At 38.8% G+C, this 72,089-nt stretch overlaps 1 protein-coding gene and 1 long non-coding RNA gene across 2 annotated transcripts in view; both read left to right on the top strand.

Annotated features, from left to right (window-relative positions):
* The first annotated feature begins 1,621 nt into the window (after positions 1–1,621).
* CCDC15 (coiled-coil domain containing 15) lies at positions 1,622–31,934 on the top strand. The gene is made up of 15 exons (XM_032426244.1): positions 1,622–1,696; positions 2,188–2,376; positions 6,918–7,067; positions 7,604–7,795; positions 14,028–14,141; positions 16,398–16,466; positions 18,158–18,280; positions 18,763–19,395; positions 19,962–20,084; positions 20,332–20,454; positions 22,092–22,166; positions 22,696–22,818; positions 23,286–23,408; positions 29,565–29,657; positions 31,239–31,934. Exons 2-15 carry the CDS (start codon positions 2,197–2,199, stop codon positions 31,344–31,346), a joined length of 2,229 nt encoding a protein of 742 aa, XP_032282135.1. The 5' UTR covers positions 1,622–1,696; positions 2,188–2,196; the 3' UTR covers positions 31,347–31,934.
* A 23,368-nt stretch (positions 31,935–55,302) lies between these two features.
* Positions 55,303–72,089, top strand: part of LOC116645822 — a 22,353-nt gene continuing 5,566 nt past the window's right edge. Inside the window, exon 1 of the long non-coding RNA XR_004302030.1 lies at positions 55,303–55,337. This is a non-coding gene — a long non-coding RNA (uncharacterized LOC116645822). The remainder of the gene's footprint in view (positions 55,338–72,089) is intronic.

The raw sequence follows: 72,089 nt of genomic DNA on the forward strand, positions 1-72,089 counted from the left end.
CCCCATCTTAGTAAATGGTAATGGCAACTCCATCCTCTTAATTGCTCAGGACAAAATCACTAGAATTTTTCTTGACTCCTCTCTCTCTCCACACACATACACACACACACACACTCTATATCCCACTTTCAACAGGTCCCAAAAGTCCTGCCTCCCAAATATATCCAGAATCCCAACTACTTCTCACCATCTTTACCACTACTTCTCTGATCTAAGACATTGTCATCTCCTATTCAGATTATTGGAATAGCCTCTTAATTGGCCTACTACTTATACTCCTGGCTCATTCAGTCTATTCTCAATATAGCATCTACAGTGATTTTTTTAAGAATTTAAGTCACATTATGGCCTTCCTTTGCTCAAAACATGGGTGATTCCCCATCTCAATGCCTTTCCATGGCTTACAATGCTTTATATGACTGCCTACCCCCTAACTTTTGACTCCTACCCCAACACTCTCCCCCTCTCACTCTGTACCAGTCACACCAGCCTCCTTGCTGTTTCTCAGCTACTTTGGAGTGATTGTACTTGTTGTCCCCTCTACCTGAACACTTAACTCTCCTTTGAAGATTATGGTAGCTAGTTCCATTAGATTGCGGGAGTTTGCATTGGAGCCTTTGCTCAAAAGTACCTCAGTGGGGGCGCCTGGGTGGCTCTGTTGGTTAAGTGTCTGACTTCAGCTCAGGTCATGATCTCAGGGTCCTGGGATGGCGCCCTCTTCGCCTCCCCTCTGTCTGTGTTCTTTCTCTCAAATAAATAAATATTTTAAAAAAGCACTTCAGTGAAGCCTTCTCTAGTCATCCTATCTAAAAATTCATTTCCTCTCCCTGCAACACTCTTTATCGTTTCTGCTTATGCTACAATATTCATGAGCATCAGACACTTACTCACTCCTGTGTTTGGTTACTTATTACAAATTCCATGAACAAGGGGTATTTGTTTTGTTCACTGCTATATATTTCCAGTGCCCAGAACAGTAAGGGTGCATAAAAAGCTCTCAATTATATGTTAAATGAATGAACGAATGGGTATTTCACAGGGATAATGGAAGTGTCCCAGAATTATAGTAGAGCTTGGAGCAGTGAGGGTGACCGCTCGCGTGGCTGTTCAAATATAGGAATATGTATTAAATAGCCTTATAAATGTAACGAGGTGTACACAGGATCCTTAGTTAGCTTAGATTAGTTAGCTTAGTTTGTTCCTAGAGGAAGCCCTGCTAGGCCCACCTTTTTCCATCCTTTTCTCCTACTTCCCTCTGTTGGGACCCCTGTCCCTCCCAGTCACCGTTCTTCAGCTCAATGTAATCCCTTCCTGAAACACTTGAGGTGGTCCCCGTGCCAGGGCTTCAATGGCAGCAGCAGCCGGCCACACGTCAGCCGGCGCGTTACCCAGCAGCCGCGCGAACCCACTCGTCCCGCCCAGTTTCTCGGGCCTTCACAAGTCCCGCCCCCTCAGCTAGAACGAAGCGGAAGTGACGTTTTTGCGGAGCCCGAAGTCCCGCCCCTCACGCTTGCCCAGCCCCGGGGAGGGGACGCAAGACCGGAAGGGGTGGCTACAAGGCCCCCGAAGGGCGGGGCGGGGCGGGGCGGGGCGGGGCGGGGTCGGGCGGCCCTCCCCAAAGTGGCGGTTTACTGGAAGCGGTTCCCTTAGTATCCGGAATAGTTTGAGTCTGTGGCGAGCCGCTCACCGGTACTGGGTCGGTGCTATCTTAGCAGGAGTGGGACCCCTGAGGCCTCAGAAACAGGCTTTTGTCTGGCCCGGGACTCCTCGGCGTTCAGTGCTTTCCCCCATAACCGGATACCGGTTATTTGGACTCTGCCTCTGGCTCGGGTTCCCACCCCACCCTACCAGGCCCCTTTCCTTCTGGCTGCTGCGGTCGTTCCTTTCCTCGCGGTGCCACCGGTGGGCACCGTCTTCGTTCTCTCAGTAGATCCCTTTTTCTCCCCCTCTCATCCCCATTCTTTCCAGAAGGCAGTCTTTATACTTTTCCTTTTTATTTCTTCCCATTTCTCTCCCCTTCTTTCCTCTCTCCTTCCTCCTCCAGCATTCTCGTTCTTCGACTGCCTGTCAGGCTACTGCCTCCTGCAAGGCTTCTCTCCCTTTCTGGAGCCTGTGCTCATGGCTTAGGAGGTTGAGCTTTTAGCGCAGTCGTTTGAAGATGTTAAGCTTCTCTTTTCTCCTGCCCAGGAGTCACAGATGCCAGGAAGTATGGCCCCCCTCAAGAAGCCTCGAAATACCACAAGGGTGCCTCTGGCTTTAAACCCCCTGAAGAGCAAGGACGTGTTGGCAGTGCTGGCTGAGAGGAACCAGGCTATAATGCCAGTTGGGGCATGGGTGGAACCTGCCTCGCCAGATAGTTCGGAAGTCCCAGCATATGTGAGTGTCAGTTTGATGCAAATGTAGTGGGGTTCCTCCCCCATTTTTCTTTTTTCTTTCTTTCTCTCCCCCTCCCCCCATATTAGCCTTCTGTAATCCCTGGTGCTTAGATAAAGATGAACAGTCCTTTCTGGGGATGTCCTTTCTTTTCTGTTATAAATAGGTACGTTCTTGAATTAGGGTTGTAGAACAAACACCTATTTGCCAAAACTGTTTATTTCACAAACTCTTGATCGCTTGCTATGCACAAGACATACGCACTGTCTATATCTTGCAGACACCCTACAACATAGTAGGGGTGACAGTTGCTACACTTAATGAAGCATTAATTGATTGCTTGAAGTTAATAAGAGTGTAGTAGAGACTCAGTAAGATTCAGACACAGAATAAGGAAAGAACAGATTAATTCTGACTGGGATTCTGAGAAAGTTTAACTATAAATTTCATGAGGACAGGGAACTTTATTTTTTGTTCATTCCTGTCCTGTCATATAGTAAGTCTTAAGGAAATACTCAAAGAATGGATGTGGAAATGTAGTCTGTTCGTCCTTAAAAAATGGAAATGTTGTAAGTACAGATCGTAGGGAACAGCATTTCAGATGAAGGGAAACTTTTGCAAAGTTTACATGTGTGCCTGTTTACCTAATAACTCATGTGCTAATTGACACAGGAGGACAGTTTTGTAAGAATATTTTTGATAGTCTTTCACTAAACTGTGCCTCTTAGCTATTTGTTGGAATTTTATTGTGGCATTTACCACATTATATTTGTAGTAAGTTGTTTACATATCTACTTTTCCTGATGGAGTGTGAACTTCCAGAGCACAGGAAAAAAATCGTATTTATTATCATGCCCCCGACTTTATCTTAGTGCCTAATAAATGGAATGCACAAATTGTGGGAAGGTTCTTCTGAATGTATCGACAAAATGCTGAACATAAGATGAAAAATATGAGTGGTCCTTGATCTCAGAGAAGAAATGAGACATGTTTAAAGTAAATCTTAAATAGCGAAGCAATATCATATATTCATTAATTTTATTTTTTGTATGTGAATATGTATGTATATACATATTCATTTATTCCTCTTCTGCCTATTTCCAGAAAGGATTTTAAGTATCTGAGTAGTATATGATTAAGTGCTATGACTATGACACTTAAAGAAGAAAGATAGGACTTTAGGTTGATGTGATACAGGCAAGTTTAATGAAGAATTTAGATAGAGAAGGAGGATGATTCTCTCAAGAAGAATGGGGAGAGTGGGAAGTGAGCGAGGTGTATCAGGATTCTAAGGGTAGATTAGACTGATTGGAGTGGGAAGCTTAGTAGGGGGATGGTGGCTGATAGAACTGTGGAAAATAGGAGCTGTAGGGAACCACAGGAAATGGATAAGGGATTGACTTCATTCATTGTTTAATATTTACAGATGAATTTCATAATAAAACAGTGTTCTGATTAGGTTAATTGCTTCAAAATTTTTTTGAAGTGAGGGATAGATTGGCTCCTGGGGGACAAATTAGGATGTAATCGTAACAATTTAGCCATGAAGCATAGCATCAAGACTTGTTTAATGGTAAGGAATAAAGAGGGAAAGCCTTGAGAAAGGGTGGTTGAAGTAGGAATGAAGAGGGATAAATGTCTTATATTTATCTCAGAAGAATCAGTAAGATTTGGTACAAAGGTATTTTGGTATTTAAGTTAGTGACTCCTCTTTTTCATTGCTCAAATAATGACATCTTTGTAATGTAGCATCAAAATGCCTAAAAACCACCAAATTTTTCTTTTTCTATGTGAAAGAGAATTGAATCTCATGTTCCCAAACACTAAATGAAAATACTAGTCTTGGAAAAAATATAAACATGTCTCCTTTCCCTCATTTAAAAAATTTTGATCAGTACCAGTCAAAGTCAATCTGATCAAGCATCTCATAGAACTCTTTACCGATTTAGCATATATTGACTGGGGAATCCACCCTTAACAGATGCAGCTCTTGTCAGCTCAGAATAAATGCTGAATAGTTACTTCTAAAGCATGGTAGACCTAATATCATGCCTATCCTAAAGGGAAACTCCTAATCATTTTTGTCCCCAAAGTTTCAAGGAGCTGTCAAGATTCCTAAAAATACCGTAACTTCAGACCTTCCTCCCCTTCCATTAATTAAATTAGCACCGAAAGACACTGCTGTTCTATCAGCATTCATGGCTATTGCATTATTTTATAATTTATCTGGTTATCTATTGTTGTGTAACAAACCTGGATCTTAGTGGCATAAAGCAAAAGATACTGTGTGTCAGGATTTCAAGCAGGGCACAATGGGGATAGCTTGTCTGCAACATGGTGTCTGAAGCTTCAGTTGGGACAGCTAAAATGGCTGGAGATGTCTGGGACAAGTTTACTGGGTTCTGGCTGTTGGTTGGATTTCTTGGTTCTTCATCTGGCATCTGCTGGGCTGTAAAGTCCAAGATGGCTTTCCCACTCACATATCTGGCACTTGGGCTAGGATGACTAGAATGGCTAGGAGCTTGCTGGAAGATTTCTCTTTCCACACGGCCTCTCTACTTGGCTAGCTTGGGCTTCCTTTCAGCATGGTAGTCTTAGGGTAGAATTCTTACATGGTGGCTGGTTTCCCTAGGGTGAGCATTCCAAGAGCTATAGGTGGAAGTTGCTTTAGGACCTTGCTGGAGAAGTCATGGAGCCAATGCTTCTTCCTCTTTTTGGATATACAGAGCCAGACTACATTCAGTATGGGAAATGACTACACAAGGGCATAAATACTGGGAGACTTGATTCATTGTGGGGAGAAGGGGAGATCATCTTTGGAGACTACTGTGTAATCTAAATATCAGTCCCATCATATGTGAATTATCCAAAAATGTTCTTTGGTTGTTGTGAGAAACACTTCATCCTATCTTGCCCACTTGGATAGTCCTTAAGGTTCAAAAAGTCTACGAGGAGTTAGTTGTACAATTGAAACAGTATTTATTTTTGCTTAAGCCAGTATTTCTCAAATTTATTTGACTCTGAGAATCTCCTAACATTCCAGAACATGGGACAATGTTCTTGGGTTTTGGTGGCCTTACACAATGGTGTTTGCTAAGAAAAATATGTTTCTAAAATATGGCACATTCTTATGTTTGGCTTACAGTTGAGATTCACAATTTGGAATCAGTCATATACTTCAATAAGATGTTTGATAATCTCAGCATGGGGGTAAAGAGGGGGCAGACAGATAGTGGAAGTAAAAGAGGAAGGATGGCTTTAATCTTCTGGGAGTTGAGTTAATTTCGGTCAGTTGTTCAGGCTTTACTATCTATATCTCTCCTTTGGAATTATTTTACCTAATTGTTCTTTGATATTTGTTTTGTACACTCTACTCCTATGGTATATACTCGTATAGAATATGGGATAGATTTCTTGGAAAATTTAATTTTAATTGGAATTTAAGTTCATTTGATTTTGAGAGTTAATGACCTCCTATGAAATATTTGGGCACCTTCTGAACTAGAATTTGGAATCACTGTGTTAGAAGAAGGGCTCAATAGGAGTATGATTTTATTTAATTTGAAGATTCCTTTTGAAAGAGAAACACAGTCGAGAGAAAAACAGTACAGTATAGGGCATACATATTGGAGTCAGAGAAACTTCAGCTCTGCCTCTTGCCAGCCATAGACTCTTTGGCTACTACTAAAGATTAATCTTTCTGAGCCCCAGTTTCTTCATCTTTAATATAAGAGATAAGAATACCTTCTGTTGGAGGTAGTGTTGGGGATTCAGGGATAAAATGTAGTTAAAGTGCTTGTCTTGTAGCAGATCTTTAATAATGGTAACTGCTTTTAATTATGATGACTATGGTTGTTATTCAGAGCACTCAGAAGAAGTGAATACTGATCAGGGACTCAAATGGGATAAAATATTCTAGATTGTTTAGAATATGTTTTGGATTTGGACCTAATGGGGGATTTGAGAAGTGTTGCTCTCAATTAATGTTAATAAGAATGAGAGGTACTATAGCATAGGAGAGCTCAGAAGAAGAAGGGATTGTGGAAGGTCCTAGGTGGTGGGTATTAGATGGTCTTAAAGAATGAGTAAGCCTTTACCTTACTAGATAGAGAGGACAGGAAGAGCATGCTATGTTAAAAATGGAGCATAAATCTGAGTGTGAAGGCATTTTATAATAGGACATATTTAGTGAGTGGTGAGCAATTTTAGAAAATGTGTGACATAAGATAGGTTTGAATTGGTTCATTAAGAATTAATGAAGACAACTTTAGTTATCAGTTCAATGAAAAATTAAGATTTTATTTGAGTGCTCACAAATTCCAATTTTTAGTTTGTGATTTGGTTTGAGTTCTTGGTACTCACCAGCTATGTCTAGATTATCAGCTCTGAACTCCTGTGATTTCCTTACTCTACTGGGAATTCTGGATTATAGAACTGAATTATTTTGTCAGGATTTTATCTTGACTGATTTGTGCTTACAGCAGAGCCCTAGTGGGCAAAAACTGCTGACATTTAAGTTTATTTTCTGTCTTTCATCTTTCAAGACTTCAGCATATATGATTGAAGAAGAACTAAAGGAACAGCTAAGAAAAAAACAAGAAGCTCTGAAGCATTTTCAGAGACAAGTCAAACACCGAGTAAATCAGCAAATCAGGCTGAGAAAAAAGCAACAGTTTCAGAGATCTTATGAAGCAGTAAGTTCAAAAGTGAACCTGAGTAGATTGAATGTGAAGTGTGTGTTATGAGATAAGCTATTAGACAGTTACAGAATCACTTTCTTTGGATTTCATGCTTTGTATAATTGCTAGGGAGGGCGGTAGATTTGTATGTTTTATTCTTGTGTTGTTCTGACTCACAAGAATTTTTTTTTGCTCTCACCAATAGTATAAAACAATGTCAGAATTTTGGCTTTGGGTTTGAATTTTGGCTTTGCTGCTTGCTAGCTATGTGACCTTGGGTTTATTACCTACCCTCTGTGGACTGTAGTTTCTTGATCTATAAAATGGGGCTATGATACTTGTCTCACAATGTTGTTATGAGAATTAGATAAGTAAATTATTAGCACATAGTAGGTGCCTGGTAAATGTTAGTTTCTTTGCCTGTTAAAACTTTCCCCTTTCTACCCCTGATCCTGATTTAAAATCTTTGGGGCTGCTTGTAGACATTATTTGATTATAATGGCTTGGAGTAGAACCTCACTAGAAGAATCTCACTTTCTTCCTTTGTGTAGGCAGAAAAAGAAGGCTCTATAGCCATGCAGTCTTCAGATCCAGCACATTTAACTCCTAAAAGAACAAGTGTTTTTCCAAGCAACTTGAATGCTGCTATTGGAAGTGCTAGGTTACCTCCTTCCCAGATGCTTGGGGATGGAATGGATGACAGAGAGAATCAGAACGAATTATTCCAACAACAAGCCCAGGCTGTAAGTACATATTCATTTTATGTCTATGATTTTTTTTTTTTTTTAGATATAGGACATATCTAGGATATGAAGTAGAGATTAGGAGGTATCACATTCAACTTCACTTTTACTTTTTTTACCTTTGTAAGTGGTGAATAGTGAAATGATGTTTATTTTTTATACATATTTTAAATTTATTTATTTTTGGTAAGACAGTTTAGAATCATCTAAAGGAAGGTGCCAAAGTGTAAGAGTCAAACCTTATGAGAAAGAGCTTTAGGTCAAAGAGCAGAGATTTTTTTTTCCCCCCAATTATACTGGAATTGTGTTATGGGTAAATTATTCTGTTTGTAGCATATGGACAGAACTGATTCCTAACCTCTGTTGCAAATAGGTACAGTACATGTATGGGGCATTTCATTCATTATTTTTGTCTCTTTTTCCTCTTTTCTGTCCTTTAATCTGATTATCGTAATAAATAGATCTATAGGTCAAGTAATAATATAGTAAACTCTCAACATAATCAGAATTTTAAAATGTAGCATATCTAGTAATTGATTTTACATATCTGTTATTTATTTATTAAAGATTTATTTATTTATTTTAGAGAGAGAGAGCATAGGGGGAGGGCAGAGGGGGAGAGAGAGAGGATCTCAACCAGACTCTGTGCCGAGCACGGAGCCTGATGTGGAGCTCGATCTCCCGTGACCTGAGCCGAAACCAAGAGTCAGACACTTAACTGACTGAGTCACCCAGGCGCCCCTTGCGTATCTGTTATTTAAAAATTAACTACCATCGTTAGGTTCATACACTCAAATCACTTGTCACCATGCACTCAACTCTCCTTAGTGTACATGAGCTTTTTGTCCAGTCAATATCATATTCTTCAACTCTGCTATGGGAATTATACTTCATCTTATTTAAAATGTATTTCTAGGGAGAGTGAGAGGAGAGCAAAAATGTAGATGATGATTGTCTGGGGGTGCCTGGGTGGCTCAGTTGGTTGAGTGCCCGTCTGTTGGTTTCGGCTAAGGTCATGATCTCACTGGTTGTGGGATCAAGCTCCGTGTGGGGCTCTGGGCTCAGGCGGGAGTCTCCTTGAAAATTCTCTCCCTCTTCTCCTTCCCCCACTCAGGCTCACTCTCTCTCTTGCTCTTTAAAATAAATAAATAAATCTTCAAAGAAAAAAGAAAATGATGATAATGTGAAAATAAAAGTTTTGTAACTGCTTATGTGCTCGGTCATAAGCATGGAACAAATCCGACGGGGTTGTTAGTATCAAGAGGGAAAAGCTTTATAAGCACATGTTATACTGAAATACTTAAAATCATTTTTTTCTCTTTGTCCCAAACTATGACTTTTTCTTGCCATTGCTTGATTTGTAGTAATCATTTTATAAATCATTTTTGTTTTCCTTTTGAAGATTATGAACAGTTTGTTGAGCAAATATTTATTGAGCCAGGCATTGCGTAAAGTATAAGGGATGGAGCACTGAGGAAGACATGGTTGTTGCTTTCGTGGTGTTGTAGCTATCGCCTCACTCTGTGAGGATTTTACTTCGTCTGTGTAATACACAAGTAGAACACATCAGGTCAGATACTTGAATATGCTGTGTTTGTTAAACACTGTAGAGATACCAGTGAAATGTGAAATAGGACCCTTCATGGGTTTATATTTCCAAATAGAGATATAAAGCTAACAGACCCCAATCTATTAGATAATAATATAGAGACATTTGCTGTATCTAATGAAGAGTTGTGCTATGGGATGTCAAAAATTTTTAAATCCAAGGAAATATTTGTGGGAGAATTCCTGGAAGAGGTGGACTTGAGCTGTATATTTTGAATTGATAAAGTGAATTGAATTGGTAAATTCAAGAGAATTTTGAGATAGGAGGAACAGTGAAAAGTCTTGAATATGTAATGAGCTTGGTATATTTGGGAATAAGTGATGGAACCATTCTAATTGATAGTTTACAGAGGAGAATAACAGAAAATGAGGTTAGATAGGTAGGAGGAAATCAGGTTATGAAAAGCCTGAAATGTTACAAAATTTCAAAAAGTTTTTATACCCTGTTTTTTTTTTCCTTAGAAGATGAACTACTGAAGAATGTTCAGTGATCTAAACTACTTTAAGCCTATGAACTTTTGCCCCTACACCACCATGGCAATAAATGCTTTTCAATTTTACTGTTTCTGTTGCAGTTTTTATCCACTAGGTGTCACTAAGAACTAGACAGTGAGACGTTGTTCAAGCACTAACTCCCTTGGTTTATCTAGAAGTGGCTGAGTAAATCGTGAATGCAGTTCACTTTCGGAGTGTTAGTGGACTTTTCAATTTTCTTGTCTTGGAGTGATAGAAACATAGAATCCTGGAGTTGGAGGGTTTTACATATTCATGTCACATATTGAAATACTTAAGGATGAAATGACTTGACATCTGAGGTATACTTCAAAATAATGTAAGGGTGAGGTGAAGTAGGGCATTATATATTAAACAAGATTGGCCAGGAATTGATAATGTTAAAACTGGTTGATGTGTATGTGGTTGTATTGTAGCTTCTGTCTACTTCTCTGTATGTTTGAAGTTTCCGATGTCTTTGAATTTATTTACATTTTTAATTAAATGTTGGAAAAGAAAAGACATTATCTAGTCTAACCTTTCTTTCTCTAAGGAATTCTTTTTATAATGTCTCATATATAAATGGCCATCTAGTTTCTGCTAGAACACTGCCACTGCTGAGCAACTGACTACTTTTTAGACTATTTCATTTTTAGAAGTTTTGAAATTATAAGTATTTTTTCAATATATTGAGTCAAATTCTTCTCCCTATAATTTTTACCCTTTGGGCCTAGTTTTGCACTCTTAAGCCATAGAAAATAAAAAACCATGGTCATCTCTAAGACACTTCAAGTATTTGATTATAACTATCATTTTTCTCTTTTGATTCTTAAATTCCTAATGCTTTCTGTCATTATAATCTTGGTTGATTTCTTCTGAATGTTATTTAGTTTTTCAGTGCTCTTTTCAAATATGACCCTCAAAACTGAACACAGAACTATACCCCAAATGTGATTTTGCTAGGACCTCTCTTATTCTGTACCCCCACCCCATCCTCCACTTTTATAATACTCGGTATTACCTACTTGTTCTAAGGTAGATTAAGATTGGGTACCTAAAGTTAGGAAGTATAATCATAAAACCGGAAGAAATTTCAAGTGTCCCCATAAAATAGAATTAGCCTATCCCTGAGCTTTTTGTTAAGACTGATACTTATCTCTAAGGATTGAGTTTCTGTTGTGTTCCTTGATAGCTTCATTTTGGTGGGGAATTGAAGAACAACTGATCATTGTTTCTCACCATGTAATAACTTTTTATTTATACACTATTAAGCTCACTACTATTTTTTAGCGTGGTATACCTCAGCTTTTTATTTGTTTCTCACTGAATCTTTTATTATCTTGTTTTCTTTACTTTTATTCTCTCTTTATATTGCAGGTTTTCCAGCTTTTTCAACCCTGGAAATAACAATTCACTTTTGTAATTAAGAAAGGTTTAAACAATATGAAATAACCTGTTAAGTTTTCTGTAATCTATCATTGAAAAACTAGTGTTTGAGTTAGGCTTTTTGGCTGCAAGAATTCATTTTATTTTAAGAATATGCACGGGATAATAAAGACAGAATCAGAAACTCACACAAATCTAAACTCCCTTAAGGAGTGTGTGGCCGGACAATTTTTTTAGGTCTGAGTTAGCTCCATTGATCACACAGCATAGGATCTTTGATCTTCCCACTAATATTTAATCACTAACTTGATTGATTCGGTGGTCCTTGTAGGGTGACCCACCTTTCCCCATTGCCTGAGGACATGAGACCTTCAGTGCTAAACCTGGACAGTTCCAGGCAAAGTGGGAGAGTTGGTTGCCCTGTCTCTACACATATGCTTCTCCCTTATTTGCTTAATTTTCTACTACCTCATATTCTCATCATCACAGCTCTGAAACTTTGGCATATGTAGGCTCCTTTAGCCTCTTTTCTCCAGCTTTGGACCTTTTCAGTTCAGTTTCTGTCTCTGACTTTTCATACTTCCTAGTTCATTATGTAAAATAAAGAATCTTCATTGGCCCAGGCTGCCTTTTTGAGGAAGATCTAGGTTACTGGCAAGCCTATAGCTTGGGATGCCCACTTAATAATAATTTGATTTGTAACATCTCCCTATTTTCTTTATTTTTGTTTAATACATATTAACATTCACTTTGGCCCTTGTGTTAGTTTCCTTTGGCTGCTGTAACCGATCACCTCAAATTTAGTGGCTTGAAAGGACAAATTTCTTCTCTCGAAGTTCTGGAGGCTGGAAGTCCAAAATCAGTTTCACTGAGCCAAAATCAAGGTGTCAGCAGGGCCCCTTCCACAGATTCTAGGAGAAAATTTGTTCCTCGCCTCTATCAATTTTTGGTGTCTGCTGGCATTCCTTTGCTTGTGGCTACATTGTACCAATCCCTGCTTCCGTCTTTACATCGCCTTCTCTTCTGTAAGCCAAATCTTCTTCTACCTCTCTCTCATAAGGACCGGGGATGGCATTTAGGGCCCATGTGGATAGTCCAAGATTATCTCCTCATCTCAAGATCCCTAACTTAATAATATCTGCAAAGGCCCTTTTTCCTTATAGAGTAACATTTACAGGTTTCAGGGATTAGGACCTGGTGTCTTTGGGTGTCCATTATTCAGCCTGTTACAGTCCTCATAGTTGGTCCTTGAAAGGGCCTTCAGGTTGAGGTTTGATGAAGGGTTATGGTAATAACAGAGAAATGGAAAGACTATAATGTATATTCCAGCTGCTGGACCAGTTGAAATACCCTGCTTAAGGGACTAAAATCAATCTGTGACTCTAATAGAGGTTTGGAGTTGATGGGAGATGAACATTATGTATCCTTATTTCATATCTGTTACGACGAGTATTTTGAATCCTTGGTCACATTTTGCAGGGCAATAACATTTACCATACTTGGTAATGAGCAAAAGCAGGCATATGTGTGGCTCTTGTATTTTTCATAACCTCAACTGCACATGTATCTCTTTTTGCAATATGATTATCTCTATCTTGACCCCTTTAGCCACTCTGCTAACCAAATTTAGAGGTCCTCATTTTAGCAGAATAAAGAGTAATGCTTCAAGCTGATTTCTGTGGCTGGAGGTGTAGACCTTTAAAAGCAAGGACAAAACAGAGGTGATATACTGTAAGGAAACTGTGCTGGCAGTGAGAGTGCTTTTATCCCTAGCTCACTATTAGTAAAAATCAAGGTGTTTGTTATTTATATCTGTAAATCGTGGTCATGATTTGCCTTCAAGGGAGAATTGATATCATTAAACTTTTGCTGGATGGGTTAGAACTGGTCTTGGTTTTGCCATAATTTTACTGAGTATCATAGGGATATATTTTTCTTCCACATGATATAGGGCTTAGCCTAAAAAATGGTATTTTGTTAATTTCTGTATTTTCTTTAAGGGAACATTCTGTGCAGATTTGTGAAAAATAAAATATTCTATGCTTCTCTGAAAAAGAAATCAAAATAGGTGCTTAATGAAATTAGTAGGTAGATATAAGGAATGAACACAAAGCCAGTGTATTTAATATTAATACTTATTATCAGCTGTTAGAGTACTTGAAACAAATGGGTTGAGATGTTTGAGTTTGTGTTCTGACTTAACTTAGAAAGGCTTCCTGAAAGAAGGGAGATTTGAGAAAAAACAATAGCTACAGTCTTCAAATGTTAGGGGTGAAGAAGGGATTACTGTAAATAGGAAAAAAGAATTTTAGAGGGACTAGGAATAGAGTCTTCTAGCAAGGAGTGTAACAGTGATTAGGCATGCAAGGACTAGTTGAAGAAATAACTCCTTATTGAGAAGATGAATGGAAGGTAAGCAATGTATCTGCTCAATCATTTCTAAGTTTATTAATTCAAACTTTCAGGTTCTGATATTTTTGTGTACATTCTTAATACAAAGCATATGTTGTTAAAAAAATTTGAATAACAGCACTTAAATCAAGTTATGAAATATAATATCTTAGAATAATGAAAATCATATAAAAATACTATCAGCAGACCAAAGTGTCCTTTGCAGGTAATCCTCTTGTCTTAGGTCTGGCATTTTTTAATAATAGGGGCCTGTTTTCCTGTTGGAACACTTAGTGAATTGGGTATTAAAACTTTAGCCTGTTTTTGTTTGCTCTTTTTTCCCTTTTCCTGGCAGCTTAGTCAAACCATGAAACAGGCCCGTCACCGGCTGGCATCCTTTAAGACTGTGAATAAAAAAAATGCGTCAGTGTTTCCAGATGGTAGAAGGAAAACCTTTCCCCCTCAAGAGGTAAATTTATTTCTAATAAATTGTTTTAAAAAGTACAGATAAAGATTTATTTACATCTCAACATTATTTAGAACTGTAAAAATAATTGGAAATAACCTGAAATATCCAATAGTAAAGAATGGTTAAAAAATTATGGTGTATCCACATATAGCTATTCTAAAAATTATCATGCTTTCAGAGAATATATGAAGACAAGGGAAAGTGTGATGCAAAGTTAAGTGAAAAAAGTAGGATACAAGATTATATACAATATATTCTCAATTAAAAAAACTTTATTCAGCCAACATTTATGGAATGTTTATAGTTGCCAGGCATTATTCTAGAAGCAGGACTTAAGAGTAGAGAAAATATAGACAAAGATCCCTCAAGGAGCTTCTGTGCTAGTAGGGAAGCAAATAATAAACAAGCAAATAAATGTAGAATATAATTTCAAACAATAAGTGGTATAAAAAAAATAAAGCAAAATAAAGAGATTGGGAGGGAATGCTGTGTGCAGAGACAAAAGCCTGGAAAGAAATGGACCAAGAGGTTAATACTGATTATTTCTGGTTAGCGTTATTACAGGTGATTTTTATTTTTTTCTCTCGGTTTTCTCTATTTAAAAAATTTTCCATAATGCACATATTTTACTTTCTAATCAGGAAAAAAACCGATACTGTTAAAAGAAAGAAATTCTTTTAATTCAAAATACAAGGTTAGAGTGAATAATTGGAACCTAAATGTGACTTAAAAGGATATTTAAGGCGATACTTGTAAAATGACATTGTTCTGTGCCTACTTATTTCAGTGTTCACAAATTTGGATGTTAAAAACAAACTCATGTATTTTCCTGTGTTTACTCATTTTGGCATTAATTTCAAGTTTTGATAGGCAGCATCTAGTAAAATGGACCGTTTCATCTTTTTTGCTTTTTTTTTTTGGCCATCATCCACCTCTGTCCCTTACTTAGTTCTTTCCTAGTTTTGCTTCCTAGATTATATATATATTTTTTGTATTTTTTTCCTTAAGTATCTCAACACAACCATCAAAAACATTTGTCTCTTATATGTTTACAGTTTGTAGAATGCTAACCTATAATGTCTCTCTCTTCAGTGGTAATTAAGACATTCATAGTTAAATATAAGAAACAAGCGGGCATGGGTGTGTGTGTCACATACGGCATTTCGTCCCAGATGCATTCAGTATGGTTACCTTTTTCTAGCATTGTCTTGTTATGACTCTCAAGGTAGAGTTTCTTTTGTACCTAAATTCTTCTCAGTGGCTTGTTTTTTTAGACAATTTTCATACCTAACGGATTTGGCAACTCCAGTTTGTGACATTAGACTGACTCCAGAGTACTGTCAGAAGGAAGTGGTTGGACACATTCTAGTAAACCAGAAAAAAAAAAAGAGTCATCAGATCCTAGAGACTCATATTTTATATTGTGTGAAACATGTTCAAACCTTTCAGTTGATGTTTTTCCAGAAAAAGTACTTGTTTACAGGTCTGACTGAAATCATCATTCAGTAGAAGGGAGAAGAATTAAGTCTGAGATAACATCCTGTATAAACCAGTTTTATATGTCAGAGATGCCATTTAAATGTAATTCATTATGATGATGATGATGATGATGATGATGAATTCAGACTGACTGCTACTTCCAAAGAATGCATGTGTATTTTTCAGCTAAAACATTGGAAACATCTATTCCATAGAAATGAGATTGATAAAAGAAATTAGTGTAATTTTTTATATTTCTTATATCAAGTATGTGGTCTTTCCCTCAATTCTGAACAGTTTTCTACCCCCTCAGTTGTATGAAGTGGAAATCTGCCAGTCAGAAAGGACACAATCTATAACCCAGTTGAACTCTGGTTTCATTTCCTTGTTAGACTTTTTACTGACCTTAGAATCTGTCTGGTTCTTATTGTTATTCCAGATATAGAGATACAAATAGAAGATATACTTGCTTGCACATTGTCAGGTCACCAAGATAAAATCATAAGCCTCCTAAAACTGATCCTGGCTGGGATAGGGACAAATTGTCATTTATAAAGTTAATATATTCTCCTAGCAGCCTATTTCACTCCATGTTTGATGTGTGAGTGATTTGTTTGTAAATCTGAAGTAGAACTCACCACTTGTTTTTCTTTATTTATATTAAACCACCCTCATCTGTTAAAATCATTCCAGATCTTTCACAAAAACTCAACTTAGTATCATGAGCATATTGCTTTCTCTAGACCATCTATATTTGTATTAATTTTTTTTTTTCAGAAAGCACTTTATAGGAAGTCATCATCCCTCAAGATAAATACAGGAACAAGAGGACAGTTGACCTTTAAGGTCTGTCAAGGTCTTTGGTCTTTTAACTACTTCGCATTACCAGAAATTTATAGAAAATCAGGGAGGGAAATGTAAAGAATAAAGGGAAAAAATAATGGCTTATTAGAGCCGTCCACAGCTAATTATGTTTGGGTTTGAGGGTTAAGATTCTAATGTCCAGTATTGTTTTGTTCCTAACAGTTCTATTGAGATATAATTTATATACCACACAGTTTACCCATTTAAAGTATACATTTCAGTGGTTTTTAGTATATTCACAGGTTTGTACAACTGTCAATGTAATCTAATTTAGAACACTTTCTTCACCCCTAAAAGAAACCCTATTCCCATTAGCTGTCATTTCCCATTCACTCCTTTCCCTACCCCCAGTCCTAAGCAACCACTAAACTACTTGCTGTCTCTATAGATTTGCTTATTCTGGACATTTCATCTAAATAGAATCATATAATATGTGGTCTTTGTGACTGGCTTCTTTCACTTTGCATATTTTCATTATGTTGCAGAATGTATCAGTACTTCCTTTTTTATTGCTGAATAATATTCCTTTTATGGCTTTATCACATTTGGTATATCCATTCATTAGTTGATGGACTTCGTGGCTTTTGTGAATAACTGCTACAAACACTTATGTACATGTTGTTTTGTGGACATTCATTTCTTTAGTAATGGAATTTTGGGGTCATAGGCTAACTCTGTATTTAATAGTTTGAGGAGCTGCCAAGCTGTTTTCCATCAGCAATATATGTAGGTTCCAATTTCCCCACATCCTCACCAATACTTATTATTGTCCATCTTTTTGATTATAACCATCCTACTGATGTGAAATGATATCTCACTATACTTTTGATTTGTGTTTTCCTGATGACTTATGATCTTGAGTATCTTTTCACATGCCTATTGCCCATTTATATGTCTCTTATGGAGAAAATGTCTATTCAAATGTGGTGTCCATTTTTTAATTGGGGTATTTGGTTTTTTTATTATTGAGTTATAAGTGTTCTTTATATATTCTGGATACATGTCCCTTATCAGATACATGATTTGCAGATATTTTTCCCATTCTGTAGGTTGTCATTACACTTTCTTAATGCTATCATTTGTACAAAATTTTTAATTTTGGTGTAGTTTATCTCTTTTTTCTTGTGTTGCTTGTGCTTTTGATGTAGTATCTAATAAACCATTGCTTAATCTAAAGTCATCAATATTTTCTGCTATGTGTCCTAAAATTTTATAATTTTAGTTCTTACATTTAGGTCTATAATCTATTTTGAGTGAATTTTTATATGTGGTGAGGAAGTGTTTTAACTTAGTTCTTTTGCATGTGGATATCCACTTCTCCCAGTACCATTTGTTGAAAAACTATCCTTTTTCCATTGAATTTTCTTGGCACTCTTGTTGAAAACCAGTTGACTGAGGGTTTATCAATGTCTTAATACTATCTTCTGAGATCTGTGAACATGGGATCTCTTTCCATTTATTTAGATCTTTTTAAATTTCTTTCAACAGTGTTTTATAATTTTCATTATATAGTCTTATGCTTCTTTTGTAATGTCCTGTTTTTATAATATTTGATTATATTGACCTACCAAATTATATTAATAGTGTGCTGAATCCCAGGATTTTATTGTAATCACATTGTTTATACCTGTAATCGATACTTTTTTTTCATTGTTGATTGTGTTGTTTTGTAGGAACCTGACTCTGAGGAATCTTCATCTATTATGATAGATAAGAAAGGGACAGAAAATTCGTTTTGGGGAGACCAGCAGGATCTCCTTTCTGAAGACAGGGACAAACCTTTCAGCAGAGTTCAGGTAAAGCAGAGTGAAAGGAGATAGTATAATAAAAATTAAACTAAGTGTGATTTGGACTAGCGATACCATATTGTTGTACTAGTTTGGGATTATAGATTTAGGTTCTGTTAAGTCGAGCAAAGATTATAATTTCCTATTTTATTCTGGTAATTTGTTTGACTACCATATTTTTTATTTTTTTTTAAGATTTTATTTATTTGAAAGAGAGCGAGAGAGAGTGTGTGAGTGAGCACAAGCAGGGGGAGCGGCAGGCAGAGGGAGAGGGAGACATAAGCTCACCACTTAGCAGGGAGCCTGACACAGGGCTTGATCCCAGGACCCTGGGATCATGACCTGAGCTGAAGGCAGACGCTTAACCCACTGAGCCACCCAGGCGCCCCTGACTACCATATCTTTTTGAAATTATTTTAGGAGTCTCGTGGAAAATCTAGAGTGTTGCTACTACCTGGCATTCTATATTTGATGTTTATGTTCACTTTTAGAAAGTACAGTTCAAAAATCCACTATTTGCTGTGATGAAAGAGGAAGAGCAAAAGCAATTAGATCTTCAAGGCCTTCAGAATATTTTTCCAGAAGCCCAGGATTATCTTCCAGAAGCCCAATGTGATCTGCTGGAAACCCAGGGTGATTTGACAGGAGTCCAGAGTGTTGAGCTAGAAGCTGAGTGTATTGAGCCAGAAGCCAAGAGTGTTGAGCCAAGACTCAATACTCTGGCTATTGAGCTGGAAAGCCAAGCTGTTGAGCCCGAAGCCCAGGCCATTGAGCCTAAAGCCCAGGCTGTTAAGATAAAAACTCAGGGTATTATGCCAGAAGCCCAGAATATTGAACTAGATGATGGGAGTATTGTGTCTAAAGTCCAGGATTTGCTGCCCAAAGAACAGTGTGTTCTTCCCAAAGACCAGAATATTCTACCCAGATGTCAGGACCAGGACTTTCTACTTAAAGACCAGGATTTTCTACCCAGAGACCAGGATATTCTACCCGAATGTCAGGACCAGCATTTTCCACCCAGAGACCAGCATGTTCTCCCTGAAGACCAGAATATTCAATCCAAATTTCAGGACCAGGATTTTCTACCCAAAGACCAGCATCAGCATTTTCTACCCAGAGATCAGGTAAATAGAGTGGAAAGGAGATATAACAAGAAGAAATAGCTACTTAAATTTTGGAGTGGGATTTGCAAGGACTAAATTGCAGCTGATTTGGAGAGTCATAGTTGGAAAAAATAGTTTCCTCATTAATTCCTCAAAAGTCTGGGGTTCTCATTAAATATTAAAGTATTAGCAGCACATTACCCCTTACTGGACAATTTACTTTTTTTTTTTAATCTTTATTAGGAAAAATATTTCTGGCAGCCATTATCTGCTTTGACAGCTGAAAGATGGAACAAGGAGTGGCCCACAAGTGTGCAACAGTATCTTTTACTACTCAGGTTCCAAGGCCAGCCCTCCACCAGAGATCAGTTAGGCCAAAAATAAGAAGAAAGGGATCAACAGGAAGTAAATTACATAGGGTTGTAAGTGGGCTTATGTGGAATAGAATATAGTGTTTTCTTCTATTTCATATGTTCAGTTATACTCTGACCTCAGTTAATGCCAGAATTCTCACCACAGCCTAAAGTATTGGTTAACTGATCTTTCTTAACTGAACAATTGGTATTTTGTGTTTGTTCTTTCTTTAGGAAGCAAATTTGAAGCAGCCAGCATCAATTTTGATAGGCCCAAGAGGGAGAGAGGCGTTTCCTCTGGATGTCCATCAGGATATTCTACCCAGGCATCAAGATCAGACCTCCACCAGGGACAAGGTAGAACAGAAAAAGGGGAGAGTCCAGCAGGAACTGAATCGTTAAGGGTTTAGTTTGGAACTTGCAAAGGTTGTCCTCAGCTAGACTTCGGAAATGACAGAAAGTATGGCTTTCTGTTTTATTCCATATTTCACATTATCTCGAGTTAAAAAAATTACTGTAAGGCTCTCAATAAAGCCTATAGTATTATTACTATCATATTACTCCTACTGGACAATTTATAATTAGTGTTTTTGTTTTCTTTTAGAAAGTACGCTTCAAGGAGTCATATTCTGATATGTCAAGTGAGAAAGGGAGAGAAGACTATTCTCTGGCAGGTTATCAGTATCTGCCTCCTAAACTCCAGGACCAGACCTTCATCAGAGATCAGGTAGACCAAAATAAAAAGGAGATAAACAGAAGATAAAGTAACTGGATTTTATATATTCTCAATAATCGGTAACATGAAGTATAGAAACAGGTGCAAAAGACCCTGGTCTGATGAACTATATCAGCCAAATCAATTCTGTCATTTAGAAGGTTGATAGATCACATTCATATTCTTATTGTAGAATCAAACTATTTTAGTTTACTAAGATTATGCTACAACTTGTGCTGAAGCCCCCAGTATTACCACCAACACACTGTCCCTACATGAACAGTGTGGGAAGTTGTGGCAGATCCTAAATTACTTAACATACGGGGAGTTTGTCAGACTACTCTGTACATGGTTTAGGATTAAAAATTCAGGTTTACAGAGTTGAGCTAAAAGTGTTACATCCTTAAAAAATAAATAGCATAAAATAAAAGTATTATATCCTTGTTCAAGTTAAAATGTATCAGAATATCCTCACCTGGTACCATTTCCCTGGAGTTCTCACTGAAACCTACAATATTATGATTAGCATGTTGCCCTGGTCAGACAGTTTGCTTTTTATTTTTATTCCTCTAGAACATGTTTCTCAAGCAACTGCCATCTTTTATGAGAGCAGAGAGAATGAGCAATGAATTGCCTCTGGAGTATAATCAGTATGTTGAACCTAAAACCCAGGACCGAGCTTCCCCTAGAGAACAGGTAGAGCAGAATACAGGGGGAAGACTCTCCTTCCTAAAAGAGTAACAGATGAAATTACTTAAGATTTGGGTTGGAGCTTATCAAGTTAGTTCACATGTAGGCTACATAGAATTAAAGCTTCTAGAGTGAGGCTAAGAGCATAACATTTTCAGCTATTTCAAAATGTGCCAGACCTAAAGTCTGTCCAGGTGAGAAAGCATATCTGTCATTTGGGTTGACCAAGAGACAGGTTTCATATAATATTGATTGATTAACAGTAGACATTTGCATAAGCTCACATCCTGGAGTATATTTGACTTCCTGCATTTAGTTTTATAAATACCGAAGGGCTTCTCCTCTTGGCCAACTGAGTACACCAAAACCAGACATTCTGCTCTACCAGTTTGCAAACCAGTTATGAGGAAGGATAAAACAAGCTGTTTGCCACCTCAGAACTACCTGAACTTTTTACCACTGCTAGTTTTTGTGTATGGAGTTACTGGGGACATCTAGTAGGAGTGCTTGTGGAAATGACACAAGCTTGTTTCCTAGCTGTACCTTGGGAAAATGCTAGCAACATTGTAAAAATATTACTTTGTTGCCTTACTTCTTCCAAACATATTATTGAATAAAGAGTTACCCCATGCAAAAAAAAAAAAGAAAAAAAAGTACCAGAATAATCTGGGATTTGCTTTAAAATAGTCCAGGAAAAAAGTGGGAAAAGAGACAGATGGAAAAAAAATGTTACTAATTATTGAAGTTGGGGGTTGGGTATCTTGGGATTCATTATACTATTTTCCTTCCTACTTTGATTTATATATGGGAGTTTTGTATTAACACATGCAGGCACACATGCACACCAACTCTGGTATGTTATCCTCCCCTAGTATCATTATTTTGGAGTTGTCACTGATGTCATTAGTTGTCACTAATCATTTCTGCTTAAATAGTTTTGTATTTTGTTGTTCCTTTAGAGCAAGTATATCAAGCAACCCTCATCTTGTGAGAAATGGGAGATTGAAAGAAGAATTGCTTCTGGAGTGCCATCGGTATGTTTCACCCAGTAAGATCTCGCCTTTCAGGGTGCCTGGGTGGCTCAGTTCTTAAGCGTCTGCCTTCGGCTCAGGTCATGATCCCAGGGTCCTGAGATTGAGCCCCTCATCAGGCTCTCTGCTCCGCGGGGAGCCTGCTTCTCCCTCTCCCACTCCCCCTGCTTGTGTTCCTGCTCTCGCTGTGTCTCTCTCTGTCAAATAAATAAATAAAATCTAAAAAAAAAAAAAAAAGATCCCGCTCTCTGGGAAATAAGTAGAGCAGAGCATAGTGAGGAATAAGTAGCAGAGAATAAATTGCTTAGATTTTGGCGCAAGTTTAACAGGGAAATATAGTAACTACTTGGGGATTTAGTGTTAAGGTCAGTAAATAGTGGGCAAAGCTATCCTGTCCTCTAGTTCTGTGATGTATCATACCATTCTGACCTGTTGAAACTACTTCAGGCCTCTTCACTGAGGCTTTTACCATTGCCCTGGCATGATGCTTCTGCTTCGACAATTGATGTTCAATGTTTACGTTGTCTTTTAGCACAGGAACTATGGGCAGGCCTTACGTAATATGACAGATGAAAGATGGAGAAAGGAGTTATTTCCAGAGCACCACAAATATGATTTACATGATATCCAGGATCCAGGTTCAGCCGGAGAGCAGGTAGAGCAGAGTGCAGTCAAAAGTAAACAGAAAGTAAATCGGTTAGAGTTTGATCTGGGCTTGCCAGAGCTATGCTTCTAACAACAGTGCTTCTGTTGCTTCTGGTAGTGTTCTCTCTTATTAATACTATTAATAATATGAGTAACAGCTTACATTTGTTAAGCACTTTCCATAACCAAAATAGTTCTAGAATTTTGTATCCATTGTGTCATTTCTCATTCTCACAATAATCTGGGGAGATAGATACTGTGATTATCCTTGTTTTATAGATGAAGAAACTTAGGACTGCTTTGTGGATATAGTTAAGATCCATAATAGTGGCAAGGAGTGTAATGTCTACTTTTATGCCATAATGTATGTGACTAATCTAACAGACCTGTATAGAGTATGTCAGGGCTATCCCTGCAGCATTACTAGCATTATGTCACTGCTCACATATTTTGGTGACTGCTTTTGTATTCTTTTAGAGCTTATACTTCAGGCAGCAGCCGTCTGTTGGGACAGCTGAAAGATGGCAAGAGGATTTGCTTCTGGACGACCAGCAGCATCTGCCAGCCAAGCACCAGACAGAGGCTTCCAGCAGAAGACAGGTAGAGTATGAGTAATGGAATTTAGGTAGGATTGCAGGCACCTACAGAGCTGGGAGTGGTAAGGCTGAGCAACAAACAGATTCTTGTTTTAGTTAATAGTGTGTAAAATTTATCCTGACCTAAGATTACTTTAGTGCTCTCCCGAAACCTAGGGTATTGGAAAAACTGTATTTTATATGTGTGTTCTTTATAAGAGGTGTATTTCTAATGGCCATTGTCTTTTATGGCATGAGAGGGGAAGAAATGAGTGGTTTCTGAGGGAGAGGGGTCAGGAGGATCTTCCACCCAATGGCCAGGCCTAGATCTCCATCGATAGGCTAGTAGAGCATAAGACAGGATCACCAAGAAATAAGCTGTTCAGGGTGTAGGCTGGAGCTTATTAGGGTTATATTGCCTAAGCTTCGATGTACTGAGTTAAGATCTATAGTTTTTCAAGAAAACATTACAATAATCTGGCCTCCTAAGATTCCTCCATGGCTTAACTGAAGTCTAGTTTATTCCCACTAGAATTGATCACTGTCTAGATAATTTCTATCATGTGATTTTTATGTTATTTTAACGACAGAGCCTTCAGGCAACCAGTGTTGTTAGGATATATAAAAGAGATAAAGAGACATTTCCTCTTGGCCCTTTTAAGAGAGCAGCAGGAGAAAAGGAGCATAAAGACAGAAAGTAGGATTTGGGCTGAGGTTTTCAGGACTACACTGTAGCTCTTTTATAATTTTTAGTTTGTCTCTATGAGGTTGGCCTAAAGGTACACTGTCGTGTTTTATTCTACATTGTTACTTATATATCCCGAAGTATGCCAGGCTCTTTCCTACCTCAGGTCCGTTGCATATGTTTTTTCCTTTGCCTGGCTATCCTTCTCTTTTTTCTTCACAAAGCTGGTCCCTTCTCGTCCTTCAGGTTTCAGCTTCAATGTTCTCTCCTTGGAAAAGACTGTCCTGACCACCTTATTAAAAATAGGTCTCCTCGCTTCTGTTTTTCTCTATCCTTGCGTTCTCTTTCCTTCTCACTACACAAAACAATTTGTAATAATTTATTGATTTAGCATGTTTTCCACTGGTCTGTAAGCTTTATGAGGAGAGGTATCACACCTGATGTGTTTACCAGTGTATGGACAGCCTTCATAGTACAGTGCCTGGTACTGGATAGTCTCTTGCTAAATATGTTTTGAATTAATCAATTAAACATTTATTGAACACCTTGTTAGGTGTTAGCCATTGTTTAGATGCTAAATATCAAAGATACAATTGTGAATCAGACACAGAACTCAAATTTCAGACAATCTAAAGAAGAGAGACTGACACATAAGCAGATATTTATGAAGCAACATAATTAATGGTGGAGGGTGCATAGGGCATTAACTGAGCACGGAAGAGGCATACCTAACTCTGTTTGCTTGAGGGTGCTGCCTTGGTGGTCAGAAGCTCTTCTTCTTGTCCTTCTGCCATACAAGCCTCGATCTCCTGGATCAGTCCTTTCTCCTTTTAGGCTCCTGAAATAATCCCGCCTTATTGGAAAAAACACTTTAACAGTGTAGATTTAGATTACAGTCATACTTTGGGCTTATGGTCACAGCTGCTGTGTCCCCCATGCTGCTTAGCATTTTTCTTGCTTGCCCTTTGTCAGCTCCCTCTCCTATGGCCCACACTAATAATAGTAAATCTTAAATACTTTGTAAAGCTCTTGCTACATCCCCATACTCTCAGACTTTGATGAAGAAAATAGAAGCCATCATGCACTACCTCCCTCAGCCATTTGTTTTTTTTGGCATTCTTACCTGTTCCTACTATGTCAGAAGAAGAGTTATCTGTCTTTGGCCATATTCTGGATTCTCTTGCCATCCTTTCTTCTGGGTCCAATTTTGAATATTATATTGTGAGACTCTGGCTTCTGTTGAAATCCTCTGAAGAATGTTGCATCTTTTGTTTATTTGTTCTAGCAGGCAATCAACCTGGTTACGTTTATATTATAAGTTCTTTCTCACCTTCTGTGAAGAGTGGCTCCAACGTTAGTTCAATTTTCAAAGCCTTCATTATACTCCTTTAGGTCCATCCCATGCGTGCATAACTCAGGGGCGATTTGGGGATATACACCAATTCGTACACAGATTTGAGGAATCTACTTTGCTAGCTCATTCCTCCTCAGGATACCCAATCCCTACACTCTCCAGATACCACAGGCCACATTTCCTGGAATCTTTAGTTAGAATCAGTGAGACAGACAGGTCCATAGTGAGCTTACCCCTTGCCCAGTGCTGAAAACCTGGTTTTTCTTTTTTGAAAGCAGAAAATGTTTCGTTTTTATTGTAGCAAAAGTAAACACAAACAAAAAGAATAAATAACCCAAAATTCCAGAAATAACTACCATCAGTCTCTGCTATGTATCATTTTCGGATTTTATCTATAACAAATGAATAATTTTAAAAATAATGAGGTATACAGTCAATTCTTGTTATTCACGGTAGTTATATAAAGTTGCCACAAACATTGAATTGGTGAATACTAAACCACTGTTCCTAGGGGAGATACAGAGTTAGTTTTTTGTGAGCCTCTGATCACAATGTTTTGGTCACTCATCAATACCTAACTTTATTTTATGTGAATTTCTGTTTAACGATACCTTATTTAATATATAATGTCGATTTATTAACATGGACTCAGAGCCAGTAACACTATAGCTTATTCCTGAATGAGCTTATCTCATACATGTATTTTCTCCATAAGGCACATCACAGCCTTCTTTTTTTTTGTTAAAGATTTTATTTATTTATTTGACAGAGAGAGAGACAGCGAGAGAGGGGACACAAGCAGGGGGAGTGGGAGAGGGAGAAGCCGGCTTCCTGCTGAGCAAGGAGCCAGATGTGGGACTTGATCCCAGGACCCCGGGATCATGACCTGAGCCGAAGGCAGACGCTTAACCATCTGAGCCACCCAGGCGCCCCTCATCATAGCCTTCTTATGCTCAGGAATACTAGATAGTACTTCAACACTGTGCTTGGGAGCCATTTTATTTTATTTTATTTTATTCTGTTGTTTATTTTTATCTCTTTAAAAAAATTATGTATTTTAGAGAGAGAGAGCAAGAGAGTGAACCAGGAGAAGGGCAGAGAGAGAGGGAGAGAAATCCTCAAGCAGACTCCCCACTGAGCTCAGAGCCTGACACGATCTGGGGCTCGATCCCAGGACCCTGAGATCATGACGTGGGCTGAAATCAAGAGTTAGACACTCAACTGACTGAGCCACCCAGGTGCTCCGGGAGCCATTTTAAATAGTGAAATCACCAAGAAAAAGCACAAAAATACAAAAACCTTGGCACTAAATAGACCTTGAAAAGAATACTTGTTTACAGTTTGAAGGCTGAAACAAAAAGAGCAGAGCATCACCTTGTTCAACCTTAGCTGGCAACATGCATATCTGGTGACTCAAATTTGTCACATGTCTGCAAATGACCATAAAAGCATCACAAGTGTTAATTTTGGGATTACAAATAAATTTTAGTGAATAGGCAAATTCCCAAATAAGGAGTATGGAATATTGAGGATTGACTGTAATTTATATACCATATAATTAACCTATTCAAAGTGTACAGTGCAGTGTTTTTAGTATATTCAAAGGGTTGTGTAAAGTTTGCCACAATGAATTTTAGAACATTTCATCATACCCCAAAAGTCCTTACCCATTAGCAGCCAATTCCTTTTTCTTCCACCCCCCAACCCTAGGCAACCATTAACCAGTTTCTCTGTCTATAGATTTGCCTATTCTGGACATTTCATATAAATTGGATCATGGAACATATGGCCTTTTGTGACTGGTTTTTTCCATTTAGCATAATGTTTTCAAAGTTCATTGACCTTGTAGCATATAGCAGTACTTTATTCCTCTCATTAGATAACATTCCATTTTATGCATATAGCACATTTTATTTATTCATTCATCAATTGATGGACATTTGGATTGTTTCTACTTTTTGGCTATTATGAATAATGTTGCTATGAGTATTTGTGGATATGTGTTTTCATTTCTCTTGAGTATACCAAGGAGTGGAATTGCTGGGAATATGGGGACTCTATGCTTAACCTTTTGAAGAACTGCCAAACTGTTTTCCAAAGCGGCTGCACTGTTTTTCATTCCTTCCAACAGTGTATGAGGGTCCTAATTTCTTCACATCCTCACCAGCACTTAATGTCTTTTTAATTATAGCTATATTAATGGGTGTGAAGTGGTATCTCATCATGGTTTTGATTTATATTTTCCTGATGGTTAATAGTGAGCATCTTTTTTTTTTTTTTAAGATTTTATTTATTTATTTATTTGACAGAGAGCTAGAGGGAGAGCACAAGTAGGCAGAGCAGCAGGCAGAGGGAGAGGGAGAAGCAGGCTCTCTGCTGAGCGGGGAGCCTGACGCGTGGCCCAATCCCAGGATCCTGGGATCATGACCTGAGCTGACGACGGACACTTAACTGACTGAGCCACCCAGGTGCCCCATTAGTGAGCATCTTTTCATGTCTCATTGGCTACTTGTATTCTTTGGAAAACTGCTTATTAGATTATCTGCCCAATTTGTAATTGAGTTATTTGTCTTTTGATTATTGAGTTTGTGAATTCTTAATATATTCTCCATACAAGTCCCTTATTAGTTACATGATTTACAAATGTTTTCTCCCATTTTGTAGGCTCTCCTTTTCTTTTCTTGATGGTATCCTTTGTAGCACAAAAGTTTTTAGTTTTGAAGAAGTCTGAGTTACTTTTTCTTTTCTGGATTGTGCTTTTGATGTCATATCTAAGAAACCACCTAATGCCGGATCATGAAGATTTACTCTTATGTGTTCCTCGAAGAATTTTATATCTCTTGCATTTAGGTCTGTGATCCATTTTGAATTAATTTTCATATGTGGTATAAGGTGGGAATTGAACTTCATTCTTTTGCATGTGGATAGCCAGTTGTCCCAACATCATTTGTTGAAATGCTTACCCATTGAACACTCTTGCCAAAAATCAGTTGATTGTAAATATAATGGTTTATTTCTGAACTGTCAGTTCTGTTCCATTGATCTATAAATCTATTCTTTCTTTTTTTTTTTTTTTTTAAGTCTGTTCTTATGCCAGTACCACACTATCTTGATTCCTGTAGCTTTGTAGTAAGTACTGGAATTGGGAAGAGTGATTCCTCCAACTATGTTCTTCTGTTTCAAAACCATCTTAGCTATTCTGGGTCCCTTGTATTTGAATTTAAGGATCACCCTGTCAACTTCTACAAGAAGTCATCTGAAATTTTGATGGAGATTGCATTAAATCTGTTGATCATTTTGGGGAGTACTGCCATCTTATCTGTCCTTTCATGCCTTTTCATTCATTTAGACCTTCTTTAATTTCTTCCAACAATGTTTTGTAGGTTTTAGAGTACAAAATTTACACCAACTTTGTTAATTTTATTTTAAGTAATTTTTTGATGGTATTTTTAATGGATTTTTCCATTAATTTCATTTTCAGATTGTTCATTACAAGTATAAAGAAATACAATTGATTTTTGTATACTGATCTTATATCCTGCAACTTTGCTAAAAGATACATAACTTTTAAGCTAAAAAAAGTAATACTAAGCTTTCATTCTAAAAGTTAGAGATCATAATTTGACCCATAACAAAGTAGGTATACCAAGTTATGTCATAAGGCTTTTCTAGTAATATGGGGGAAAATTAGCTCCAGTTTCCTCCCTTCCATGTCAGTTGATGTTATAATATTTTCAGGTTCTTATTTGGGCTCACACCCACCTAAAGGGTTGTGTACATTGAAAATGATTACAGATTTGAGATAATAAGGGATCTGGCTTTATATCCTGGATTCCGTCCTAAGCAAACTCAGAGTGATTTCAAGTGACCACTTTAGAAGAACTTTCATTCTGAACATTTTGATTTGTTATTAATGCACCCATGTTTTTGACCTGAGTCATTTCCTTTGGTTTATTTCTTCTGAATCTGCTTCTTTTGTTCTTTTTTAATTTATTTTATTTTATTGATTTTTTAATTGTTTGTTTTTATCCAGTTGAGGTTAAGTTTGCAGGAGAAAAGAAACAATAGATGAAAATATCAAAAGCACATACAGGGCTAGCTTTTGGCAATTTTGTCACTTTGTGTGACTGGACTTCTAACAGGTTTATGATGACTATCAATCAAAATTGAACACTGAATTCCAAATTCCACTGACACTCCAATCTGGAGTAGATCATGAAGAAGACAAGAAAGAGGTACGTGATGATAATTGCTTTTGGACACCAGTATTTCTACTATAATAGTATATGTGAAATTGGGAATGATTTACTGTGTTCTTACACATTAAGAGCCTGTACTACAAATTCCATGGATAAAGGCAAAGAAGTTACTTGAGTCATTATAATGTGTTGAACTTTTCTTCCAAGCTTCTAGGATTTAGGATTCCTTGATGTGAAATCAGAGATCTGATCCTAGTGAATTCTTCCCATTAGTGTGTATTTGTCACAATAACTTAACGGAAGGGTTTTCACTTGTGACTTCCTTTTTTTTTTTTTTTTTTCCTTCTTAATCTAAAGTTGGTTTAAACCAACAGTTTTTAACACTGCCCATGTGCCAGAATCAGATGTGGAGCTTTTTTCAAAATACAAATGCCTGAACCCAAACAGATATACTGATCAGTATATGAAAAGGTAGGTTTGGGCATCTGTGTTTTTAAAAAAATACCACTGATGCTTGTGATGGCCTCAGCGTTAAGAACCAGCTATTAGACTTTTAATAATTTTTACCAAAAGGACATAAGCTACTCAAAGGGCAAAAACATGTCTATGTGTACACCAGTGCCCTTTAAGTAGCTTGTGTCCTTAAAAGAGAATATATAAACCCAGAGAATATATAAACCCACAGGGCAATAGCACTTGCTTTTATTATACTTGCTCCCCTTTTTCCGGGGCGGGGGGCAGAGGGAGAGGGAGAGAGAGAATCCCAAGCAGGCTCATGCCCAGCACAAGCCTGATGTGGGCCTTGATCTTACGACCCTGAGATCATGACTTGAGCTGAAATCAAGAGTCGGACGCTTAACCGCCTAAGCCACTCCGGCGCCCCTATACTTGTTCCCTTTGAAAGTATGGTGTTCAGATATTCCTCAGTCCTTCTTCCCTCTTTATTACCATATGAGGCTAGGCTTAGAGTATACTTTTGTGATGTGGTTTTAATTTTGAAAATTTAAAGTGACTGTTGTTCTTTTATAAAATACCTCTCACATTCTTTCTTTGGCCCTGCTTCTATAGTACTTATTATTTGGAAATACGGAGTAAATATAGTAATATATCTTATCATATCAAATACAGTCATTTCCTCAAGTGCTGTTGACAAAGGACTATACTAAGGGCAAACTAAATTAGTACTTCTTTCTCTGATTTGTCTGTAATATCTAATAGCTATGTGCTTGAGAATATAAAGCTCTTGCTGTATGTGATATTATCCTAGGTCACCATAAAATAGAAGGAAATTAAGGACTTAATTCGATGTGACTTTTGTATCATCTAGCATATCTATGGCACAAGGATATTCTCCTTCCTTGGAAAGTCCTCTGAGAGCAGAATCTTAACAGTTTTTTTTTTTTATTATGTTGTGTTAGTCACCATACGGTACATCATTAGTTTTTGATGTAGTGTTCCATGATTCGTTGTTTGCGTATAACACCCAGTGCTCCATGCAGTACATGCCCTCCTTAATACCCATCACCAGACTAGCCCATCTCCCCCCCGCCCCCCGAAACCCTCAGTTTGTTTCCCGGAGTCCATAGTCTCTCAACAATTTTAACTTCTTTCCTTTAGCGTCAAAAGCAATACCTGAGATATAGACGACTTTTCATGGATATTGAGAGAGAACAAGTAAAAGAACAACAAAGACAAAAAGAACATCAGAGGAAAGTTGAAAAGTAAGTTCTTTGATCCTTACTATGAGCCTTAAATTACCAGTTAAGATGATTTTGAAAGCTAAGTTTTAGAAATAATCAGACAGTGGTTTTGCCTTCTGATCCATAGTGGAAACAATGGTTTTTTATCTGGATAGACATATGAAAGGTAGTTAAGAGCTATGTTTTTTTAATAGACTTTTTTTTTTGAACAGTTGTAAGATTACAGCAAAATTAAGCAGAAAGTACAGAGAGTTTTATTTACCCCCTTGTGGTGTACGTGGACTGCCTCCTCCACTGTAAGCATCCTGCATCACAGTGGTACAGTTGTTACAACTGGTAAACTTCCAGTAACACATTGTAATCCATGTTTTACTTTGGGATGGACTCTTGGTGTTATACATTCTTCTAGATTTTGACAAATGGATAATGACTTGTATCCACATGATATAATATACAGAATAGTTTGCCCTAAAAATGCTTCATGCTCTACCTATTCATCTTTCTCTCCTCCCAGCCCATGGCAACTACTGATCTTTTTATTGCCTCCATTGTTTTGCCATTTCCAGAACGTCATATAGTTGGCATACAATATGTAGCCTTCTCAAATTGTCTATCTTCCACTTAGTAATATGCATTTAAGTTTCCTCTAATAACTTTTCATGGTTTGACAGCTCATTTCTTTTTAGTGCTGAGTAATATTCTGCTGTCTGGTTGTACCACAGTTTTGTTTATCCATTCACATTCTGAAGGAATCTTGGTTTCTTCAAAGATATGGCAGTTATGAATAAAGCTGCTTTAAATATCCATGTGCAAGATTCATGTGAGTGTATGTTTTCACCTCATTTGGGTAAATACCAAGTAGTATGTTTGCTAGATAATATGGTAAGAGTATGTTTACTTTTGAAAGAAACTGCCAAACTTTATTCCAAAGTGGCTGGGCCATTTTGCATTTCTGTCAGCAATGAACAAAAGTTCCTGTTGCTCCAGATCTTCTCCATCATTTGGTGTTGTCAGTGTTTTGGATTTTGGCCATTCTAACAGTTGTGTAATAGTATCTCATTGTTGTTTTAATGTGCAGTTCCCTAATGACCTATGATGTGGAGTATCTTTTCATATGCTTATTAGCCATCTGTACATTTTCTTTGGTGAGGTGTCTCTTTAGGTCTTTGGCTCATTTTTTAATTGGGTTATTTGTTTTCTTATTCTTCAATTTTAAGAGTTCTTGGTAGTTTTGGATAATAATCCTTTATCACATATTTTTTACAAATATTTTCCCTCATCTGTGGCTTTAATTCTCATTCTTTTGACACTGTCTTTTAGAGAGCAGAAAATTTTAATTTTAATGAAGTCCAGCTTGCAATTACTTTTTTTATGTTTCATGCCTTAGGTATTGTATCTAAAAAATTATTGCCATACTCAGAGTCACCTAGATTTTCTTTCTTTTTTTTTTTTAAGATTTTATTTATTTATTTGAGAGAGAGCGTGAGATAGCATGAGTGGGCTTTGGGGGAGGGTGGAGGGGCAGAGGGAGAGGACAAGCAGGTTCCCCACTGAGCAGGGAGCCCGGAGCCAACCCTGGGATCATGACCTGAGATGAAGGCAGGCACTTAACCGACTGAGCCACCCAGGCGCCCCTCACCTAGATTTTCTTTTGTGTTATCTTCTAAGAGTTTTATCATTTTGTGTTTTACATTTAGCTCGATGATCCATTTTGAGTTAATTTTTATAAGGGGTGTAAGGTCTGTGTCTGGATTCATTTTTCTGCACAGTTGTTCCTACCCCATTTGTTGAAAAGACTGTCTCTGCTCCATTGTATTGCTTTTGCTCCTTTGTCAAAGATCAGTTAACTATATTTATGCAGGTCTATTTCTGGGCTCTCTGTTCTGTTCCACTGACCTATTTGTCAATTCTTTTGCTAATACCACACTCACACTAACACCAGACTCACTTTTGCTTTAAGGATGCATATAGGCTGAAAGTGAAGGGATAGAAAAAGATACTCCATGCAAATGAGCACCAAAATAGCGTGGGGGTGTCTATCCTTATATCAGACAAAATAGATTTTAAGTTGAAAGGGTCACAATAGACAAGGATGGTCATTATATAGTGATAAAGGGGTAAATTCATCAAGATGATGTAACAATTATAAATATTTATGCACCCAGCACCAGAGTATCTAAACACAGTGCTTGCTTTGGCAATACATGTACAGAGTACCTAAACATGAAGCAAATACTAACAGAACTGAAAGGAGAAATAAACAGCAGTACAATAATAGTAGGAGACTTTAGTATCCTCCTTTAAACAATGGATAGATCATCCAGACAGAAAATTAATAAGGAAACATTGGTTTTGAACAACCCTAAAGACCAAATGGACCAAACAGACATATACAGAACAAGCTATCTAATGGTAGCAGAACACACATTCTTCTCAAGAACACATGGGACATTCTTCAAGATAGATCATATGCCACATAGGCCACAACACAAGTCTTAACAAATTCAAGAAGATTGAAATCATATCTGGTATCTCTTCCAAACACATTGGTATGAAAGTAGAAATCAGTAATGAAGGAAATTGGAAAATTCACAAATACGTGAAAATCACGTAGCACACTTGTGAACAACCAATGGATCAAAGAAGAAATCAAAGGAGAAATAAAATGTTTAGACAACAAAAATGGAAACAACATACTGAAACGTATGGTATGCAGCAAAATCAGCTCTAAGAGGAAAGTTTATAGGTACAAGATGCCTTCAGAGAAAAAAGATCTCAGATAAGCAACCTAATCTTACAACTCAAGGAACTAGAAAAAGATGAGCAAACTAAGCCCAAAGTTAGCCAGAAGGAAGGAAATAATAAAGATTAGAACAGAAATAAATAGAGAATAGGAAAAAAATTGAAAAGATCAATGACACTAAGAGTTGGTTATTTGAAAAGATAAACAGAACTGAAATGCTTAGCTAGATTAACCAAGAGAAAAAAAAAAGAACTCAAATAAATAAAATTATAAACAAAAAAGGAGACATTACAGCTGATATCACAGAAACACAAAGGACCATGAGACTACTGTGAACAATTATATGCCAACAAATTGGGCAACCTAGAAGAAAAATGGATAAATTTCTAGAAACATGCAATCTATCCAGACTGAAATGTGAAGAAATAGAAAATCTAAACAGACCAATTGCAAGTAAGGAGATTGAATCGGTAATCAAAAACTTCCCAAGAAACAGAAGTCCTGGACCTGGCTTCACTGGTGAATCCTACTAAACATTTAAAGAAGAATTAACATCAGTCCTTCTCAAATTCTTCCAAAAAACTGAATAGGAGGGAACACTTTCCAACTCATTACAAGGTCTACCCTGATACCAAAACCAGACCAGGTCACTACAGGAAAAGAAAATTACAGGCCAGTATCCCTGATGAACATTGATGTAAAAAGTCTCAACAAAATATTAACAAACTGAATTCAACAGTACATTAAAAGAATCCTATACCAGGATCAGGTGGGATTTATTCCAAGGATGCAAGGAAGGTTCAACCACCACAGATCAATCAGTATGATACACTGCATTAACAAAATGAAAGATAAAAATCATGTGATCATCTTAATAGATGCAGAAAAAGCATTTGACAAAATTCAGTATCCATTTGTGATAAAAACTCTGAACAAACTGATATAGAGGGAATGTACCTCAACATAATAAATCCCTACATGACAAGCCTACAGCTATCATACTCCACAGTGAAAAGCTGAAATCATGGGTTGCCTGGGTGGCTCAGTCGGTTAAACGTCCGATTCCTGGTTTCATCTCAGTTCATGATCTTATGGCTCCTGAGATCAAGCCCCTGTAGGGCCCCGTGCTCAGTGGGGAGTCTGCTTGAAGATTCTCTCCCTCTGCCCCTCCCCCCACTCACAAGTGCGCTCTCACTCTCAAATAAATAAGTAAATATTAAAAAAAAAAAAAAAAAAGGAAAGCTGAGATCTTTTCCTTTAAGATCAGGAACAAGACAAGGATGCCCACTCTCCCCACTTACATTCAACTTATTACTAGAAGTCCTAGCCAGAGCGTTTAAGCAAGAAAAAGAAGTAAAAGGCATCCAAATTGGAGAGGAATAATCATACTGTAACTGTTTGCCAGTAGACATGATATTATATATGGAAAACCCTAAAGACTCTGCCAAAAACTTGTTAGAACTAATAAATGAATTCAGTAATTCCTGTACTTTTCAGGATACAAAATCAATTTACAAAAATCAGTTGTGTTTCTATATACTAACAATGAACTATCAGAAAGATGAATTAAGAAAATAATCCTGTTTACAATAACATCAAAAAGAATAAAATACTTAGGAAAAAATTTAACCAAGGAAGTGAAAGATCTATATACTGAAAGCTAAAACATTGATGAAAGAAATTGAAGATGACACAAATAAATGGAAGGATAGTCCAAGCTCGTAAATTGGAAGAATTAATATTGTTAAAATGTTCATACTATCTAAAACAATATGTAGAGTTAATGCAGTTCCTAACAAAGTTCCAAAGCAGAAATAGAAAAAGCAATACTAAATTCTAAAATCTGTATGGAACCACCAAAGACCCTGAATAGTGAAAGTAATCTTTTCTTTTTAAAGATTTATTGATTTATTTGAGAGAGAGAGAGAGTGTGAGCGTGCACACTCGCGTGCACACATGTGCACATGAGGGGGGGAGGGGCAGAGGGAGAGAAAGATTCTCCAGCAGACTCCCCACTGAGCATGGACCTCCCCACCCCAAGCAGTGCTGGATCCCACGACTCTGAGATCATGACCTGAGTGGAAATCACGAGTTAGATGCTCAAGCGACTGAGCCACCCAGGCACCCCAGTGAGAGAAATCTTGAGGAAGTAGAACAAAACTGGAAGCATCCCACTTCCTGATTTCAAGCTATATTACAAAGTTATAGTAAGCAAAACAGTATGGTAGTGACATAAAACAGATACAAAGATCAATGGGACAGAATAAAGAGTATAGAAATAAATCAATTAATTTACAGCAAAGCAGTCAAGAATATATGATGGGGAAAGGATAGTCTCTTCGATAAATGGTGTTGGGAAAACTGGATATCCACATGCAAAAGAATGAAAGTGGACCCCTAACTTACTCCATCAAAAATCTACTCAAAATGGATTAAAGACTTGAACATAAGACCTGAAACTTTAAAACTCCTAGAAGAAAACATAGGGGTAAGCCCCCTGACATTGGTCTTGGCAATGATTTTTGAACATGACATTGTAAGTACAAGCAACAAAGCAAACAGAATCAAGTGGGACTGTATCAAAGTAAAAGACTTCACTCAGCACAGCAAAGGAGACAATCGACAAAATGAAAAGGCAACCTGTGGAATGGGAGAAAATATTTGAAAAGTATATACCTGATAAGGTGAATATATGAGGAACTTACACAGTTCAATAGAAAAAAAAAACAAAACCCAAACAACCCAATTCAAAAATGGTCAAAGGTCTAAATAGACATTTTTCCAAGAAGACATACAGATGACCAATAGGTACATGAAAAGGTGCTCAACATCACTAATGAACAGGGGAATGCAAATCAAAACCATAATGAGATATCACTTCATGCCTGTTTGAATGGCTGTTATATGAAAAACAAGAGATATATGCTGGCAAGGATGTGGAGAAAAGGGAAACTTGTACACTATTGGTAGGAATGTAAATTAGTGCAGTTACTATGGAAAACAGTGTGGAGGTTCCTCAAAAAATTAAAAACAGAACTACTGTATGATCCAACAATCCCACTTGTCGGTATATATCTGAAGGAAATGAAATCACTATCTCACGGAGGTATTTGCACCCCCGTGTTCATTGCAGCATTATTCACAATAGCTAGGACATGGAAACAACTTAAGTGTCTATCAGCAGATGAATGGATAAAGAAAATGTGGTACATATATAGTGGAATATTATTCAGCCATGAAAAAGGGAAATCCTGCCATTTCTGACATGAATGAATGTTGAGGTATTATGCTAAATAAAATAAATCAGAGAAAGAAATACTTTATGACCTTACTTATATGGGAAATCTAAAAATATGAACTCATAGAAACAGAGATTGGTGCTTGCCAGGACCAGGGAGAGGTGTGTGAGGGGGAAAATGAGATGCTGGTGAAAGGCTGCAAATTTTCAGTTATAAGATAAAAGAGCTCTGGGGATCTAATAATGTACAGCATGGTGACTGTCATTATAGTACTTGAAATTTGCTAAGAGAATAGATTTTAAATGTTCTCATCACACACACACACAAAAGGTAACTGTGAAGCGATAGAAATGTTAATTAATATCATGGTAATCAGTTCATACTATATATATAAGAAATCATTGATACATATATTATACACCATAAAGTTACATAGTATTTTTGTCAATTATCTCTCAATAAAGCTGGAGGGAAAATGTGGGTTCCAAAGGAAGGACTTCACTTCTTATCCACATTTGAGAGTGACTCTGCGTTTGTTCAGCAAACATTAATCTGGCACTTTCATATCATGGGACTGTCCTAGACATAGGCATTACAAAGATAAATAAAATGTGGTTCCTTTTCTTGAGGAATTCATAATCCAAGGTGGATGGGGGAATAATTGTATGTAAATAAGTAGTATAATTATTAAAATAGAAGAAGTAGGTACAGAGTCCCGGAGAACACAGAAGCAGGATTATTGATTCCATCTGGAAAGTTAGAGAAATTATTACATTTCAGTTGGGCCTAGATGGAGAAATATGTGTTTACTGGGGAAGCAGATAAGGATGGTGAAGTAGAAAAATCAACATAAACTGAGAGTGAAAGCAAATAATCATATTCATGCAGAGTTTTATAATTTAGAAGGGCTTTCATATATTATTTCATTTGGTATTTTTCAACAATCAAACATTTATTGAGAGTCTGGCACATGCCAGGTACTGCATTATATGCTGAGAATATTAAATGTGAATATGTGGCAGGTTAGTAGTGGTTCATAGCACAGGCTTGGAATCAAATAGTCTTACGTTCGAATTTGCAACTTACTAGCTGTGTAACCTTCAGCGTGTTTCTTTACCTCTGAGATTCAGTGTTTTTAATTACAAAATGAGGATTATAATCCCTGTTTCCTAGGTTGTTGATAGAATTAAATGGAGGAATATATGTAAAATACTTAACATTGTATTTGCATTTAATAAAATCATGGTAAATAGTACCTATTATGACCATGATGATGATGGTGGTGGTGGTGATGATGATGATAATGATGGTGATGATAATGATGGTAAATAGGATGAGCACCAAGGGAGGCCAGACAAATGGAGAATAGGAGATGAAAACAGTAATTATAATGCTATATGAGAAGTAAGGCAGGGACAGTCTAGGGAGGTCAAGAAAGGCTTTATATATACATGGGTTAGTACTCAAGCTGGGTCTTGAAGCGTGAATTGGAATTTGCTAGATGGTCATGGAACATAGTATGAAAGTATAAGATATGTGTGGGAAATAGTGTGAAAACTTGGGGTGGCTAAATTGGTGGAAGTGAAGTGGCAGAGGGGCTATCAAAAGGCTGTTGAAAGATTTTAAGGCATAAGTCTTGTCAGATTTATATTTTAGAAAGATCATTCTGGCAGCAGTACAGAATGGTTTGGAGAGGACAGAAAACGAAGGCAAAGAGTCTAGTTAGTAAGTTATTTTAGTAGCTGAGGTAGGAGATGATGGGGACATTGGGAACAGAGAGTCATGTATTTAATAAAATTTAAGAAATAGAATCCATAGGACTCAATGACCAGTTGGGTTTGGTGTTGAGAGCAGTCAAGGGTAGTTTCTAACTTTATTCTTGGATAGCTAAATGAATGGTAGTACCATTAACATAGGTAGGTAATGCCGAAAGAAGAACTAGATTTGATAGAAAGCTAGCAAGTTCAATTTAGGACATTGAGTGTGAGAAGCCTGTGGAACATTAAGGGAGGGCTGACTTACACACATTTGGAAATAAGGAACTAGAGTTCTGGCAACAGTGAGAACTAAAGATTTCTTTAGGAATTTTCAATATTTGTTTCAACATGAATTGGGACCAAGCATAAAGCTACTTCTGGAGGACAGATAATTAAGAAGAGCTTTTGTTAGTCTTCAGGCACTGAATTAACAAAATTGGAGACTTTGAGGGGTCTCAAACACTTGATTAGTTTTCTCCTCAAGACACTTGCCAATGTCTAAATTTGTGCAATAAAGAAGGCTAAAGGTGGGGTGCCTGGGTGGCTCAATTAAGTGTCTGCCTTAGGCTCAGGTCATGATCTTGGGGTCCTGGGATTGAGCCCATGTTGGGCTCTCTGCTCAGAGGGGAGTCTGCTTCTCCCTCTCCCTCTGTTCCTCCCCCCTGCTTGTTCCCTTTCTTTCTCAAATAAATACATAAGCAAATAATTTTTTAAAAAGGCTAAGGGTCTAAGTTGAAAATTTCTGGAAAGCAGAGAGAAATTTTCTATAATCTTATAGTACATGTAGAGTTCAGGACCCACCAGGGTGAGGTGGGGGTGGGGTGGGGTAGGACCCAATGAATATACCAGGCTTTCAGTCAAAAAGAGACTGTAGAGTTCTATAGGAGCATGGAGAGTCCTACACTAACAAGATGGTCTAACCAACTATAGAATAAGCCTTACCCAAACTATAAAGCAGCCTTGATTCTGCTGAGGTCCTGATTGGATTAAACTCATGAACCCTTCATTCTCTGCCTAGCAGAGATAAGGGTGAACTTTTTCTGGTTATAGATAACATCACTTGGAGCCTTTAAATTTGTTTTAAAACAACATTCAGCATTCAATCAGAATTTTTTAGGCATGTCAAGAGATAAGACCAGATGACCAAAAGCCAAGAGGAAAAGAGACAACTGAAGCAGACTCACAGATGATACAGATATTGGTATTAGGAGACAAGGACTTTAAAACAGTTGATTAATATACTCAGGTAAATAGAGGAAAAGATGAAGAAAATAGATGAAGATATGGAGAATTTCACCAGAGAACTGAATCTATAAAATAGAATAAAATTGAAAGTCAGAAGTTGACAAATGATAATCTTAAAATAGAAACTCAGTAGATACACAATGAGATACCACTTCATACTCATTGGAATAGCTTAAAAGAGAAGAAGATGACGACGACAAACCTAATAGTACCAGATGTTGGCAAGGATGTAGATGAGTTATAACTGATATATTGGTAGTGAAAGTAGAAAAGAGCATAACCACTTTGGAAAACTTTAGTATTTTATATAGTTAAACATACATCTACCTTATGACACAGGCCTTTTACTGCTAGATATTTCCTCAAGGAAAATGAAAACATTTATAAAAACATTGAACAGTGATAGAATATATTTTTTTAAGTATCAGTGGCACATTTATCAAGATTGATCGTATCCTGGGTTATTTTTCAGAATGTGTTCTCTGATTATAATGGTGTTAAGCAGTACCTTTTAAAAGAGTTCTGATTCAAAGATAAAATTGCAATGGAAATTATTAAGAAATGCTTTGAAAGGAATAATAATGAAGATAAAACATATCAAAACTTGTCAGATGCAGCTAAAGCAGTGCTTAGAAAGGAGTGTTAGAGCCTTAATTGCAATTATCAGAAAAAATAAAAAGGCTAAAAATGTTTTAACTTTCCATCTTTAAGAAGCTAGGAAAAATAGCAAATCAAAAAGAAGAAAGAAGTCATAAAGAACAGAAATCAGTGAAATAGAATACAAAAGTACAGTGGAGAAAATCAACAAAGCCAAAAACTGGTCCTTTGAAAATTTAGTTTTGCCAGGGATATACCACTTTAATCAGTGAAAAAGAAAAGAGAGAAAACCAATATTAGGAATGAAAAAGGAGTCATTACTACAGAGCCTAGAGACATTAAATGATAATAAGAGGACACATGAACAATTCCATGCTAAAAAAATTTGATCATTTTGATGAAATAGACAAACTCCTTTAAAACAAAAAGCCAAATGTGGATGCAAGAAGAAATAGAAATCTGACTCATCTCATATTAAAGATCAGTTTTTTTTTTTTTAAAGATTTTATTTATTTATTTGAGAGAGAGAGAGAGGGTATGCATGCGGGGGAAGGACAGAGGAGAGGGAGAGAAAATCCCAAGCAGACTCCGTGCTGAGCATGGAGCCCAATGCAGGGCTCAATCCAACGACCCTGAGATCATGACCTGGGCCCAAATCAAGAGTCGGATGCTCAACCGACTGAGCCACCAACTGCCCCAAAAGTAAATCAGTTATTAAAAATCTTACCAAAAAGAAAAATTTATGGTCAGGTCCAGGCTCAGATGTCTTCACTGGGGGATCCTTGCCAAATACTTAAGGGAAAAAAACAATACCAAATTTTACATAAACTATTCTAGAGAATGGAAAACAGGGAATTCTTCCCAAATAATTGTAGAGGCCAGCATAATCTTAATACCAGTCTGACAAGGACATTACAAGAAAGCAGCATTACAGACTGATTTCTCTCATGAACAGAAATGTAAAATTCCAAGTAAAATAGTAGCCCAATGACCTTTGAGGGGCACTCTTGCATTCCCTTGCCCTTGGAACTTCTGCCTAAGCCTCTGCTTCCTGCCCCAGGACAGCTTCTTAAACACCCCTGAACTTTTCCCAAGCCATGGACCCAATGGAAACAAAGCTTTTTGCAACATCAATAATGATGAAAAAAAAATAACTAAAATAAAATATTCCAAGATGTTTAAAAATTATCTTTGGATACTAGAAATAATTTTTTTCTGTCCTTTGTGTGTTTCTTAATTTTTCAAATATTTTATCATTAGTGTAATTGACTTTGAGAGCCTAAGCAATATCTGTAGGGGCCCCTTGCTGGTGAATATCCTGTTTATTTTGTAGTAGAGAGTACAAGGACTCCTGAAAATTTTATGTGGCAGTCCACTAGTGAGAATGGTTTCCTTTGAGGTGTTTAAGTTTCTTTAGTATGTTTTTATTCTCACGTGCTTTTTCTCCCCTTGAGATATAATACTGTTGTCTTAAAAATGACAAAAAGAGCTGCAATGAAAAAGTATATGTGTTTTGGATTGGGGTAGAAGAGGCTTGGAAAAATCTTCATGAAGTTGTCTAGGGTAACTTTAGGCAAGATTCTATTTAAATATTTCAAGGATCTTCTCTATTCTTAATGTTCATTAGGACTATAATTACATAATCTCCCTGGATAACAATTTCAGAATCTAAGGACATTGGCTCTCAGGAAGTTCATTCTTATATTTAGGCCAGATTTGTCTTACTGTAACCTAGTTGTTTAGCCATAATTATGATCTGATCTGCATCAAAAATTCTTTCAGTTCTGTAGTACCCATATATAAGTGTTTTACCAACTCATCAAGCAAAAGAACAGAAATTTAGTTCAGTTCATATAACTGAAGCCAAGACATCCCTGCTGTGGGTGTTTCATGTCTAACCTAAATCTTCTTATGACATGCCTACCACGTGGCATAGACAGTGGGGAAGTCTTCTCTAGCTATATGCTGACCTTCTTTGAAAGCTTTTCTGCTTAAGGCTTTTGTTTTATTGCCATTTTCTCACTGGATAATCTTTTTCTTCTTTGACTTATACTCTTGACCCCAGAAAAAGTATGAAGGTCTCCGTCTCACAGATGGTATCAGAAAATTAAATCTGTTGTCAGTCATTTGCAAATAATTAAAAATTATTTTTTTTGCTTTTCCCTTGTTGAAGAAACTAAATCATATATGCCTGTTTTGCATGGTTATGATTTAACTTAAAGACAAAACCACTTTAGCAGCGTTCTAAAATGAACATACATCTGCTTTCTAAACAGGAATTGATAATAACTGCTTTACCTCAGTTGTTATAAGAATCAAATTACATGTTTTCATTCATTCATTTAGCAGCAATTTATTGAGTATCTATTAATTGTTATACATGATAGCTAGACTTAGGGGGTGCAAAAAATGAAAGACATCCTACTCTTCAAAGATCTTACTAGATAGATTTCACTCATGAATGGGGAAGCAGATAAATGAGTAGATAATTATAATACCATATTCTCAGTATTACAAGACAACATATCATGTGGTTAAGAACATGCAGAGATATGTGTTCAAATCTCATCTCTGCTACCTACCAGTTGTGTGACTTTGGGAAAGTTACTTCAGTAAGCCTCAGTTTCTTCTCTGTAAGGATAGGGATAATAGTGGCATATACTTCATAAAGTTGCTGTGAGGATTAAATGAGGTAACCTGTAAATGTGTGTAATCTGGCACAGTGGATGCCAATAAATGTTAGTTGCCAAGTATTTAAGGAAAAAATAACGTCAAGGTTTACATTATTCCAGAGAATGGAAAACAGGGAATAGTCCCCAAGTAATTATAGAGACTAGTACTAGTCTAGTACCTTACTGCCAACCTGATAAAGACGTTACAAGAACATAGTGTTACAGACTAATTTCTCTTATCAACTTAAGTATAAAAATCTCAAGTAAAATAAAATATTTCTTTTAATACCATTAGAAGAAAAAATTGCAAGAATATATGGGGGTACAGAGACTGTGTTTTCAACTCAGAGTTGGGGGTATGGTTGTAGCAGAAGGCTTCCTGGGCTGAGTTTTAAAGGATCAGAAGCAGTAGTATGAGACAAAATTGTAACTGGGTTGGAGAAAAGAGTAGATGGGAATCTTAGGTAAAAGGAATGATGTTGTGAAAGCAGTGACTTGAGAGAATATGACACTTCTGAGTTGGATATGATTAGAGGTAGAAGAATGGCAAGAGGCGAGTCTTAAGAAATAAAGAAAGACAAGATCATAAACAGCTTTGTATGTCATGAGAAGGGATTTGGATTCTATCCTGAAAACAGGAGCCACTTAGGGCACTGTGGGGAGTAGATGAGGTGACTAAGACTAGATGTTAGGAGATTATTGAAGTAATATACTTAGAAGATGAGAGGTGAAATGGTTTTTTAAAAAAATTATTATATAAAGTCCTTCCTGTGTGTCAAATACTGTCTCATTTAATTGATACACAATTCTGCGGGATAGTGGTAGCTGCCGTTCTCTGAGTGTTTATAATGTACCAGCCCAGTGTCGAGTGTTTTAGAGGCATTAGCTCATTTTTACTCACTTCAATAACCTAATGAGGTAAATTTTATTATTCTGTAGAAAAATGAGCCCTAGAGAGGTTGAGTAATTTGCCCAAGATTAAGATCACACTTAGCGATGGCAGAACTGGAATTCAATCCCAGATTTATTGGATTCCATCACCTAACCTCTTTGAAGCCTGTAACGCCACCTTTCACATAAGCCAGGGCCAAGGAGGCAATTTTAAGAGCGTAAGACAGAGAGTCAATAAGATTTTGTCAGTAGAGAATTCAGGGTTAAGTCCCAGGTTTATGGCTTAGGCCACCAGATAAAATCTAAAACAGATTTGCCTGGGAAGAGGTAGATGTGGAGAGGATAAGTTTAGTTGGGTTTAAGGTGCTTAAAGGAAATCCAACTAGAGAACCCAGTAGGAAGTATTATGTTATTTTTAATAATGATTTCAAAAATCACTAAGGAAGAATACTTAGCAGAATCATGAAGTGAGCAGACAGGTTGAACAGAAAAACAGGATCAGCAAGCAATGATTTAGACTTGGTAGATTAGACCTTAATCCTGTTGTGCCAAAGAGGAATATTTCTTTCATGTCTTTGAGATCTAACAGGGCACCTCTTTAACCCCTGAAATAAACCTGGTTTTTAATCTTACAAGCAGAATTCCTTTTATTTGAAAGTATTGGTGTTGGGGGCGCCTGGGTGGCTCAGTCGTTAAGCATCTGCCTTCGGCTCAGGTCATGATCCCAGGGTCCTGGGATCCAGCCCCGCATCGGGCTCCCTGCTCCTTGGAAATCCTGCTTCTCCCTCTACCAGTCCCTCTGCTTGTGTTCCCTCTCTTGCTATGTCTCTCTCTGTCAAATAAATAAAATCTTTAAAAAAAAGAAAAAAAGTATTGGTGTTGGCAAATTTCTGGCTCGGGAAGACAGAAACCATAGAGCCAAAAAGATAGGCCTCATTTTTAGTTTTAGGTCTGTATTTTAGTTTTAGCTTTGTAAAGGATTAGTGATGTGGCCTTATCATATGGAGGATGACTGAGTGACAAGAGTTTTTGAGTTGTTGCAATTATATGACTATTTTTTAATACAGTTTGCCTGTGATACTGATTTATCTTCAGGATTCTTTCCAGGGTGTAAATGTTGACCTATACTTGTTTAGTTGTGCCAACACACAGCATAACAAGTTTACCAACCAAATTGCAATGTTTTCTATTCTTCCTCTCTTTTACTGAGGCTCTGACACTAGTTTCAGAACACCTTTTGGCATAACCGCTATAGCTGTATTCGCTTCAGTGCTCTGGAAAAAACCAATACATTGACATGTTGATTTCTGACCTAGTTTAGTTTCTATTGTGTATCAACTGAAACTTATATTTACACAAGAGGCCTTGAAGGTATCAGAGAAGAATAAGAGCTTGTCTACAGAATAATTGTTTATACCAATTTTGTAAGTTAACTTTGTCATTTTTGATTTTATGATCCTTTCTGAAACTACTCTATGGCAGTAGTTCTTAACCTGAGAATCTGACCAAACCTACGGGTTCTTTTCCCAGAAAAATACCTTTGAGACAATCAAATGGAGATGTCAAATTGGCAGGTAGTTCAACAGATTTGAATCTCAGAGGAACTGTCTGATGGAGCTGTAGCTTGAGGAGGTACAGCTGTTGGTGGGTGGTAGCTGAAGCTGATGGCATACCTAAAGTCACCTGGGGAGAAGTTATAGTGCAAGAAGTGGAGAATGCCTAGATATCTTGTATTTCCGCTTATGTACTATGACTTTTGGAGGGCCACAGACTATTTTTAATATCTAATATATTTTGCTCTCTCAAATCAATTTTTGCTACCTTGGGTACAATATTGCCCCCATTGAGAATGTATGTGCTAGATGGATTAAATGACCTGTAGGCCACCATTGACTTTGGAGAGAGTTGTTTTGATGAAGTGATTGATGGGCCTCAAAGCCACATTGGAGAAGGTGAGGAGATCAGGAAATAGAGACAGAAAGTCTAGACAACTCTTACAAGATGTTTGACGTAAGGAGTAGCTAGGGAGGAGGGGGAGGGGCTGAGTCCATCATTTCTAGTAGCTGTTCTATTACCAAGATCTGCGGTGTCAACATTTGCAAAACAGTGCTGACGTGTTTCCTTAGTTCTTAGTTTACTGGTTTAGAGAATGACTGGTATAGAGAATTAACCAGTAACTAAGCTTTTCCATTGTCATTCACTTGGCTCTTTTAATTTCACCATTGAAAACCTCAATTTGATTCATTACCTTCAGAAAAATCTTTTACCACTTGCCTTTTTCACAACTTAAGGACTTATTGAACTAAGCAAATATAAATTTCCTCAAAATACCACTTTTCTTTACTGGCTGTCTTTGGAATAAGATCTCTTATGTAGATCCCTAGCCAGGAGCACCTTCATGATCTTAGGCTCATCTTTTAGCTTTTGTACTCTTTTAATCTTGTCCTGTCATTCTCTTGCATATTTCACGCATTATATTTTAAGAGAGCAAGTTGACATATATTTTAAAGTCAGTTGTGAATGACTATGTGCCTGTTTTGGCCTTCCACACATTACCTTTCTCATATTCCTGCTACACTGCCTTACATGCCTTTAAATCTTCATCTTCACATGAAAACATCTCTCTCTGCCCACGTTGCAATATTGAGATTTCTTACCTCTAACCCTATTATGACTTTATATTGCACTTGAGTTTGAATCGTACTATAAAAGATATGGTTATGTTTTATACCCTTTAAGGAATATTCAATTTAGACTTTTACAGTTGGAGCTCATCAAAGAACCACAAGTGTGGGAGAACACTTACTTGTAAGAAAATCCTTGTTTAAAGTAGCCTTGTCACTCTGCTAGAGATGGCCATGATTACCTGTCAGAATCTGGATGGACTTGAATTCCGTATACAATACAACTACTGAGTCTCTTGTACTTTTCCAGTGCCTGATCTTTCAGCCCTTGTAGGATGGTTTCCAGGTTTTTAATATATACCTGTGTTAATCTAACTTGAAGGCCATAATTCCCCTAGAGTAAATAGCTTGCCACAAATGGATTGAAGCCCAGAATTTTCAGCAGTCCATGCTTTATTGAAGAGGTATGAGTGTGACTTGGCCTCATACTACTGTTCAGAAAACAATAGCTCTTTTGTTTCAAAGTAATTTTTAACAACTGACATTATCAGCATGTATTTATAAGTTTTAGTCTTGAATCAGTCATATATTTTAACAAACACTCACTACTTAGGTTTTCTGATATTTTTCTCCATGAGCTACTTATTTCTTCTCTACTTATAGGTGAGTTTTTTCTTTTAAATAAATACAATTAATGTTCACTAAACTGCACATATTTAAAGTGTAAACTTTGATGTTTTGACATATATATATATATATATATATATATATATATATATATATGAATGAAACCACTACCATAGTCAAGATAGTGAACATATCTATCATCCCCAAAAGTTTACTAATGCCCTTGGTAGCCCCACTTTTTTCTCCCTCCCTGTCTCCATCTCCCTAGGTAACCACTGGTTTGCTTTCTGTCACTATAGATTAGCTTGCATTTTCTGGAATCATGCTGTTACCAGACTCCCAGGATCAGGTTCTTGAGTCTCAATGTCATAGAAATGAACTCTGAATTGGAGCGAAAGAAAACACTTGATCTTAGCCAAAAGGCCGGGAAGCGATGGAGAGAAAGAAAACAGGCAGAGTTAATTGGAGATAGCTTGGATACAAGGTAGCTGATAAGAAAGAGGAATGTTGCCCCTGAAGGAGTACTGTGCATGGTTTTTAAAGGCACTTTTCCAAGGGATGAGGGGCTAGGACTGGGAAAGTGTCCTTCAGTCCCTGGGTCATTATCTTCTGGTCATCACTCGTTAGTGGTCACAAGATAGTTGTAGGTTGCCTTTTACCATGGCCAGCATTGTTTAGGGTACCCGAAAAATCGACTTTGAATTGTTACTTCTATGTAAACTGTTTGTTTTGTTTTTGTTCAAATAACCATTACTCTCCAACAGTTGTTATTTGCTCATTTGTTCTTTCTTTTTTTTTTTCTTTTTTTTTTTAATTTTTTTTATTGTTATGTTAATCCCCATACATTACATCATTAGTTTTAGATATAGTGTTCCATGATTCATTGTTTGTGCATAACACCCAGTGCTCCATGCAGAGCGTGCCCTCCTCAATACCCATCACCAGGCTAACCCATCCTCCCAACCTCATTTGTTCTTTCTGAGAAGGAGGTATTTGTCCTTAAGTGTATGGAAATTTAACTCTTGCCGTAGACCAGTGGCTTTATAGGAATTAAGTTCCTCTTGTTTTCCCTGTACTGCCTCAGTACAACATGTGCTCTTTTGCCCATCTCCTTTTACTCAGCGTAATTATTTTTAGATTCATCCGTGTTGTAGTATCAAGAGTTCATTCCTTTTTGTTGTAGAACAGTATTCCATTTTATGGATATCCCACACTTTATCCATTCATAGCTTGATGGACATTTGGGTTCTTTCCAGTTTGGGCCTGTTAGGAAAAAAGCTGCAATGAACATTCATGCATAAATCTTTGGAAATATGATACCTTTTCTCTTGGTAGTATACCTAGGAGTGGAATGGTTGGATCATATGGTAAGTGTATGTTTAACTTTTTATAGAAACTGTCAAACTGTTTTCCAAAGTGGTTGTACCATTTTATTTTACCACCAGCAGTGTAAGAGATTCAAGTTCTTACAGCTTCACCAGTATTTGGTATTGGGTATGGTCAGTCTTTTTTATTTTAGCCATTTGAATAGGTGTGTTGTGGTATCTCATTGTGGTTTTAGTTTGCATTTCCTATATGACTGAAGATGTTGAACATCTTTTCAAGTGTTTATTTGCCATGTCATTATTGTGACACATCTATTCAAACCCAATTTTTTTGAGTTGTCTTATTATTGAGTTTTAAGATTTCTTTAATATAATCTGGATATAAGTCTTTTATCAGATAAATGCTTTGCAAAGATTTTCTCCCACCCAGTGGTTTGTCTTTTTATCTTAACACTGTCTTTTAAAGAGCAGAAGTTTCAAATTTTGATGAATACGCATTTTCAATTGGTTCTTTAATAGATTATGGTTTTGGTGTTATATTTAAGAAATCATTGCACAGCCCAAGGTCACAAAAATTTTTTTTGTTTTCTTCTAGAAAGATTGTCACTTTAAGATTTTATATTTAGATCTGTGATTCAGTTAAAGCTTAATTTTTATATATGGTATGAAGTTTATTTTTTTGCATGTGGATATCCATTTGTCAAAAAAGCCATCCTTTCGGGGTGCCTGGGTGGCTTGATTGGTTAAGTATCCGACTCTTGGTTTCTGCTCATGTCCTGATCTCATGGGTTGTAAGATCGAGCTCCGCATTGGGCTCTGCGCTTAGTGGGAGTCTGCTTGGATATTCTCTCCCTCTGCCCCTACCCCCACTCTCGCACTCACTCTCTCTTTTAAATAAATAAATAAATCTTTAAAAAAAAAAGGCTAATCTTTCTCCACTGCATTGCCTTTGTGCATATGTCAAAAATCAGTTGTGCAACAAACAAAAGAGAAAATTGATAGGCTGGACTTCATTAAAATTAAAAACAGTCAAGAAAGTGGAAAACAACTCCAGAATGGGAAAAAATATTTGCAAATCATATATCTAATAAGAGACTTGTATTTAAAATATATAAAGAACTCTTACAAATCAGTAATAAAAAGGCAACCCAATTAAAAAGTGGACAAAGGATTTAAATAGATATTTCTCCCAGGAAAATATACAAATGGCTAGTAAGTACTTGAAAAGATGCTCAACATCAAGAGTTATTGGGAAATGCAAATCAAAACCACAGTAAGATACCGTCTCACACCCACAAGCCTTACTATTATAAAAACAACAAATAATAACAAGTGTTGATGAGAATATGGAGGAATTGGAATTCCTGTATATTGTTGGTGGGGAATGTAAACTGGCACAGTTGTTTTTGGAAAATAGTTTAACAGTTCCTCAAAAGGTTAAACAGATTAACCATATGACTCAGCAATTCCACTCCTGGATATATAACCAAGAGAACTGAAAATACGTATCCACTCAGAAACTTACATGCATTTTCATAGTAGCGTTATTTGTAATAGCCAGGAAGTGGAAGCATCCCAAGTGTCTAAGAACTGATGAACAGATAAATCAAATGTGGTGTATCTATACATGGAATATCAGCAATAAAAAGGAATGAAACACTGATACATACTACAACATGGATGGACTTTGGAAACATTATGCCAAGTGAAAGAAGCCAGTCACAAAGGCCACATATTGTATGATACCATTTATATGAAATGTCTAGAATAGGCAAATCTATAGAGGCTCTACTGGGTCTGGGAAAGAGGGTATGGAGAGCGACTGTTAATGAATACAAAGTTTCTTTTGAGTTCAAGATTTCTTTTGGGAGTGATGAAGATGTTCTCAAATTATATTATGGTGATGGTAAACTTTATGATACTCAAGTTGTATCTTAGGGTATTTAAAAAGTGAGTTGCCCATATATGTGTTGGTTTATTTCTGGACTTTCTCTTCTGTTCCATTGATCTCTTTGTCTAAATACTAATACCATGCTATTCTGATTAGTGTAGTTTTATAATAATGCTTGAAATCTTAGTGTTAGCCCTCCAGTTTTTTTTCCCTCAGACCTGTCTTGGCTGTTCTAGGCCCTTTGTATTTCCATATAAATTTAAAAATAAGTTTGTCAATTCATACAAAAAGCCTTCTTGGATTTTTTTTTTTTTTTAAAGATTGATTTATTTATTTTAGAGAGAGAGTTGGGAGGAGCAGAGAGAGAATCTCAAGCAGACTCCCCACTGAGCACGGTGCCTGACTCGGGGCTGGATCTCATGACCCCTGAGATCATGACCTGAGCCGAAATCAAAAGTCAGATGCTTTACTGACTGAGCCACTCAGGTGCCCCAAGCCTTCTTGGATTTTGATTGGGATTGTGTTGAATCCATATATAATTTGGGGAGAACTGGGGAGAAATAGTTAATGATAATTGAGTTTTCCAACCCATGAACAAGATATATTGCTCCATTTATTTAGCTCGTCTTTAATTTTTCTCAATTATAGTTTTCAGTGTATAGGTCTTTCATGTCTTTTGTCATATCTGTCCATAAGTATTTCATATTTTTGGTGCTATATAAATGGTATTTATTTTATTTCAGTTTCTGATTTTTGTTGTTATTGTTGCTTGTGTATAGAGATGCACAATTGATTTTTGGTTGTGGATCTTGTACCCTGCAGCCTTATTAAGCTCATAAGTATTAATTCATTGGATTTTTTTTACATGGTGATCATGTCATCTTCCAAGACAGTTGTACTTCTTCCTTTAAATCAGGATGGCTTTTATTTCTCTTCCTTGCCTGATTATACTGGCTGGAACCTTCTTTACAATGTTGACTAGAAGTGCTCAGAGTGGACAGTCCTGGATCTTAGGAAAGCATTTAGTCATTCATCATTAAGTATGATGTTAGCTGTAGTTTTTTCATGGATGCCATTTATCAGACTGAGAAGGTTCTTTTCTCCTCCTAGTTTGTTGAGAATTTTTATTAGGAATGAATGTTAGATTTTGTCAAAAAAATTTTTTTCACTAGTGAGGTAATCACGTTTCTTTTTTACTTTGTTGTTATGGGAATAACATTGTTTGATATTTGAATGTTAAACCAACCCTGTGTTCCTTGGGTACACCCCACTTGGTAATAATGTATAATTCTTTTAATAGATTTGCTTAAAGTTTTGTTTAGAATTTTGGCTTGTACTTTCCTTGTAATATCTTTGATTGGTTTTGGTTTCAGAGACTGATAAAATGGGTTGGGAAGTATTCTGTCCAATTTTTTGGGAAGAGTTTATACAGAATTGGTATTATTTCTTTTTTTTTTAATTTCTTTCTTTCTTTTTTTTTTTAAAGATTTTATTTATTTATTTGACAGATAGAAACACAGTGAGAGAGGGAACCCAAGCAGGGAGAGTGGGAGAGGGAGAAGCAGGCTTCCCGCGGAGCAGGGAGCCCAATGCGGGGCTCGATCCCAGGGCCCTGGGATCCTGACCTGAGCCAAAGGCAGACACTTAACGGCTGAGCCACCCAGGCGCCCCCAGAATTGGTATTATTTCTATCTTAAATGTTTGGTAGAATTTGCCAGTGAATCCATCTGGTTCTAGACGTTTCATTGTGGAAAGGTTATTAACAACATTTTTAATGTTGATAATAGATGCAGAGCTATTTAGGTTATCTATTTTTTTCTTGAGTAAGCTTTAGTAGGTTGTGTATTTTAATGAATATGTCATTTCATCTAAGTTGTCAAATATTTTGGCATAACATTGTTCTTAGTATTCTATTATTCAATATCTATAGGATATGTAGTTATGTTGCCTCTCTTATTTTTTATCTTAATAATTTGTATCTTCAGGGCACCTGGTGGCTCAGTCGGTTGAGCATCAGACTCTTGATTTCAGCTCCAGTCATGATCTCAGGCTCGTGAAATAGAGCCCCATGTTGGGCTTCATGCTGGGTGTGGAATCTGCTTGGGATCCTCTCTCTACCCCCAACCCTCCCAGGGGAGTGTGCATGCACTCTCTCTCTCTCAAAAAAAAAAAAAAAAAAAATAGTGTTGTCTTTGTTTGTGTGTGTGATCCAGGTATACGCTCAAGATGTATGAATTTTGTTGAACTTCTCAAATACCTAGCTTTTTCTTTTCCTTTTTCTCTCTTTTTTTTTTTCTTTTTTCTTTTTACTTTTCTGTTCCCTAGTTCATTGATTTCTGCTTCGATCTTTATTTATTTTCTTCTGCTTACTTTAGGCTTACTTTCCTCTCTCTCTCTCTTTTTTTTTTTTAGTTGCTTAATGTGTATTCTGTTGTTTTATAAATGTGTATTCTGCTATTCTATAAATGTTGTGGAGTGTTCTATAAATGTCCATTAGGTCAGGTTGGGTGATGATGTTGGTCAGATATATATCCTTGCCACTTTTATGCCTACTTATTCTATCAATAATTGAGACAGGGCTATTGAAATCTCTGTAACTGTGGATTTGTCTCATCTCCTTATAGTTCCATCAGCCTTTGCTTCATGTATTTTGAAGTTCCGTTATTAGATGTATAAATGCCTGGAGTTGTTATGTCTCTTTAATTAATTGACTCCTTAATTATGAAGTGATCTTCTTTATCCCTGAGAATTTTTTCTCTGAAATCTACATTGTCTGATATTAATATAGTCACCCAGTCTTCTTTTAATTAGTGCTAGCATGGTGTATCTTGTTCCATCCTTTTATTTTAACCTACTTTGTTCCTTTGTATTTAAAATGCATTTCTTGCCAGCAGCATATAATTGAGTCTTGACTTTTTGTCAGATCTGACAAGTTCTGCCTTTTAATTGGGGTGTTTTAGACCATTTACCTTTAATGTGATTATTGATAGGGTCTGATATTAGTATATCATATTGCTATTTGTTTTCTATTTGTGCCATTTGGTTTTTGTTCCCCTTTTTTCTTTTTCTGCCATCTTTTGAATTACTTTTATGTTTTTATAATTCAGTTTGATCTCCTTTGTTGGCATGTTAGCTATAACTTTTTTTTCTGTTATATTATTGGTTGTTCTAGGGTTTATAGTATACATCTCTAGCTTTTCCACAGTCTACCTTCAAATGACAGTATACTACTTTCCATATAGTATAAAAATCATAGTATAAGAATCTTGCAATAGTTTATTTCCATTTATCCTATCCCAACCTTTATGCTATTGTTATCATCATTTTACTTTTATGTACAAAATACATTATTATTTTTGTTAAAAGTCTATTATTTAAAGAGACTTAAACAATAAGAATAGTCATATATATAACCTCAAATATTATTTTGCAGCCTTTAACATTTTTTGTAGTTGTTGGTTTATGGGGATGAATTCTTTCAGCTTTTGTATGTCTAAAACCAACTTTATTTCATTTTTTCCCATTCATTTGTTCATTTATTTATGACACTTTTTTAAGTGTATAGTTTAGTAATGTTAATAAATATGTGTTATATTCACATTTTCATGAAACAGATCTCCAGAGCTTTTTCATCTTGCAAATATGAAACTCTGTACCTGTTAAACAACCACTCCCCTTTACCCCATAGTCTCTGGTAATGACCATTCTATTTCCCTTTCTATGAATTTGACTACTTTAGATCCTCATATTAGTGTAATCATATGGTATTTGTCTTTCTGTGACTGGTTTATTTGACTTAGCATAATGTTCTTAAGGTTCATCCATATTATAACATGTTACCGTATTTCTGTCCTTTTTAAGGCTGAATATTATTAATATTCCATTGTATATACATACCACATTTTATTTATCCATTTATCCGTAGATGGATGTTTGGGTTGCTTCCACCTCTTGGCTGTTATGAATTAATGCTGCAGTGAATATGGGTGTGCAAATATCTCTTCAAGACCTTGCTTTCAGTTCTTTTAGATATATACCCAGAAGTGGGATTCCTAGATCATATGGTAGTTCTATTTTTAATTGTTTGAGGAACCTCCATACTGTTTTCCATAGCACTTGTGCCCTAACCCACCAACAGTGCATAAGGGTTCTAATTTCTCACATCCTTGCCAACACTTATTTTGGTTTTTTGATAATAGCCATCCTAATGGGTGTGAGGTGATGTTTCATTGAGGTTTTGGTTTGCGGTTTCCTAATTATTACTGATGTTGATCATCTTTTTTTTTTTTTTTTAAGTAGGCTCCACTAGGTGTGGAGCCCAGTGTGGGGCTTGAACTCATGACCCTGAGATGAAGGACCTGAGCTGAAATCAAAAGTTGGACATTTAACCGACTGAGTCACCCAGGTGCCCAAAGCATCTTTTTTTTTTTTTTTTAAGATTTATTTATTTATTAGAGAGAGAGAAAGAGAACGAGCAGGGGGAGGGGCAGAGGGAGAGAGAGAGGGGAAGCGGACTCCCCGCTGAGCAGGGAGCCTGATGTGGGGCTTGATCTCAGCACCCCTGAGATCATGACCTGAGCCAAAATGAAGAGTCAGAGGCTTAACTGACTGAGCCACCCAGGCGCCCCCCACCCCAAGCATTTAATATGCCTGATGGCATTTATAGATCATTTTGGAGAAATATCTGTTCAACACCTTTACCCATTTTTAATTGGATTGTTTGCTCCTTTTTGGATTATTTTTTTCCTGTGATTTATTTGAAATAATTTCTATTGTTATGCTTTTAGATTTGGTTCTTTTCACAGCTAATTTGCTGGTAATCCCATCCAGTGTATTTTTTAAAATTATTTTTATAGAGCAGTTTTAGATTCATAGCGAAATTGAGAGGAAGGTACATCAATTTCTCATATACTCCCTGTCCCCCAATATTCAGAGCCACTCAACTTACGAACATACCCCACCACTGTGGTACATTTGTTACAAATGATGAACCTACATTGACACATCATTATCACTTAAAGTCCACAGTTTACATTAGGTTCATTCTTGGTATTGTACATTTATGGGTTTGGGCAAATGTATAATGACATGTATTTATCTTTATAACACCATACAGAATAGTTTTACTGCCCTAAAAGTCCTGTGTGCTCTGCCCATTCATCCCTTTGACCCTCCCCCTCCCCCATGAACTTCTGGCAACCACTGATCTTTTCACTGTCTCCATCTTTTAGCTGTTTTCAGAATGCCATTTACAGGTTTCCCCCACTATCCAAAAGTAACGCATGCCTCTGACACCTTTCATAAGCTGAAATGGTGTAAAGCTATGAAGCAATTACCATTAATGGATATAGAACAATTTTTGAGTGTTCCCAGACCCAAAAGATAATATATCCTATGCCTTTCTGACACCCTAGAACACATCTTGCTAATGGATGCACAAAATAAATCCAGATGAAGCACAGATGCTAACCATTCAAAGCTATGGTGGCTGATGCCGAGATCCCTGAGTGTAGTTCCCAGGGAAGGAGCTTGGTGGTGCCATGCCCGCTGCCTCCATAATAGCTCACTGCAAAGCAAATGCTGAACACTGTTTTCACTTTTTACTTTTTTTCATAAAAGCAAAGTGGTATAATGTGAACTTTTGAAAAGCTGAGGATACCTGTAGTTGGAATTATGCAGTATGTAGTCTTTTCAGACCGGTGTCTTTCAATTAGTAATATGCATTTAAGTTCCTCTGTGCCTTTTCATGGCTTGATAGCTGATTTCTTTTTAGCACTGAACAATATTCCGTTGTTTGGATATATCACAGTTTATTTATCCATTCATCTACTGAAGGACATCATGGTTTCTTCCAAGATTTGGCAGTTATGAATAAAACTGCTATAAACACCCATGTGCAGGTTTTGTTTGGATATAAGTTTTGAAGTCGTTTGGGTAAACACCAAGTAGCGTGACTGCTGGATAATATGGTAAGAGTATGTTTAGTAAACTGGCTGTACAATTTTGCATTCCTACTAGCAATGAATGAGAGTTCTTGTTGCCCTACATGCTTGTCAACATTTGGCATTGTCAGTGTTATAGATTTTGGCCATCCTAATAGCTGTGCAGTGGTATCTCATTGTTTTATTTTGCATTTTCTTGATGATATATGATGTGGGGCATTTTTTCATTTACTTGGCTGCCATCTGTACAGTCGACCCTTGAACAACATGGGGGTTAGGGTTACTGACCCCCGCACAGTTGATAATTTGCATATAACTTTTGACCCCCCCCTCAAAATTTAACTACAAACAGCCTACTGTTGACTGGAGGTCTTACTGATGACGTAAATAGTTGATTAGCACATATTTTGTATGTTATATATATTACATACTGTATTCTTACAATAAAGTAAGCTAGAGGAAAGAAAATGTTATTAAGGAAATCACAAGGAAGAGAAAATATATTTACAGTACTGTAGTGTATTTATCGAAAAAAACCCACCTATAAATGGACCTGTTCAGACCCATGTTGTTCAAGGGTCGACTGTATATATGTATGTACAGTATATGTATATGGAGAGAAAGAGATAAAGCAAATGTGATGAAATGAGAACAGCTGGTGAATCTAGGTGAATAGTATGCATGTTCATTGTATTATTCTTTCAACTTTTCTGTAGGTTTGAAGTTTTCCAGAGTAAAAAATTGGGGGAGAAAGTATAGGATTAAAGACCTTCACGGTCAACTCCAGCATGAGATGGCTCTCCCTCACACTTGCCAGAGGAGGTCCCTAAAATCCTAGGGTTTTGTGAAGGAAGCAGCTGGATTAGTAGGGACTTTTCAAGCAGCCCCCCAGTGGGGCTGGACCAAGCCAGCTAATTGTGGGATATCAGGCCACAAAGGATGGATAGATTCCAGTTTGTCTGATACTGAGAAAAAAAAAATAGGTCCTATATGTTAATAGCCCTGATAAGGTGCCTCCAAGAATATGAGTAGTGGTCAGACCCAGGGGATGAACCAGGGCTAAGAAAGCTGGACAGTTGGAAAACCTGGAGCACCATGGCAAGGAGGGCCTTCTCCTGAATCGCCTTTTCCTACCGAGATAAGCTAGTACAAAAGAAAGCACCAGGCTCAGAGGTACGGTACCAGCTGTAGTGGGAGCAGCCGGCGCTCAGGCCTGAGCTGAAGTAGGTGAGTGCCAGTCACTGCCAGCACCTGAGTGGTCTGCAGGGGGTTTTCTCTGGCCTCGTGTGTGGTCAAAGGCGTTGACCTCAGACCCAGAAGCCCTGGGGTGAGTCCTGATCCTATCACTCGCAAGCTGTGAGGGTGATGCCTATTATTCTTGTTCACACAAAAAACGTTGACTTCCCTCCAACCTGCCTTATTGATGGGCTGCAAAAACTGAAAACAAACCATGGAAGGGCCTTTTTAACTCCTAAAGGCCAGTGAGATTACCTGTTATTACTTTCTAGGCATGAAGCAATTCATTTTGCAGCTTTCCCCTCTTTTTAGGTCCAACTCAACTAGATACTTTTTTAGGCCTTGAGTATATTTTCATTATGAAGTTGTAGGAGTAAAGCCCTTTGATCCTCCGAGGAAGCAGGATTGAGATACTTTGAGATGCTCATTTTCTCCTGAACAGAGAGTGGCAGAGGATGATGCCCTTTTGATATATGCCTTCACCAGGGAAATAGATCCCCCTAGGCCAGTGGTGACTCCCCACCAGTGGCCACAGTGTCGGGATCCTAGCTGAGCAAATACTGGCGGCTGTCTGCCAGAGTGCCAGAGGGAAGAGAATCGGGACCTCCACTCAGTCCATCGGGTCAGCTGTGGCGTCTCGGGGGCAGTAGAGTAGAACTGACAGAGTGGACATGCCTTTGATTGGTCTTCAGGAGGAGAGCACTGAGTTAGTGGGTATGCGCCACAAAGAGTTTACCTCAGTGCAAGGGAGAGCTTCCAGGTGGCCCCGTCCAAGCTGCAGTGGTTGCACGGGGCTCCCCTGTACTAGAGTTATTCTAGCATGGCTCCATCACCCCTCCTGGAAGAGGTTTTGGAGAAGATGCACCACCATTGGCCAGAGAGTTGGATCAGACTATATGCTAGGGCTCTTCCAACCTTAATAGTATGAGTCACTTTTATCTAGCAATGAATTTGAATTAACCCATCCTCTGCTTACTAGCCCTGTGACCTTGGACATGTTTATCAGCTTTCTGAGCCTTAGTTTTCTCAGCTATAAAGTGAGATTATTAACATCTACCCTGTGTCTCTCACAAGGTTGTTTTAAGCATCAACAGAAATAAGAAATGATGGGGTGCCTGGATGGCTCAGTCAGTTAAGCATCTGACCCTTGATTTTGGCTCAGGTCATGATCTCAGGGTCATGAGATCTAGCCTCACATTGGGCTCCACGCTCAGCGGGGAGTCTGCTTGAGATTCTCTCTCTCCATCTTCTGCTGCCCCTCCCCCCTGCTCGCACATTCTCCCCCTCCTCACTAAAATAAATAAGTAAATCTTGGAAGGAAGGAAGGAAGGAAGGGAGGGAGGGAGGGAGAGAGGGAGGGAGGATGGATTCTTGGTGAAATCATAAATGTTCTCACCTCATTCTCAGTACTCTGCCCACAGTTCCAGGGTGACCAAGTGAGTGCCTGGACTGGCTGTCCCATGGTTCAGAGTAAGGATCACATGTGCTCAAGGGGTCAGCACTAAATCAGATTTCACTAGCCATCTTCCATCCATGGTTACCACTTTGGCCCTTTTTGTCTTCCCTATCCCTATATCTTTGCTATTCTCTTCTTTCCCTTATATTCATTCCACTAGCACTTTCTGCTAGGCTGCTATGTCCCAGACATCTGCTGGGCCAGGGGGAGCATGTAAATTATTGCCAGTCCTGCAAGTGTGTCTTGCCCGGTGCAGGGAGAGCACAGAGAAGGGATGAGGTGAGCAGTGCTCTAAGGGAGGTTTGTACCGTGGGCTCACGGGGTGACAGTCCTTTGGCAGGACAAGGCTGGAGGCCGGGAGGCTAGATAGGAGAAGTGTTCACCAGGAAGAAGACATCTGGGCCTGTCTTTGAAAAACAGATGATGATTTTCCAAGTAGAAAAGGCCAGGGGAAGGCATGAACAGAGAGCACGTGGATGTGAGTGTTGAGCCCTGTGGGCTTTGCTTCTCTGCCCCCATCCTTAACTAGCTCCTCTCCTCTGGGCAGCTCCCACATGCAGCTTCTTTCAAAGCAAAAAGATTTGAAAGCTACAGACTGTTTTGGGAAATACTGCTGCCTGCTCATTGGGGGCTATGAAATATTACTATGAAATAAAGGCAGTAATTCTCCACCCTGGCTGTGTACCAGAATCTCTTGTGGTTTGTTTTTGGTTTTGTTTTAATTCAAGTTTCCTGGCCTCACCTTTTATGTATTCTGATTTAGTAAGTCTGGAGCAGGACCACAGAAATTGATATGATCTGCTTTTACAAATTTGGAAGTAGAAATATTGTCACATCATCTTTGTTTTTCCAATTCCTCACTAAAGACTACATATATTTTATTGAAGGAAGCTCAGTATCATCTAGTAAAGATTCTCATCTAGCTTCAGTTTTCTGAGAAGCCTAAAGGCTTAGAAGTTCTAAAAAGTGAAGGAACTGCTGTGGGTGGGATTAGCCCAGCCTTTTTCCCAGAGGAGAGAGACTGGATAATGAGTAGTCCGTTACATATTTTCCCTGGGCCTCAATTTCCTCATCTGTGAAATGGGAATTAAAATAGTCCCCACCTCATAGGATAGTGGTGAGGACTAAAAGAGCACGGAGAACATAAGAGCATGTAGTACGGGCTCAGTAAATGATGGCTGTCATTATAGGGACAGCAAGGCCAGCCTAGTGGTTAGCAGTGTGGGCTCTGGCTCACAGCCTGGCAGCTACTCTCCCTATAACCTCCGTGGCTCACTTTCCTTCTCTGTACAATAGGGGTGGTTGTGACTCCCTCATAAAACTGTTATGAAATGTTACTAAATGAATAAGCGCAAGACACTGAGATCATTGGTGGGCAAATAACATCAGAGAAATATTAGCTGTTACCATTACTTCTGCTGTGACCTCTAACTGCCTTACGGTGTCACTGTTGGACTCTGGTCCTTCCCTTTCATCAGCTGGTGCTTACCAGCTGCTCCTAGTGGCCTTTCAGGCCCAGCTGTGGCCCTTCCAGAAAGGACCATCACCTCCCCTTTTGCTAACCGTAGCCAAGGGTACCCTGACTTGGTCTCCTGATTTAGCAGTTCACCTAATATTTCTTTGATGTTATTTGCCCACCAATGATCTCAGTGTCTTGCGCTTATTCATTCATTCCATCTTGGAACATAAAGCCTCTAAGTACCTCCCTATTCCCAGTGAGGTTAGTCTTTTATTTATTTATTTTTTTTAAAGATTTTTTTTTTTTTATTTGACAGAGAGAGAGACAGTGAGAGAGGGAACACAAGCAGGGGGGAGTGAGAGAGGGAGAAGCAGGCTTCCTAAGGAGCAGGGAGCCCGATGCAGGGCCACCCAGGCACCCGAGGTTAGTCTTTTAAAGGAAATTACCAGGATAAGTCCTGGGGTCCCCACACCCTCTTTGTTCAGAAGGCTGCCTGTCCACTGTGGTGCCAAGTGATTGACCCTCATTAGGGCTATTCTCCAAGAGATTACTGGGTGCTAACACATACTCTTCTGGTGGAACCATTGCTAGGGATTTAAGGCACTTTTTTGCTTCTTAAAGAAGGAGGTGAAACCCACACATCTAATCTCTGCTTGGAATCCATACTACGTGTTAATTTTTTTAAACCCCATGCATGATTCTGATATCCAGCCAAGGTAGAGAATCACTAAATAAAGAAGACTGAGTTGTAATGGTTATTAAGACTCACCTATACGAGTTGGGAGGCTGTGAGCTGACTCTGATTCCCCAGCCTGCAGCAGACTCGCCCAGGCGGTCTGCTTATCATACAGATTCTCAAGTCTCGCTGATTCAGTAGGTCTGGGAGCGGAGGAGTGGGGAGGAATCCTAAATCCTAGTGAGATGCCAGGGGAAGGGACCCGTGGGGAGGGTATGGACAAAATGGGTGGAAGGCTGCCCATATAGTCGGCATAAGCAGGGAGTTGTGCAAGGCAAGGGAGGTATCTTAGGTAGTAGTTGTCATCATAAGGTGGAAACATAGTGTGGCTCTCAAAATTAAATCTCAAGTCTCTTGTCAAATAATATATTCCGTGTGCGGCTGTCAGGGCATATTTTCAGATGGGACAAAATGTATGTCCAAATAGGAATCCCAATATCAGAAGTCTCCCTGGGAGGGAAGTGAACCCATGGGAATTCAGGCTGGGGAGACAGCTGCTACCAGTGGTCAGCAGGGAAAGGCTGGGGCTCTGATCACCTCATGGCTCTTTTCTGTCACTGGACCTCCCTCCACCTGCGGGTATATCAGATGGATGACCACGTGAGCACAGGGAAAAACGTCCTCCCCATCAGGAAAGCATTCTCACCTGCTGCCGTCACCACCGGTTTCATTTCCCAAATGTCCAGGGATGTCAGGCTGAGCAAGCCTGAATGAGGTCAGTGGGAGCTCTCTCTGGAATTTTTAAGAAGTTGTATAAGGCAAATGCCTGATTACACCTTGAGTTCTTTCTGTGAAACCTTTAGCTCTGACAGTTCACATCACATTTGCTCCCCTGGCTCATTGTGCATGGTTTTGTTTTTCTAGCAGTGCTCATTGTGAGAGGTGAAAGAATATTTCCATCTGGTCCCAGAACAGTCAGCAAGGAAAGCCTATCCAGCCAGGAAGTAGGTAATTGTGGAATCAAACCAATCTCAAATGCTGCTGCCTCCAGAGCCCGCACCTTGGGAGTCGCTCCCACTTCTCTGTATCCTGGCAGTGACCCTAACATGTCTCCTGACCCCCAAAGAACTCAAGTCATGGGACAAGAGCCTCTGGGGTATCACCATTTCCAATACAATGTCAGAAGGCTACCAAAAGAAGTCCTTGCTCGTGTGGTCATGCTTTCAAACCTCTGACTACTCCCCAACCTTCCTTGGCCTCCTATTGGGCTAATATTTGGGAGCTGAAACAGGAGCCTTCCTGAAGCAGTGGTGGGCAGTTACTGGAAAGTCATGTGATAGTCTGGGTTGAACCAGTTTGTCAAAGACCATTTTCCTTTTCACTCATCACCTTCCCCACATCCCACGAGAGAGAGTCCCCAGAGCACAATAATCCTTTCCTGAGATACAAGGTAGAGGCACTGAAGAAAAGGAATAAAAGCGAGGCTAATTTTGACTTTCCTGGGACCAAAGAAAGGCAGGCAGGTCAGGTCCAGCTCAAGGAGGCCAGGGTGGGCCTTGTTTTGTAGTGCCAGGGGGTCTGCTCCAATCATCAGGGGATTTGGAGAACAGTGCAGGAGGGGAGGGGGAAATGGGAACAGAGTCTTGGCCCTGGCTGCAGTGACCAAAGCCCGGTCCAGGCTCTGAAGAGTTCTCTAAAATGACAGTCTATGGCTTCAGACTTGATTTTTTTTTTTTAAACTATAAACTCCATACCACTCCTCCCCAACTAAGTTATTAGTGAATTAAGATTCAGGGATTTCTTACAGACCCAGCAGTGGTTCATGGTCGTCAGGGCTCTGTGAAGCCCTTAAAGTGGTAGGCTGATGTTGGTATGCATCAACACTTTTTTCTGGGGCAAGGTCCTTGGCTCTCCTCAGATTCTCAGAGGCATCTGCCATTCAAAGCTGTGCACCTCTAGGAGGAATGTCTGTGTCCCCCTCCTGTCCCCGCCAGGCAGAGCGTCTGTCCTTAATGGCAGTGTGGTCAGATTTCAGTGTGCAATAGCGTGAGCTGGGCATCATGCTAGAATACAGATTCTGATTCAGTATGTCTGGGTGGGGCTCAAGAGTCTGCATTTCTAACAAGCTCAAGGTGACAAGGAGGCTGCCATTCCTGGGACCACGCTCTCAAGTGGCAAAGCTTGATGGCAAGCTGTGATTTTCATACCCCAAGCCTGAATCGTGGCCACAGCCTCTTAAGTGGTCTCTAGACCACTCTCCCTATGGCCACTGGAGTGATCTCAGTGCACAATTCTAATCTTGTTCTTCCCCCTCCTTCCCCTCCTGTGGCTCCCCTCCCCAGCCCCTGTGTTCAATAAAGTCATCTCAGAATGCATAAACAAAACATTACATGATTTGTCTTCATCCTGTCTTTTCTCCCAGTATGCCTATCGCTCCTGAGCAAATAATTCTGTTCATGCTGGACGACGTGAGAGCAAGGACTGAGGGGCGGGAGAGGGTGTGAGTCAGACCAGTGTCTGAATCCTGTTCCTGCTGCTTCCTACTTTGTGACCATCTGAAGTCCAGTTTTTTTTCATATGCAGAATGGGAATAAAAATACCTACTTCATGGAGTTAACCAGGAGAAGCAAATGATATACTGTATATAAAGCATTTAGCACAGTGCCCACACATAGCCACTCCTCAATAAGCAGTAGCTGTTGTGACTTGATCATAATATGCTCTAGAGTTTCCATTTGTCACGTGATTTCCTGATTGGCTTGTTCTCCTAGTTGCCCTTCTCTGCCTCATCACATGTCACCCCCTCCTCAAATCCTTCCTGACCCCCTCTCCCCTCAATCACCAAGCAGTCTTTCACCTCAGTTGTAACACTAGGGGTGATTTCTTTCTATACTCTGCCTACAGCAATGCCCAACATGGTTTGGGACACATACTGATAAGTGTCACTGGAAAAGTTATATGAAACGGAGTTGTGTTCTTACTTCTTTTTGTTGTGTAGGTATTATATATACCTGTAATACCTACTTAGCTACAATGAATATATATGTATTGTATAGTTGGAGACATTTGTTTGGTAGTTTCTTTTTTTCCTCCAACTAATTTAATCCTCAGTAATATCTATTACTTCTACCCTGACAAGTTGCAGATCTCAAGAGAGTATGGATTAGCATGGGCATTACCTTATATTGAAATCAATTCACTCAACAAATATTTATGGACATCTTCCATGTACCAGGCACAATGAATGACCATAGTGAAGATCATCACATTTGCTTGGCAGCAACACAGTGTGTAGCTTTCTTTATGGAGGCATTGACTCTGAGCTTCTGCCACCCAGGAGAGGACAAGGTCCATGCTGAGGCCTCCGTCGGTAAGCCCCATTGTGCACCCTTAGGGAGCCCATAAATACCAGGAATGTTTTGCTGGGCAAAACCTAGGCAAGGATACCTTGGAGCTATTTCTCAACTCCAAAGTGGTTTGGACAGAATATTCTACTTCTCTGAAAAATCAATCCTTTTATTTGTACTCCTTTGCAAGCCTCAATTCCCTAATAATAAAGCCCCCCCCCCCCACCCAAGCAATCTCTACAGCTTACAAAGATCCTTCATGTACATTAAGGAGACTGATCTTTGTCACAACCCTGAGAGGCAGACAGAGCGGGGTTCTGGATCCCTATTTTTAAGTTGAGGTGCCAAAAGCTCAGAGGAATTAAGGGATAGACCCAAGGTCTTGTAGCAAGTCAATCAAACACTCACAACCGGAATCCAGACCTGCTGACTATAGGTCCAGCAATTCTTTCTGTTGTGACTGAATTCTTGGGTCTCTGAGCCAGGAAAAGATGAAGCAGGATAGCAAAACCACCCCTCTGCTACTTGCTTTCAGTGCAGTTCCTACCGTGGGGGAGGGGACCAGTGAGGGAGACAGCCGCAGGAGATGTGGGGCTGGAGGGAGGGTGGCCCTTTCATATCAGCAGGAAAGGAAGCTTGAACATAGAAGACGAACCTTAGTCTGATTCCTGGCCTTTCGCCTTGGCTCTGAACTCACAGACTGCGATGGGCCTCATGGAACTTCCCGGGCTGCTGGAAAGGGAAATGGCCTCAACCACGTGGGCCTAGGCAGGGAGGCAACCAACAGGCATCCCTCTCCGACGATAAGTGAGCTGAAGCGGGAGCAGATTTTCATGTTATATGTGACTTTCTGTGGCTACTTCCCATCAGTTGTCCGTTTTAGCAAAGCTAAAGTTTAAATTAGGGGTCTTGTAGTTGATAGCAGCTTGATAGTAGGGCCTGTGATTACTGAGATTCCCAAGGGGTCGGTGACGCTCAGAAAGTCAGTCAGTGTGTGGTCCACCTGCCCTCCCCCTGTGGAAGTGTCTCTCCCTTGCTATTTTGGGATCTGGGATGATTTTTATTGAGGAAATCCAAGAGTTTCCATAGATGGGAGACATAGAGATTCCATAAGTCACTTCTGGGTACTTTTCAGGGATTGGGGTTCCCGAACTTTGAGGTCCAGTTCCATCTGTGCTGCTGACTACCAGAGTGTTTAGGCCAGTGCCTGGACCCGAGCCTCTCTGCTGAGAGCTGTAAATGATGATGGGTTAAATGATTTCAGCTTTGAATGCACATTTGAATCCACCTGGGGAACTTTCTAAACTGTACCTAAGCAGGGGCCCGCCCTCAGATCCTTATTCAATGGTCTGGGTGAGGCAGGGGACTGATAACTTTTTATAGGGTCCCCCAGGTGATCAGTTGTATAGTAAGAAGAAATGGGATGGGTTAATCTCTGAGCTCTCCTGAAGATCTGGGGGAGAACTCAGGTGTCCATCTGGTGGCAGGCCCCCTGGGGAGCAGTGTGTTCCAGGCACATAGTAAGGTAGAGCAAGCAGGTGTCCAGGCATTCAGCTCCCAAGTCTGTGGCCCTGTCTTAATGCCACACAGTGCTGAAGGAAGCCAGGGGAATTACTGGAGAGCAAAATAACATTTTTGCCCAGTTTCCCCTACAGCTCTGAAGGAAGCCAGGGGAATTACTGGAGGGCAAAATAACACTTTTGCCCAGTTTCCCTTGTAAGCCTTTCACCTACCTAATGGTGTTTTGGAGTTCGGTGAATATTTACTCATTCCTTCTGCACTTAGTAACTACACGTCCAGGCTCCAGAGAAGCGGATTATTCTTATCCACAGATGAAGAAACTACCGGTGGAAAGATTGAGACTTTCCTTGGTCACACAGCATGATAATAACACCGGCTGTGTAATGGAAACAGAAGTCCTTGGTTTCCTGGAGGAAAATCCCTTCCTTTCCACCTTGACTTAGCTGTTCAGAAGCAGCGGGTCTCAGCTGTAGGGAGCTCCATCGAGAACGGAGGCACTCCTGTCTGAGGTGTTCCTGCCCTGGAAGAAGAGGGAGTGCGTTTTAAGCAACACTTCTCTAGCGGGGCAGCTGTGCTCTTGGCACCCCAGTATCTCTCCCATGTTTACCGAGCCCTTTCGCATCCTCTCCACTGGTTTTCCCTGCCCTTCTGTTCAGGACGAGCCATCTACGCTGTCCCGAGCCACGTCGTTCCATCTGGAAAGGCAAAATGGCAGGAAAGCTCCCAGCTGGGGATGGAGGAGGTGGTGAGAAGGAAACATGTTGGGCTTTCAGTTGCCCTGGGGGTCAGCAGAATAGCTGCAGAGGTGCCCCAGCAGGCGACATAGTGCGCCAGCATGGAAACTCCTGCTGGCTCCTGCAGCGCGTTCGCACGTCCCTGCGCCTCCATATTTATGGCGGTTTACAAAGAGTGAAAAGACTATTTTCATGCAAATCTACTATGTCAGTGTAGGTTTCTTTTTAGCTTTGCTCAGTGGAGAATCATTTTTGAAGCTCTGCTGTTTCACTCCCCCTTCCCACTCAGCTCGAAATTCATTAGCAGCCACAGAAAATGTGCCTCCAGAAACTGTGCGTCCCAGAGATGTGTGTCACGCAACGAGTTTGTCCAGGCCAGCAAAGCAGCAAAGCTTTGTGTGGCTTTGCTTTGAAGATTCCAGCTGATGCTTCCCTTTTGGGAAATTATAAACTGTCCACCTATGGAAGGTTATTGAATTGGGCTGATGAAAAATCCGATAGACCAAGAACAGCATCTATAGACCCCATGGCTGGACTAGCCAAGACATCAGTGAACCGCCTCAGTTAGGCTTGGGCCTCTGACAGTTGCCTGCCCTTTAGCATTCTGTCAGTACTGCTCTGATCTGGCTTTAACTGACCTCTGTCATGCCAGGTGTGGCCGCCAGCCTCCAAGGTGGCCCCTAATGATCCGCATCTCTTGGTATCCACACCTTTGTATCGTCCCCGCACACAGCGAAGAGGGCTGATCCGTGTGACCAATAAGATATTGCAGACTGATGGTGTGTGGCTTCCCAGGCGAGATCATTAACAAAAATTGCAGCTTCCACCGTGGGCCCTTGAATTGCTCACTCTGGGAAGCCAGACACTCTGTTGTGAGGACATTCAAGCAACACTGTGGAGATCATGTCAGGAGGAACCAACTTCCAGCATGAACTTGCCAGGCACATGAATGAGCCATGTCCAGAAACATCCTCCAGGCTCAGTTAAGCCTTCAGATGATTCTAGCTCTTCAGCATTTGAGTCTCAGCTGAGGCCTCAGATATCAAGGAACAGAGATAAACTGTCCGCACTCTGACTTGTGTGTATTCCTGACCCACAAAAATAATGGGATAAATCTTTATTGTTGTTTTCTGCCATTAAGTTGTAGGGGTGATTTATAATGCAGTGATAGATGACTCTAGCCTAATTGTGTATGGATATGAGCCATCATAAAATTGTATCTGCAAAATACATCCCACTTTATAAAGTAATCATTCAAAGGTGAACTCTTCTACACCTACTTCCTAAACTGTATTCATGTAGTCAAGTATTCATAATAGAGATGGGTTCTCCATTTATAAGTACCAAGAAAGGCTCAAATGCACCTTGTTGATGGAGGGGAAATGCAAAGTCCACTAAAAGAGCCCTTGCTTGAAGAAGCAGTCAACACTCTTATTCCTCTCATCAAACCTGTCTTTAGCCCCTGGGAATCTGACTTTAGTTTCTGCCACTCCTTTGGAATCAACCTCTCCTCAATCCTCAGGGGCCTATTAATCTGTAACTCCAGGAGCCTAAGTTCTAACTCTCCTGGAGCTTCTTGATTTACACCTCTTTTGACTTCCCTGATACCAACCTACCTTTGTTCCTCAATGGACCACATACTGCTTCCTCTATTTTACTGGCAAATCTTTCCCCCTACGTCCCTTTTCATTCTGGCCTTCTCTCAAGAATCTGCCTTTTTTTCTTCCACCCTAAAGAGAAATGGGCAGCTTTGTGGAGCAGTGAGCTTTTTGTCCCTCTAGGCATTAGTAGCTAGAGGGTGACCATCTAGCAGGGGTGGTGTGGGAGGCATTCCAGCAGTGGTCTCTGAAGCAGTAATCAACAATATCAGTCTGTAAGTTTTAAAAGGCTTAGGTCCAAGTTACCTTTAAGAATATTGGAACTGGGACAGTTGTAATGCCAGAATTCAGACTCATCATAGAGAGTCAGAGCTGGTTAGGATCTTTGAAATAATCTACATGGTCTCATTCACTCTAAAATTTCAAGTCTATGTAGAGATGACTCCCATTATTTTCTCATGACTAGACGTATTTTCCAAGAACTAGTCCTAACTTCCCTCCAGGAACCTATACATCTGCCTCTGGGTGTATCCCATGCCTTTCAAACTCAGGCTGGGTAAATCAGATGCACTGTCTTCTTCTCCAAACCTATTCATCCTCTTCACTTACTTATCTCAAGCACACTATCCTCTGGCTGAGTCTTCTTGTCTCTTTCCCCTGTCCTCCAAATCTGTATTTTATCAGTTGCTAAGACTTATTCATTCTTTCTTCTAATGTCTCTCTCATTCTTTCCCTCTGTTTTAGTCAGGGTTCTCCAGAGAAACAGAACTGATAATGTGTGTGTGTGTGTACTTTTTATATATGTATACATATATGCTGCATGTGTGTACATATACACTGTGTGTATGTATACTTTTTATATATGTATACATATATGCTGCATGTGTGTATGTATACACTGTGTGTGTGTGTGTGTGTTTATGCTTTATTGTAAGGATTTGGTTCACACTATTACTGAGACTGGCAAGATTCCAAGATCTGCAAGCTGGAGACCCAGGAGAATTTATGGTTTAGTTGCAGTCAGGACCAGGAGAGCTGATGGTGTAGTTTCCATTCAAAGGCTGGCAGGCTCGGGGCACCTGGCTGGCTCAGTTGGTAGAGCATGTGACTCTTGAACTCAGGGTTATGAGTTTGAGCCCCATGTTGGGTGCAGAGATTACTTAAAAGTAAGTAAATAAACTTTAAAAAAACAAAGGCTGGCAGGTTTAATAGGAAGAGCCAATGTTTCAGTTTGAGTCTAAAGGCAGGAAAAGACTAATGTCTTAGCTCCAGGCAGTCAGCGTCCGGAGCAGTTCCCTCTTACTCTTGGGAGGGTCAGCCTTTTTGTTCTATTCAGTCCTTAAATTGGACATGGCCCACCCACATTAGGGTGGGCAATCTGCTCTAGGTAGTCTACTGATTTAAATGTTAATCTCATTCAGGGGTTCCTGGGTGGCTCAGTCCTTAAGTGCGTCTGCCTTCGGCTCAGGTCATGATCCCAGGGTCCTGGGATCCAGCCCCGCATCGGGCTCCCTGCTCCGCGGGAAGCCTGCTTCTCCCTCTCCCACTCCCCCTGCTTGTGTTCCCTCTCTCACTGTCTCTGTCTGTCAAATAAATAAATAAAATCTTTAAAAAAATTAAATAAATGTTAATCTCATTCAAAAACATCTTCACAGAGGCACCCAGAATAATGTGCACCCCATGGTCCTTGAAACCAAGTTGACACATAAAATTAACCATCACACCCTCCTACCCATCCCTGTAGCCTCTGCCCTGGTTTGGGCCTGTATTAATTTGCTACCACTACCAGCACTCTTAGTTTCTCAACCTATAACTAGATTCAAGTCCCAGCAGGCCCCAAGTGAGATACAAATTGTGACCTATGAGGAGATATACTACACTCCAAAAAAAACTATTTTCCAATTTATATATAGAGAAATTTGGGGGGTATGTGTAGACTGGATCATAAAAGGTTGGGATCATGGTGGATGGAATATAAAGTTGGATCAGACAGAATTTATTGGTATGGGCCCACTCAGTAGAGACTCCAAATCCAGTGTTTGGGATTGAGGAGTTAGAAGTCTTTAACAGTTTGGTTGGTTGACTAAACCATGGACCCAAAGGTAGCCTACACAAAATGAAGTTAAATGCTAGAACTGCTTTGGTATATTATAGAGGAAGGTATCCAAAAGCTTAGGGAGATTGATATGTTAGAGTGGACTTATCATGTAAGACCTGTTCACCAAATCTGGGAGGGTCAAGAGGGCACACCTTTTATCACCACTGTGAGAAATTTGTGAGGGGAGCCTCAGCATCCTTGAAGAGCTCTGTGGTCACTCTTCTCTGTAGGTCAAACATTACTGTAGGAACTGCAGCCACCAAACTGGGATCCCTGGTGCAGTAGGGATAGTGGGATTCCGGAGCGGCAGGACAAGAGGGGTGTGGTTGCCATAACTGGACAGCTGAGCCAAAACCATAATCCCAGTAGTCTGACTCATAGAGACCTATGGCATCTGGCTAGTAGATCATGGTCCCTTTGGGGAAGACTGAGTGAAAGATTAACAGTATAAAATTTTTACGGTATAGCAAGGTCCTTCCTCAAAGGGACCTGGATTCCACTTCATTCAAGAGGTTCTTGGTCTATAAATTGCCTCAAGTCTGGGAATTGATTGAAGGGCCATTATGACTCTGTTTTGGTGATCTAAGATACATTACTGTTCGCTCAACCTAAACTCTTACACTTATACAGAGGTAAGAATTGGTGTTGATCCATGGGCTGTGGTCAGTGGTTTGGCTGGATGGTCAGAGACTTGAAAGGAACATTATTGGGAAGTTGGTGACAAGGATGTCTGGGGAAGAGGTAAATGTACAGACCTCTCTGGGCAAAAGATATGAAGATATTTGTTTTCCATATTAATGATCACCAGAGGGTAACCTCACCATTCAATAATTCACTCACTCATCACGAAGGCATGATCCCATAATCATATGACCTTTGAAAAACGTGGGAGTTAGGGGCAGTGATATTCCGCTCTGTTGAAATCCACCTGTAACTTTTGACTCTCCCCAAACTTAACTACTTACAGTCTGTTGTTGACTAGAAGCCTTCACAATAACATACAGTTGATTAACACATGTTTTGTATGGTATATGTATTATATACCATATTCTTACAATAAAATAAGCTAGAGAAAAGAAAATGTTATTAA

Source organism: Phoca vitulina, unplaced genomic scaffold, assembly GCF_004348235.1.
Source record: "Phoca vitulina isolate PV1807 unplaced genomic scaffold, GSC_HSeal_1.0 scaffold34, whole genome shotgun sequence".
Classification (NCBI taxonomy): domain Eukaryota; kingdom Metazoa; phylum Chordata; class Mammalia; order Carnivora; family Phocidae; genus Phoca; species Phoca vitulina.

Bases quoted from the DNA above. Each gene is read 5' to 3' on its own strand.
- CCDC15 (XM_032426244.1), top strand. From the start codon at position 2,197: ATGCCAGGAAGTATGGCCCCCCTCAAGAAGCCTCGAAATACCACAAGG. The intron at 2,377-6,917 runs GTGAGTGTCAGT...TCATCTTTCAAG, and splicing joins GTTCGGAAGTCCCAGCATAT to ACTTCAGCATATATGATTGA. The intron at 23,409-29,564 runs GTAGAGTATGAG...GACTTCTAACAG, and splicing joins AGGCTTCCAGCAGAAGACAG to GTTTATGATGACTATCAATC.